This window comes from Rutidosis leptorrhynchoides, chromosome 4 (assembly GCF_046630445.1).
Source record: "Rutidosis leptorrhynchoides isolate AG116_Rl617_1_P2 chromosome 4, CSIRO_AGI_Rlap_v1, whole genome shotgun sequence".
In the NCBI taxonomy this organism is placed as follows: domain Eukaryota; kingdom Viridiplantae; phylum Streptophyta; class Magnoliopsida; order Asterales; family Asteraceae; genus Rutidosis; species Rutidosis leptorrhynchoides.
Genome location: NC_092336.1, coordinates 123,190,504 through 123,262,592, shown reverse-complemented (window position 1 = coordinate 123,262,592; position 72,089 = coordinate 123,190,504). Strand labels below are relative to the sequence as shown.

The window sequence follows — 72,089 nt, the reverse complement described above, 5'->3', positions numbered from 1 at the left end:
TTTTTAAGCTTGAATAATCCTTATTTATAACATCATTATTTTAGAAATTTATATGATAGTATAGATTGTATATCACACAATTCATTTGATTTTTTTCAAATATATGTTGCATAAAAAGGAATTGAAAAGTCTATTGTAGAGATTGAGCTAGGAGTCAATGTGCTCATTTATAAGAGGGTTTCCTTGCTTACCCTAAAAAAATAAACTTTGTGATATTAACGTATCTCCATATTATTATTATTAAATTATAATATTTAAAGTTAAGTTAAAGATCTTCAAGGCTATCGATAAATCTAACAGGGATAGGAGTCATGCTGCTGGTGGTTTTTGAAACAATGAAGCAAATTTCCTTCACAAAAATAATGAAAATTTCTTTCATAAGAACAAAGGGCTCACAGATGAAAGACGCTACAATGAGCTTGTTGGTCACTCCAAGTGGGATTTAAGATTCGATTTAAACAAAAACAAGGAAGACTTGAGGACCACCTTAGACAAGAATAAGGAAAAAAAAAGAGAAGGCTAATGATGGAAGGCATGATAAAGCAGACCATAACTACAAAAGCAAACAACGTGAAAAAAAGATTATGGATGATGAAGACACTGATGAAAGAATGGTATCTATCCGCAAGAATGACTGCAATCTGGACATTATTGATAGAAGTATTGTGATTCACATCAAGAGAATCGAACTTCTCAATCAGATTGAATCACTTTGCAGAGCCGAAGGTATGGATGAATTTTCCATAAAATATTTGGGTGGTTTCGAAGTAATGATCGTATGTACATCCTCCAAAATGGTGGATAACATAATCAATTCGAACATCCACGCAATCTACAAATGGTGTGACAAAGTAGAGCGACTAATTCTAAACTATTGGCCATCGGCAGGGAGATTGATATGGATCGATATTAATGGTGTTCCAGCAACATGTTGGAATGAAGAGGTGTTCTATGAAATTGCCGCTAAATGGGGCAAAGTCATCGAGATGGAAAATTGCAAGATAACATCGGAAAACCAAAATCTCATTACATGTCATGTTCTTATACACAAAGGAGATGCAGATCATGTTTATGGTAGAGCTTTTATTATCATTGATAACCTCACTTTTATCCATGCTAGTGTGTAACGACCCAACCCGTTATCCGACCAAAAACATTTCATGACCCGTCCTAATCCATCTGGACGAATACATTACATTTGGTTACATCGTGAGGTACTTGACCTCTATATGATACATTTTACAAACATCACATTCGTTTTTAAAAGACAAACTTGTTTTACATCGAAAATTGACGGCATGCATACCATTTCATAATATATCCAACTATAATTGACTTAATAATAATCTTGATGAACTCGACGACTCGAATGCAACGTCTTTTGAAATATGTCATGAATGACTCCAAGTAATATCTTTAAAATGAACAATTGCACAGCGAAAGATTTATTGCATACCTGAGAATAAACATGCTTTCAAGTGTCAACCAAAAGGTTGGTGAGTTCATTAGTTTAACATAAATAATCTTTTCATAATTTTAATAGACCACAAGGTTTCATATTTCCATTTCTCATAAACATACGTCCCATGCATAGAGACAAAAATAACATTCATATGGATTGAACACCTGGTAACCGACATTCACAATATGCATATAAGAATATCCCCATCATTACGGGATCCTCCTTCGGACATGATATAAATTTCGAAGTACTAAAGCATCCGGTACTTTGGATGGGGCTTGTTGGGCCCGATAGATCTATCTTTAGAGTTCGCGTCAATTAGGGTGTCTGTTCCCTAATTCTTAGATTACCAGACTTAATAAAAAGGGGCATATTCGATTTCGATCATTCAACCATATAATGTAGTTTCAATTACTTGTGTCTATTTCGTAAAACAGTTATAAAAACAACGCATGTATTCTCAGTCCCAAAAATATATATTGCAAAAGCATTTAAAAAGGGATTAATGAAACTCACCCAATGTATTTTGTAGTAAAAATACATATAACGATATTGAGCAATGCAGGGTTAGCCTCGAATTCACGAACCTATATCAATTGTGTAGTTATTAATACGTATAATGTAAATTACAAAATTTCATTTATTAATATGTATTATTTATATATTTATAGTTTTGTAGAATTTATTCTAAGTTCCATTTTAAAACGTATACTTATATTATATTTTAAGTTATATTTTATATATATCGATTTTATGTATATATATTTATAATGATTAACGTTTATATAATCAGTGACATTAAAATATCTATATACATATATTTGTGATTAGTATTGTATTTATGAAATTTTATTAGTTTGTTATGTGAATTATTAATACAATCCTAGTATATACCATAAGTATATATATAGTGTACAAAAGATTTATTTGTTAAAATAATAATTTAGATAATAATGATTTACTAATAATAAGTATAATTTTATTAATAATGATAATACTAATAGCAAAAAAAATGAAAATTATAACTGTTAATGATACTAATAATAATAACTCTAAAATAATATTAATACTAATAATATACTTATGTTAATATTAAGGGTTCTAATATTTATAAAATGATAAATGATAATCGTAATAATGATAATAATTCTTAAAATGATAAACTTAATGATAATAGTATTAACATTATTTATACTAATGCTACCTGATAGTATTATGAATAATGTTACTTAATAATAATACTACAGATAATGATAATATAACTATATTAAGGTTAATAATCTTATTAATCATGTTATTGTTAATAATATTGATACTGATTAATAATACTATAATACTAATCAATAATAATAATATACTAGTAATAATATTTGATAGTGATAATAATGTTGGTAATAACAATAATGATAATCATAATTGTAATTATAGTCATGCTAGTAATAATAAATAATAACTAGTACCGATATCAATAACAATAACAATAATATTAGTACTAGTTAAAAATAACAACAATTAATAATAACTATAATAATAATAATAATAATAATAATAATAATAATAATAATAATAATAATAATAATAATAATAATAATAATAATAATAATAATAATAATAATAATAATAATAATAATAATAATAATAATAATAATAATAATAATAATAATAATAATAGAAAATGGAACTACCTCAAATAACGTCTAAAAAGGAAAACTGTCGCGAACGGGACTCGAACCCGAGACCTCTTGCATAATCGTAACCAGCCTTAACCATTGCTCCATTTAAACTTTTCTGTATTATTTTACACCCGATAAGATATATCCTATATAATTTCTGTTAAACCACTTCTTCTTCCTCAAATTAAACTGCTCGACCAGTATTTTAGTTAATCAATCATCAAAGCTAATAAAAAGTTTTATTAAACATTTAACTACCTGTAACAGATATATATAGTTCAAAAATAAAAAAAAAATAAAGAAGAACCAGACTGTTCTGTTCAGTGACGGAAAAAAAAAATTTGATCTTTGATTTCGGAACTGTTTTAGACAAAAGTTATAAAACAAATTACGTTGAAAATCGATCCTAGAAACTGTTGGAATCTTCAATTGACCCGGATACATCAAATTGCTTTCGAATTTCTGGATGAACACTTCGATTGACTTTTTAATCTCAAAAGTTTGACTCTGAAATTCGTGATCGATATAAAGAATTGGAATTAGAGACTTTGCAGCAAGATTAAATAAAACATTCCTATCATAATGGCATTTTTAGTTTTTGAAATTACATTTGAATTTGGATTTTGAAAAAAAAAAAGAAACGAACAGAGGTACATGGGTTTCATTTAATGTATCTGTTTACTCGATGATTGACCAGTTGTAATTGATTATTGATATGGAAGGTGAATATTTGGATAATTCTTGTGAGTATCAGATGATACTCGTTCGATTTATATCAATGGCAGTCGACTGATTCAATTAATAAAATTAATACAGATTAAGAAAATATAAAGATATAAATAATATAAATTATGTCGTACAACTGAATTTGTTCCTATATGGAAAATTTGATTCAGTTTGATGACTTTAATAGACAAGATCAAAGATTTGGTACAGGGTCGATAGATACATGTAACATATTTGTTCTCCTTTTTGCTTTTATGAATTATTATATAATTGATATTAATAAAGTAATTAATAATAATAATAATAATACTAATTATTAATAGTTATATTAATACTGATAATGTTATTATTATTGATAACATACTAAATATAATAAACTAAAAAAAATATTGTTAATAATAATATGATGATATTGATAATCTTTAATAAGTTTAATAATGATAATGATAAAAATAGCAAAAATGTTAATAATGATAAAAGGTATTGGATTCTTAATAATAATATTAACTTATAATAATACTGATAATTCTTAATAATAATAATATCTAATAATACAAATGATATAAAAGATATAACAAATTACATGTATTCTATTTTCATTTTATAACCATAATGATACTTATAATACTATTAATAATTATTGTAAATATAACAACTTAATATTTATATCCATTTTCATAATAGTATTAATAATACTTGTTATATGTGTTAATATTGATAGTAATAATATTAATATAACAACTATATATTATTAAATATGTAACTTTTGATAATCATATATTACATAATAACTTTTTATTGAATATTTATTATTTATAAATTTTATATATATAATACAATATACAAAATAATTATTATACATAGAAATCATATATATTTATATATGGATTCATTTTAAATTTACACTTAATTCTTTCGTAACATATTTTACATAATTAATTCTAATGTTTATTTTATAATTTCAAATCATTATATATACATACATTTATATAAATATACATATTTATTTACAACCAATTGTTCGTGAATCGTCGGGAGTAGTCAAAGGTCAAATGAATACATAAACACAGTTCACAGTTTTTGAGACCTCAGCGTTACAGACTTTGCTTATCGTGTCGAAATCATAGTAAGATTAAGTTTAAATTTGGTTGGAAATTACCGGGTCATCACAGTACCTACCCATTAAAAAATTTCGTCCCGAAATTTGAGTGAGGTCGTCATGGCTAACAATAAGAATGTTTTCGTGACGAATATGAGTTGATAAATAAAGTTTTATCATTAATGAGTAATATAGATAAAACAATTCGATTATTCGAAGGGCAGGAATGAAGCTATCATAAAAGAGTGAAATGAGAAAGACATGTTTCATCATAACTTTTGACTAGTCATGGTTGAATTCCGGAATTCAAGGAATTTAAAGAAAATCTTTGAAATTTAAAAGATTTGATTCTTCGGTGAGTAAGGAAATTAAGATCTCTATAATTAAATGCGATGATCTGTATTGATTGCTTTGTCTGGTACCTCCACTATAAATGAAATTCTTCCGTTTCCTTATACTCACCATTCCTATACTTTCTTTCTTAGTTCATACACCCAAAAGATTTGAAAATGCTTAATCCAGTACTAATCCTTGATATTTTTCTAATTATCATTTCTGTCATCCTTCTTTTCAATCTTCCACCAGAAGAATCTGTTTACTTCTACTATTACCTTGGGGTGATACTATTCTTAATTATACCGTGTCTTTATATTGCTATTCGTATTAATATCCATGGTTTGTAACCTCCGGGTTGTTATTGGGCTTTATATTTTCTCTTATATTTTGGATCTCTTTGCCTTTTTATTGTCTTCTCGACCTCTAGTAAAATGAGTAACAGTTAAGAATTCGTAAGTATGGAGTTTCAAATGAACTTAATGTTCTAAACAAGAAAGAACGTAATAGCACGATTTGATTTGTCAAATTATCTGAGTCACTGAGAATAGAACTATCAAGAACATACTTTCTTGATATGTTTAGAAGTTAAGCAGAATGAAAGAGTCATGTAACACGGCACGTGATGACGTTATGGTCTGTGAATCATCATGTCCCATAAGAAACTCAGCATGACTTACTATAATATAATCACGTTGATCAAGTGTCATTATATTATACTAATTCATGCATCAATTTCCAACACTACTCCAGAAGTCATTCATAATTTAAACTCGAATTTTAAAGAAATTTAGAAACTAAAATAGTTTTCTTTATAATGTAATACGGATAGCACGAAGAGATAAATAATTTCGGACAAGAAGAGTTATGAAAATATCCTCAGAAATATCGAAGACATTTATGATGATATTTTGGGATTTCTAAGTTCGATGGTTGATGAAGAAAGATTTTACGCAGGATTTTAACATGAGTACGGAGCAAGATATTCGTTGAAGGTTTCATCGGATCCAGAATTACCTGGATTCTTTGAATATATGGTATGGTTCTTGTGTTTGTCCTTGGTCTCCTTTGTGGTTAGCTCAATCCATTTTCCCAGTTCCAACTTTTCTGAGATTTTCCAACATACTATTCTTTATCATCAAACTTTTGACCGTCTAGACCATCTACAATTTTTCTGTTTCCTCTGCATTTAATGCTACGATATCTGAATCATTGGATATCATTCCGAAGTGGTTTCAAGAGAATTATGTTTTTAGATGATTAAACGTTGATGGTAACATGGTGGAATATGAAAGGTTCCCCGGTAACAATAAAAGAGCACGCATATATATCAAAGTTATAATAAGGTTGTTTCAAACAAAGAGTCGAAGTTGATTTGCTGAAGCTGTGACGAAATTGGCTAATTTGGAAAGGGATCGCAAAGTTATTTTTTTTGCTAATAAATACCAAAGGATCTGACGCGGCTACGTGCTAAACTTTTACTCAGTTGCCAAGAGTTTCTCAGGTGCATAAATATATGCATAAATCTTTCCTTCCGTAGATGAAGTGCGGTTGGTTCATCCTATCGATTGAGGTGTTTTCAAGAATCATGAAAGTTTTGAACGCAGGTTGTAATCGTCAAGATACAAATGAGGTTTAAGATGAAATCAAGTGGCAAACTTGAAGATTTCTTAAGTTTCATATGTTATAATCAATATTTTAATTCATTTTAATTGTCCAATGTTGGTAGTCCTCGATTGATAGTCCACAGTTAGCAATTCAACAATTTATATATAATTTAATATATAATATTCGAATTAATTAATACGTATCGTGACCCGTGTACATGTCTCAGACTCGATCACAACTCAAATTATATATATTATTGTAGAATCAACCTCAACCATGTATAGAGAACTCGATCATTACTGCATATAGAGTGTCTATGGTTATTCCAAATAATATATATAGATGTGTCGATATGATATGTCAAAACCTTGTATACGTGTCCCGATATTTAAAGTGCGTAAAAATAAATAACAGAAATTAAATAACGATAAATAAAGTGCGTAAAGTAAATAACAAAAATTAAATGACGATAAATAAAATTGCGAGAATGTAAATTGCGATAATTAAATTGCGATAATATAAAATGTAATCAGTTAGCTAGGAACAATTAGCTAGGAACAGTTAGCGTAGATTCTTAACAAAATTTCTCATAGTTAATTTGTTTGTTTCTAATAAATTTTATTTTGTCAAATGTTTTCTTCATTATGCCACTTGTTGGATTCAGATAAATCAAAATCCAAATATGAAATTGGATGAATATGGTTATTCTGTGGTGAACGGATTCGTATATCTGTGGATGTAAGTAGAATAGTAAATTATCGTTGAATCAGATTCAAAGAATGTACAGTGTAACTTATTAATGTGGGTTATAAATATTTCCTCTTGTATTACCTACCCGTTAAAATATTTTCACCATTAACAGTTTGTACAATATGTGACGACCCGGAAATTTTTGACTAAATTTAAACTTTATCTTTATATTATTCTGACACGATAAGTAATATTTGTTAAGTTAAATCTCAAGGATTTTAAACTATGTTTATACATTCATTTAAACCTCGACCAAATTCTAATGATTCACGAACCATTAAATGAACATATATGAATATGTATGTATATGTGTATATGTTATAAATTGAAAATGTCAACAAAGTATTTAACAGTATAATGCTTTATATGAATGTATTTGTTTCAATATGATTATCGACGAAATTAAAAAAAATATATTAAATGATTGAATTATCAGAAGCATTGAATTATGATTACAAGTCTCTGTTGAGAGGTCCACTATGATTTGAGAAATCTATTCCTCTTAACGATATTCGGAATAATTTGTAAAGATATTTATAAATAAAAATAAAAAGTGTCATTTACGAAAGTTAGACAAAAGCTATTGGAGAATTGGTTTCCATAATATTCTATTAATCTATTTTCAAACGTACAAAAACGTTTTCAGTTTAAAAAGAACTTTATTATTAAAATGTATATAACTTTTATAAATATCTAAAATCACTTTTGACAACTCATTACTTAACCAGTATAATAAATATAACGATATTTATATTTTATTTCATTAAATATATATAACGATTTAAATTAATATTATATATATTTATACACGTATTAACATACATAGTTTTTATATTTTTACTATACTTTAACTTTACCTTTACTTTACTTTACCTTTACTTTAACTTTAATAATTCACTTTAATAATTCATACTTTAATAATTCACTTTAATAATTCATACTTTAATAATTCACTTTAATAATTCATACTTTAATAATTCACTTTAATAATTCATACTTTAATAATTCACTTTAATAATTCATACTTTAATAATTCACTTTAATAATTCATACTTTAATAATTCACTTTAATAATTCAAAAATCTATTATAAATAGAATTCAATAGGTTTCATTATTTCATAGAAACTTGAAAATATATTTCTCTAAACTCTCTCAATCGATTTACATACATATATATATATACATATATATATATATATATATATATATATATATATATATATATATATATATATATATATATATATATATATATATATATATATATATATATTTGCTCTATATTATTTCAAGATATTATTAGTATACATAAAATATTACGACGGAGTGATGTCCGAGTGATTTCAAAATAGTTTTTTTGAATGAGTCGAAGCTAAGGAAATTATGGGTTATAGCTATGGAGGTGATGGGTATGGTTCATGGGTATGCTCGTGAGGTCAATCTAGTTTTTATCATCTCCGTTGCGTCTACCTACTTTCCTGCAATATTGAATCTCAATATTGATACGTGAGCACTCATAACTTAACTTTTATATATCAATAGTGTATCCCTGACTAGTGCTCGAGTATATAGGATTATGCATGCTTGTACATTCGATATTGTCCTTAGATAGGTTTGTTGAATCCTGAATTAGATACATATGCTACTGAGATAGGGTATATGATATGCATGTCATTGGAAAGCTAGCAAAAAATTAAGAACTTTTCATTTAGATATCGAATGGTTTCGATGAACGAATTTGAAGTTATAGTCAACTGAATTTTAGTATTATTGTTAAAATGATTATTATTACTATCGTCGTTATTATTTTAATAGAAATATCATTGTTATTATAAAATATCATTATTACTATTATGTTAGTATTATCATTTTATCATAATAACATTTTTAGTAAATATAAATATTGTTATTTTTTTATAGAATAATAATAATTATTATTACAAAATAATACAACTTTTACTTATTATTATTATTATTATGATCAATATTATTTTATCAAATAAATAGGGGATACAGAGATATTTTTCACCACGCGTAATATAATTATATTAATAATACTTACCACTATAGTTTTACGATATTAAGTGAACTTTATAAATTTTACTACTTAAGATATATAAAAGTATATTTTATCATATATAAACGTTAATATAAATTTTTATTAATAAATGACTTTTATTATTATAAAATCTAATAAATATATTTAAATATATAAAACGACTATAGCTAAGTTATATAATAAACACGTATAAATTTTAGAAGTCATTTTGGGTCAAGTTGACTTTTGCATATTAGTCTCGAGCATTAGGATTGTGGTACACTATGACTTGACCAAAAATTGTTAGACAAATATTGACCAACATATAAATATATATAATTAATATAGGTTCGTGAATCCGAGGCCAACCTTGCACTTGTTAAATGACGTTATATGTATTTTTACTACGAAATACAGTATGGTGAGTTTCATTTGCTCCCTTTTATATATATTTTTGGGACTGAGAATACATGCGCTGTTTTTATAAATGTTTTACGAAATAGGCACAAGTACTAAAACTAATTCTACGTGGGTTTAAACCAGAAATATACCCTTAGCTTGGTAACATTAAACTACTTGTCTATGTACGGTAGGAGCGAATTCTAAAGATAGATCTATTGGGCCTGACAAACCCCATCCTGACTATGGGATGCTTTAGTACTTCGAGGTTATTTTAAACACACCTGATCTGGTGTACTTCAGAGGGTAAAACATGAACGTTAAGGCTTGTTACCGGGTGCCTACAACTTATAGAATACTTTTATACACTTGCGAGTGTACATATATTTATAAACGGAAATCTTGTGGTCTATTAATATATTGAAATGATTATTATGATAAACCTATGAACTCACCAACCTTTTGGTTGACACTTTAAAGCATGTTTATTCTCAGGTATTAAAGAAATCTTCCGCTGTGCATTAGCTCATTTTAAGGATATTACTTGGAGTCATTCATGGCATATTTTGAAAGACGTTGCATTCGAGTCATTGAGTTCATCAAGATTATTATTATGTCAATTATAGTTGGATGTATTATGAAATGGTGTGCATTCCGTCAACTTTCGTTGTAAAGAAAGTTTGTCTTTTAAAAACGAATGCAATGTTTGTAAAATGTATCATATAGAGGTCAAAATACCTCGCGATGTAATCAACTATTGTGAATCGTTTATAATGTATATGAACGGGTCCTTTCAGTTGGTATCAGAGCGGTGGTCTTAGCGAACCAGGTCTGCATTAGTGTGTCTGACTGATAGTCGTTAGGATACATTAATGAGCCTGGACTTCGACCGTGTCTGCATGTCAAAAGTTTTGCTTATCATTTTTGTCGGAAATTGCCTGCTTATCATTCTTAGTCTAGACACGTCTTACTGCATTGATTGCATGAATAGTGTATAGACAAAATTCATATCTTAGCGTATCTGCTAATCCATATCTTAGCGTATCTGTTACTGTAAACTTTGCCTGACATATCCCGTAATTTCCTCCGTAATCTACGAAATCTTTTGCGCTATATATATAGATATTCTATGTAATTAGAATACCACCCGATAGCCGAAAAATCATTTCATATCGAAAAATTCTATATTCAATCGAACAAAATGGAATTCGTCATTAGTTCAAGTCCCTCGAATTCCGATATGGAATCCCACTCAAGCTCCGAAAGCAGTGTGACCGGAATGGATCAACCAATTAGCCATCATCTATTATGAATGAATTGGAGATAGGTTCGTAGCCTCCTCAATAATTGGAGACAAGAAGAAGGTGATCCCTTCCATCCACCACATTGCCCTCTTGGCGATGAACCTGAAGCACTTACCAGCGAACCGGTCTGAAACACCATTTTCTCTCTCATTTTCAGAGTATCTCGTCACGATTATATACTACATCAAATTCTAGATTTTATTTATCCGCTCGTCCGAACCGATAATCACCCCGATGTAATAGAAGAAGTCAACGAGCTTCGCGCTCGAGTAGTGGCTTTAGAGAATATGGTGCAAGGGTTACAAACATCAACAAATAACGAAGTATTAATTCATAATTTCAATTTTATTGAATAAATACTCCGTAAAAGTTATGTAATTTCTAAAGTCTTTAGGGATTATTCAGTTCTAGTTTCAACCGTAAATCAAATGAGTTTAATTTAATATTAACTCATTAAATCTATGTTACATCTGAAGAAAACTATGCACATATATATTTTCATAAAGACTGTAATAAAATTCTGTTGTACAAAATAATAATTGTGAAAATTTTTTTAACGGGTAGGTAATACCCGAGAGATATATAAATTCACAATTAATATATTACATTTTTCGAATCTGATTAAGCAAATCATCAACTATACTCTCAAAATCTCACAACAATATACATTCTTGTATAGAAATCAAAACAACCATTCTCACCCAAATTTAATTACGCATTCTGATTTTGACAAATCAAAATCCAAGTCATGATTTAACAGAAGACATCACTCTTAGATTCCTACATCTTTCAAAGCTATACTTTGACTTCAAAACCGTGTTAGGACATCATATGTATATTAACGATTACAAACTATGTTCAAACTCTCCGAAGTTTTCGAAGACACTTCAAACAATGAACAATCGAGATGATGATCCAATCACATATTACCCACATTTATGTACCTAAAAAGCTCTCGAAGCTAAAGTCATAGTTTGACGCGTATCCGTGTCAGACCCTTTGGCATTTATTAGCTAAAATGACTTTTCAATTCCTTTTCAAAGTAGACAATTTTGTCACAGCTCCAGCAAGTCAACTTCGACTTTTCAGTCGGACTAGTCTTATTATAACCTCGATAGATACGTTGCCCTTTCGTCATCGTTACTGGGGACCTTTCATATCTCGCCACCTTAGTAATAAACTTACCAACAACTTCAATTATCTTTGACTTTTCAAAAAATCATTATATTTATTGAAATCACATCATTTACTCATTCGTATCTTGTAACGAGAATTGTCATACGAATCATCGAAAAACAGTAACCAGTATTTTGAAATCTCGCAGCATGTCTACGCCAACAGTTATATGTGTACGTAAAACGTCTATCTCCTGGACTTACATACTTTAAATGTGAAGTTCTGAAAAATATTCTGAACTGCAAACTAGTTCTTGAAATGCTGACGAAGCATCAAAAACTGTAAACGATCTTAACAGTAAAAAGTTTAATGACAAAGAATAGTAAGGTGGTAAAGCTGAGAAAAAGAGAAGGTTTGGAACTGGAAAACGGATTGAACAGACTATGAAGGAGGCTGTGGACAAATCACAAACACAAAATTTGCCTTCAAAGAATTCAAATGATTCAGTGCCTGCTAAAGTCATTAACGAATACCTTACTCTTTATTCTAAACCTTTACAGACAAATCTTCATCATCATCCATCAATATTAGAAATTCTAAGATATTATCATATCTTTCATTATAAATATCCGCGATATTTCTGAAGATATTTTCACAACTAATCTTATCTGAAGTCATTTATCTCTTTGCGCTATCAGTGTTACATCATATAAGAAACTATTAGTTTCTATATTCTATAAACTTTCGAGTTTAAATTATGAATGTTTTGAAGTAGTGTTGGGAACTGAAGCATGAGTTAGTATAATATAATGACACTTGATCAACGTGATTATATTACAGTAAGTCATGCTGAGTTTCTAATGGGACATGACGATTCACAGACCATGCCGTCATCATGTTCCATGTTACATGACTCTTGTATTCTATTTAATCTCTAAAAATATCAAGAATATATTTTCTTGATGATTCGGTCTTTTCAGGGTATTCTGGTAAATTAACAAATCAAGATCGTGCCATTACCATTTCCTTCTTAGAACATTAACTATGTTCATTCTGAAATTCATATCTGCGAATACTAGACCATTACAAACGTTGCTTAATCGCAAGAAGAAGAAACGAAAGGACAAAACTCCAAAATAGAAATTGGAGTATAAATCGCAGCAAATAGAAGGGAGCATTAACTTGGATGTCAATGATTATAGAAGACAAAAGCAGTGGCTTTGAAATATAAGGGAAGATATAAAACCCAACAACCACCCAAAAATTATAAACCGTATATATCGATGCATATAGCAATATAAAGACACAGAAGAACTAAAAACACTATAAAACCGAGAATATAGTAGAAGTAAATAGATTCTTCCGGAGGCAGATGAAAAAGAAGAATGACAGATATGAAAGTGAGGAGTATATCGAGAATCAGTACTGGATGAAGCATATTGACAAATACTTTAAAATATGAGTTAAGGGAGAAAGAATAGAAGGTGTAAGTTGTAAGGAAACGAAGGAGGTGGATTTATAGTGAAATACCCGACAGAGAAATCAAGATGGATTATCGTATTAATTCGAAGAGAATCATAATCTCCTTAATCACCGAAGCATCAAATCCAACATAGATTACAAAGATTTTCTTTAAATTCGGAGATCAATTGTGATGACGTCAAAAGATATGACGAATCACTATAATCTTATTTCCTTCATTTACGATAACTTCCCTCATACGCTTTGAGTAATCGAATTATTTTATCCATACTTCTTAGACATGATAAAACTTCATAATCGTCATAATAACATTCTCATTGTTAGCCATAATGACCTCTATCAAATTTCGGGGACGAAATTTCTTTAACGGGTAGGTACTGTGACGACCCGAAAATTTTTGACTAAATTTAAACTTTATCTTTATATTATTCTGACACGATAAGTAATATTTGTTAAGTTAAATCTCAAGGATTTTAAACTATGTTTATACATTCATTTAAACCTCGACCAAATTCTAATGATTCACGAACCATTAAATGAACATATATGAATATGTATGTATATGTGTATATGTTATAAATTGAAAATGTCAACAAAGTATTTAAAAGCATAATGCTTTATATGAATGTATTTGTTTCAATATGATTATCGACGAAATTAAAAAAATATATATTAAATGATTGAATTATCAGAAACATTGAATTATGATTACAAGTCTCTGTTGAGAGGTCCACTATGATTTGAGAAATCTATTCCTCTTAACGATATTCGGAATAATTTGTAAAGCTATTTATAAATAAAAATAAAAAGTGTCATTTACGAAAGTTAGACAAAAGCTATTGGAGAATTGGTTTCCATAATATTCTATTAATCTATTTTCAAACGTACAAAAACGTTTTCAGTTTAAAAAGAACTTTATTATTAAAACGTATATAACTTTTATAAATATCTAGAATCACTTTTGACAACTCATTACTTAACCAGTATAATAAATATAACGATATTTATATTTTATTTCATTAAATATATATAACGATTTAAATTAATATTATATATATTTATACACGTATTAACATACATAGTTTTTATATTTTTACTATACTTTAACTTTACCTTTACTTTACTTTACCTTTACTTTAACTTTAATAATTCACTTTAATAATTCACTTTAATAATTCACTTTAATAATTCATACTTTAATAATTCACTTTAATAATTCACTTTAATAATTCATACTTTAATAATTCACTTTAATAATTCATACTTTAATAATTCACTTTAATAATTCATACTTTAATAATTCACTTTAATAATTCAAAAATCTATTATAAATAGAATTCAATAGGTTTCATTATTTCATAGAAACTTGAAAATATATTTCTCTAAACTCTCTCAATCGATTTACATATATATATATATATATATATATATATATATATATATATATATATATATATATATATATATATATATATATATATATTGCTCTATATTATTTCAAGATATTATTAGTATACATAAAATATTACGACGGAGTGATGTCCGAGTGATTTCAAAATAGTTTTTTTGAATGAGTCGAAGCTAAGGAAATTATGGGTTATAGCTATGGAGGTGATGGGTATGGTTCATGGGTATGCTCGTGAGGTCAATCTAGTTTTTATCATCTCCGTTGCGTCTACCTACTTTCCTGCAATATTGAATCTCAATATTGATACGTGAGCACTCATAACTTAACTTTTATATATCAATAGTGTATCCCTGACTAGTGCTCGAGTATATAGGATTATGCATGCTTGTACATTCGATATTATCCTTAGATAGGTTTGTTGAATCCTGAATTAGATACATATGCTACTGAGATAGGGTATATGATATGCATGTCATTGGAAAGCTAGCGAAAAATTAAGAACTTTTCATTTAGATATCGAATGGTTTCGATGAACGAATTTGAAGTTATAGTCAACTGAATTTTAGTATTATTGTTAAAATGATTATTATTACTATCGTCGTTATTATTTTAATAGAAATATCATTGTTATTATAAAATATCATTATTACTATTATGTTTGTATTATCATTTTATCATAATAACATTTTTAGTAAATATAAATATTGTTATTTTTTATAGAATAATAATAATTATTATTACAAAATAATACAACTTTTACTTATTATTATTATTATGATCAATATTATTTTATCAAATAAATAGGGGATACAAAGATATTTTTCACCACGCGTAATATAATTACATTAATAATACTTACCACTATAGTTTTACGATATTAAGTGAACTTTATAAATTTTACTACTTAAGATATATAAAAGTATATTTTATCATATATAAACGTTAATATAAATTTTTATTAATAAATGACTTTTATTATTATAAAATCTAATAAATATATTTAAATATATAAAACGACTATAGCTAAGTTATATAATAAACACGTATAAATTTTAGAAGTCATTTTGGGTCAAGTTGACTTTTGCATATTAGTCTCGAGCATTAGGATTGTGGTACACTATGACTTGACCAAAAATTGTTAGACAAATATTGACCAACATATAAATATATATAATTAATATAGGTTGGTGAATCCGAGGCCAACCTTGCACTTGTTAAATGACGTTATATGTATTTTTACTACGAAATACAGTATGTTGAGTTTCATTTGCTCCCTTTTATATATATTTTTGGGACTGAGAATAGATGCGCTGTTTTTATAAATGTTTTACGAAATAGGCACAAGTACTAAAACTAATTCTACGTGGGTTTAAACCAGAAATATACCCTTAGCTTGGTAACATTAAACTACTTGTCTATGTACGGTAGGCGCGAATCCTAAAGATAGATCTATTGGGCCTGACAAACCCCATCCTGACTATGGGATGCTTTAGTACTTTGAGGTTATTTTAAACACACCTGATCTGGTGTACTTCAGAGGGTAAAACATGAACGTTAAGGCTTGTTACCGGGTGCCTACAACTTATAGAATACTTTTATACACTTGCGAGTGTACATATATTTATAAACGGAAATCTTGTGGTCTATTAATATATTGAAATGATTATTATGATAAACCTATGAACTCACCAACCTTTTGGTTGACACTTTAAAGCATGTTTATTCTCAGGTATTAAAGAAATCTTCCGCTGTGCATTAGCTCATTTTAAGGATATTACTTGGAGTCATTCATGGCATATTTTGAAAGACGTTGCATTCGAGTCATTGAGTTCATCAAGATTATTATTATGTCAATTATAGTTGGATGTATTATGAAATGGTGTGCATTCCGTCAACTTTCATTGTAAAGAAAGTTTGTCTTTTAAAAACGAATGCAATGTTTGTAAAATATATCATATAGAGGTCAAAATACCTCGCGATGTAATCAACTATTGTGAATCGTTTATAATGTATATGAACGGGTCCTTTCACAATACAACTTTTAATTATAATCCTTATGAAAACATATATATATATATATATATATATATATATATATATATATATATATATATAGATATATTCTTTAGACGTAATCATGGATTTAATGAGTCAATGTGATATTAAACTCATCAGATTTGCGGCTAGAGCTAGAGTACATAGTCTCTAAAACATTAGAGATTACATAATCGCCATGTTGAACGAAAATAAATGATGCAGAATGTCATGTAGAACGATGATTATGCTCGGGGTACCGATTGTGATGTTGATGTGTGTGTTGTTGTTGTGGTTTGTGTTGTTGCTGGTGGTACAGTTGATGCCGTTGATGTTGTTGAAACTGATAAATTTTGCACCATATTTTTCAAGGCTACAACTCGGGCGCGAAACTCATTGACTTTATTACTCCGGGATGATTGTCGGTATGAACGAGCGAATGAATAATGTTTTGAATCTGACTTGTGATATAGTCGTGGCGAGATACTCTGGAAATGAGAGGGAAAATGGTGTTACTAACAGGTTCGCCGGTAAGTGCTTCAGGTTCTTCACCAAGAGTGCAGGTTGGTGAGTGGAAAGGATCGCCTTCATTTCGTCTCCATTGATTTAGTCGACTACGAACCCATCAGATGAATTGGGGATGGCTGATTGGTTGATTCATTCCGGTGACACTACTTTCGGAGTTCGAGTAAACTCTATGTCGGAATAACTATCGGAATAGTTATCGGAACCTAAGGGACTCGAACTGGTTGAGGGACTCATCTCGTACGATTAGATTAAGGATTTTTGATAAGGAGTAGAATAGGATGTAGATTAGTACCCTGCAATACATAATTTACATATGCATATATAATACTAAAATTCCATAAGTTACGGAGGAATCTACGGAAGCTGTCAGGCAAAGGTAACAATAACAGATACGCTAAGATATGAATTTATCTATACACTATCTATGTAATAGAGACAGTAAGACATGTCTAGACTAAGAATGATAAGCAGGTAATTTCCTAAGGATGATAATCAGATGATTTCCGACTAGAAATGATAAGCAAAACTTTTGACATGCAGACACGGTCGAAGTCCAGACTCACTAATGCATCCTAACGACTTATCAGTTAGACACACTAATGTAGACCTGGTTCGCTAAGACCACCGCTCTGATACCAACTTTCATGACCCGTCCTAATCCATCTGGACGAATACATTACATTTGGTTACATCGCGAGGTACTTGACCTCTATATGATACATTTTACAAACATCGCATTCGTTTTTAAAAGACAAACTTGTTTTACATCGAAAATTGATGGCATGCATACCATTTCATAATATATCCAACTATAATTGACTTAATAATAATCTTGATGAACTCGACGACTCGAATGCAACATCTTTTGAAATATGTCATGAATGACTCCAAGTAATATCTTTAAAATGAACAATTGTACAGCGGAAGATTTATTGCATACCTGAGAATAAAAATGCTTTCAAGTGTCAACCAAAAGGTTGGTGAGTTCATTAGTTTAACATAAATAATCATTTCATAATTTTAATAGACCACAAGGTTTCATATTTCCATTTCTCATAAACATACGTCCCATGCATAGAGACAAAAATAACATTCATATGGATTGAACACCTGGTAACCGACATTCATAATATGCATATAAGAATATCCCCATCATTCCAGGATCCTCCTTCGGACATGATATAAATTTTGAGGTACTAAAGCATCCGGTACTTTGGATGGGGCTTGTTGGGCCCGATAGATCTATCTTTAGGATTCGCGTCAATTATGGTGTCTGTTCCCTAATTCTTAGATTACCAAACTAAAAAGGGGTATATTCGGTTTAATAATCCAGCCATAGAATGTAGTTTCATTTACTCGTGTCTATTTCGTAAAACAGTTATAAAAGCAGCGCATGTATTCTCAGCCCAAAAATATAAAGGGTAAAAAGGGCAAATGAATTCATCATATGAATTGAGGATGGATGATTGGTTGATTCATTCTGGTGACGCTGCTTTCGGAGTTTAGGTGAACATCCCTGTCGGAATAGCCGTCGAAATAACTATTGGAATAGCTATCGAAATTCGAGGGACTCGAACTGGTTGAGAGACTCATCTCGTACGATCAGATGAAAGATTTTCGATAAGGAATAGAATAGGATGTAGATTAGTACCCTTCAATACATAATTTACATATGCTTATATAATACTAAAATCCCATAAGTTACGGAGGAATCTACGGAAGCTATCAGGCAAAGGTAACAATAACAGATACGCTAAGATATGAATTTATCTATACACTGTCTATGTAATAGAGGCAGTAAGACGTGTCTAGACTTTAAGGATGATAAGCAAATAATTTTTCGACACTAAATGATAAGCAAAACTTTTGACATGTAGACACGGTCGAAGTCCAGACTCACAAATGCATCTAAACAACTATCAGTTAGATACACTAATACAAGACCTGGTTCGCTAAGACCACCGCTCTGATACCAACTGTAGAGACCCATCCTAATCCATCCGAATGAAGTCCACATCGATTATAAATGATTCGCAATAGTTGATTACATTGCGAGGTACTTGACCTCTATATGATACATTTTACAAACATTTCATTCATTTTAAAAGACAATTTTTCATTTACATTGAAAGTTGACGGCATGCATACGATTTCATAATATATCTAACTATAATTGACTTAATAATAATCTTGATGAACTCAACGACTCGAATGCAACGTCTTTTGAAATATGTCATGAATGGCTCCAAGTAATATCTCTAAAATGAGCAAATGCACAGCGGAAGATTTCATTCGTACCTGAGAATAAACATGCTTTCAAGTGTCAACCAAAAGGTTGGTGAGTTCATTAGTTTAACAATAATCATTCATCATTTTAATAGACCACAAGATTTCATATTTTCCATTTCTCATAAACATACGTCCCATGCATAGAACCAAAAATATCATTCATATGGATTGAACACCTGGTAACCGACATTCACAATATGCATATAAGAATATCCCCATCATTCTGGGATCCTCCTTCGGACATGATATAAATTTCGAAGTACTAAAGCATCCGGTACTTTGGATGGGGCTTGTTGGGCCCGATAGATCTCTCTTTAGAGTTCGCGTCAATTAGGGTGTCTGTTCCCTAATTCTTAGATTACCAGACTTAATAAAAAGGGGCATATTCGATTTCGATCATTCAACCATATAATGTAGTTTCAATTACTTGTGTCTATTTCGTAAAACAGTTATAAAAATAGCGCATGTATTCTCAGTCCCAAAAATATATATTGCAAAAGCATTTAAAAAGGGATTAATGAAACTCACCCAATGTATTTTGTAGTAAAAATACATATAACGATATTGAGCAATGCAGGGTTGGCCTCGGATTCACGAACCTATATCAATTGTGTAGTTATTAATACGTATAATGTAAATTACAAAATTTCATTTATTAATATGTATTATTTATATATTTATAGTTTTGTAGAATTTATTCTAAGTTCCATTTTAAAACGTATACTTATATTATATTTTAAGTTATATTTTATATATATATCGATTTTATGTATATATATTTATAATGATTAACGTTTATATAATCAGTGACATTAATATATCTATATACATATATTTGTGATTAGTATTGTATTTATGAAATTTTATTATTTTGTTATGTGAATTATTAATACAATCCTAGTATATACCATAAGTATATATATAGTGTACAAAAGATTTATTTGTTAAAATAATAATTTAGATAATAATGATTTACTAATAATAAGTATAATTTTATTAATAATGATAATACTAATAGCAAAAAAAATGAAAATGATAACTGTTAATGATACTAATAATAATAACTCTAAAATAATATTAATATTAATAATATACTTATGTTAATATTAAGGGTTCTAATATTTATAAAATGATAAATGATAATCGTAATAATGATAATAATTCTTAAAATGATAAACTTAATGATAATAGTATTAACATTATTTATACTAATGCTACCTGATAGTATTATGAATAATGTTACTTAATAATAATACTACAGAAAATGATAATATAACTATATTAAGGTTAATAATCTTATTAATCATGTTATTGTTAATAATATTGATACTGATTAATAATACTATAATACTAATCAATAATAATAATATACTAGTAATAATATTTGATAGTGATAATAATGTTGGTAATAACAATAATGATAATCATAATTGTAATTATAGTCATGCTAGTAATAATAAATAATAACTAGTACCGATATCAATAACAATAACAATAATATTAGTACTAGTTAAAAATAACAACAATTAATAATAACTATAATAATAATAATAATAATAATAATAATAATAATAATAATAATAATAATAATAATAATAATAATAATAATAATAATAGAAAATGGAACTACCTCAAATAACGTCTAAAAAGGAAAACTGTCGCGAACGGGACTCGAACCCGAGACCTCTTGCATAATCGTAACCAGCCTTAACCATTGCTCCATTTAAACTTTTCTGCATTATTTTACACCCGATAAGATATATCCTATATAATTTCTGTTAAACCACTTCTTCTTCCTCAAATTAAACTGCTCGACCAGTATTTTAGTTAATCAATCATCAAAGCTAATAAAAAGTTTTATTAAACATTCAACTACCTGTAACAGATATATATAGTTCAAAAATAAAAAAAAATAAAGAAGAACCAGACTGTTCTGTTCAGCGACGGCAAAAAAAAAAAAAAAATTCATCTTTGATTTCGGAACTGTTTTAGACAAAAGTTATAAAACGAATTATGTTGTAAATCGATCCTAGAAACTGTTGGAATCTTCAATTGACCCGGATACATCAAATTGGTTTCGAATTTCTGGATGAACACTTCGATTGACTTTTTAATCTCAAAAGTTTGACTCTGAAATTCGTGATCGATATAAAGAATTTTAATTAGAGACTTTGCAGCAAGATTAAATAAAACATTCCTATCATAATGGCATTTTTAGTTTTTGAAATTACATTTGAATTTGGATTTTGAAAAAAAAAAAAAGAAGAAACGAACAGAGGTACATGGGTTTCATTTAATGTATCTGTTTACTCGATGATTGACCAGTTGTAATTGATTATTGATATGGAAGGTGAATATTTGGATGATTCTTGTGAGTATCAGATGATACTCGTTCGATTTATATCAATGGCAGTCGACTGATTCAATTAATAATAATAATACAGATTAAGAAAATATAAAGATATAAATAATATAAATTATGTCGTACAACTGAATTTCTTCCTATATGGAAAATTTGATTCAGTTTGATGACTTTAATAGACAAGATCAAAGATTTGGTACAAGGTCGATAGATACATGTAACATATTTGTTCTCCTTTTTGCTTTTATGAATTATTATATAATTGATATTAATAAAGTAATTAATAATAATAATAATAATAATACTAATTATTAATAATTATATTAATACTGATAATGTTATTATTATTGATAACATACTAAATATAATAAACTAAAAAAATATTAGTAATAATAATATGATGATATTGATAATCTTTAATAAGTTTAATAATGATAATGATAAAAATAGCAAAAATGTTAATAATGATAAAAGGTATTGGATTCTTAATAATAATATTAACTTATAATAATACTGATAATTCTTAATAATAATAATAATAATATCTAATAATATAAATGATATAAAAGATATAACAAATTACATGTATTCTATTTTCATTTTATAATCATAATGATACTTATAATACTATTAATAATTATTGTAAATATAACAACTTAATATTTATATCCATTTTCATAATAGTATTAATAATACTTGTTATATGTGTTAATATTGATAGTAATAATATTAATATAACAACTATATATTATTAAATATGTAACTTTTGATAATCATATATTACATAATAACTTTTTATTGAATATTTATTATTTATAAATTTTATATATATAATACAATATACAAAATAATTATTATACATAGAAATCATATATATTTATATATGGATTCATTTTAACTTTACACTTAATTCTTTCGTAACATATTTTACATAATTAATTTTAATGTTTATTTTATAATTTCAAATCATTATATATACATACATTTATATAAATATACATATTTATTTACAACCAATTGTTCGTGAATTCGTCGGGAGTAGTCAAAGATCAAATGAATATATAAACACAGTTCACAGTTTTTGAGACCTCAGCGTTACAGACTTTGCTTATCGTGTCGAAATCATAGTAAGATTAAGTTTAAATTTGGTCGGAAATTCCCGGGTCATCACAAAACACGCCTAAAATTTTTTTTTGTGAGACTGCATCTGGACGGCGTCCAGTTATCTGGACGACGTCCAGCTCTGAACTTTTGGACGGCGTCCAAATGAACTAAAATATTCTGATTAGTTTTACATTTACATGCGAGCGGAAAACCCGCTTCCCGACACTTTCACACGAAAACACTTTCACAATATGTTATAATAATTAAAACTAAGAGTTTTCCACGATAAAACCGAGTTTTACGACACCGGGCCCACATCGGCCGTTTTACGACGTTCGTACAAAATCACAAGTTTTCACCTCGTGAGTTTTTAGATAAATTAAAGACCGAGCATGGCGATTGGGGATACGCTACCCAATCCTAATCAATCCAAAAGCAAGATCTTCTAAAGCAACTACGCGAGTCCGCTAGTTCCTACGCTTACCCGAGCCACTGCATCCAAGCAAATCTATAAAAATGAAAACAACGAGAGGGTAAGCTAACGCTTAGTGACTGAGAATATACTACATACATATATATGCATAAAATGGACACGCCACACAAATAATCAAATAACACATACCGGAGCATCCAAGTATAAGGCAACTAACTAAGCATACCGTACGAGAGCTATACAAAAGCTAAGAAGTCAACAAAGTAAGTTCACCAACGACGATGTGAACAACTCCAACAAGCTACACCCGGAGGGTTAGCTACATCACAACGATACAACAATATATATGTCTATATATATATAAAAACGCGTAAAGCACCCAAGGTTAACCCCTTAACCCAATACCTAAATGAAGATTTGGCCGAACAACACGAGCCTTAGTAAATCCGCATCCACACGAGACTACTATCTTCAATAACACAACACATCGAGGTTGGCCGAACTACACGAGCCTTAGTAATCCGCAACCACACTAGATCACTACCTCAATAAGATGACCGAACTACACGCGTCATCGAGAATCCGCATCCACACGTGACTCACTTCCCACATCAAACCCACGCCATCGGGATTATACAAATCCACATCATCGGGGTTACAACCGCATCTCAAATACCAAATCCCACGCCATCGGGATTATCCACATCACAAGACATGTGATTTCGTACACACAAAATGTGCACCTCGCCAAAGGTGGTCAACCAAAATGCACAACCGTGCCAATTGGACCTATACACAAGTCCATCACATCCACCTATATGTTAAGTGAGCTCTATAGCTGAGAATCACTTCACCCAACCCGCAACCATCCTACACATACATATGCACATAGGATATTGACACTCACCTTGTCGCCTTGATGAATGCTACCAAAATAATCCGCAACTCGCCAATGAAAAGTACCTATTCCATTATCACAATACAAGCAACACACTTAGAGTGGATTTACAAACCGACTCAAATCGACACTTAGTGCAATTTTGACCCATTGCACTTCCAAGCACCAAACCGCGTCCAACCCAACCAATAATCACTAGCACAAGTAAGAATGGTCCTAATACGCCAATTAAACCCGAACACAAGTGTTAAACACTCGTCTTGCCCAAATTGACACATAAACCCTATTTTTGACCCATTTCAAAATTAATCAGCCAAATACCCTCAAATGGGTTCCAACACTTCCATAATCACTAACACTAGTGATTATACCCATTATCAAAGCCTAATCATGGCAAAAACGTCAACCAAACCAAAACCCGTCAAGTGACCACAAAAACTAGTCACCATAAACCCACTTCATCATCAAAAGGGTTTCACAACTAAACAAGCTAAAACCCTAACTTGAATATCAAATCTAATAAATGAAATTCGGAGTTTAAACTTACCAATGCTACCACAACGTAGCCGTGAATGAGATGAACAACTTTAAAACCCTATCTTTGGCGAGAATCCGACTCCTTCTTCTCCAAATCAAGCTCTCTCTTACTAAAAGTGAGTTTCTCTCACTAGGGTTTGAAGAGAGTGTTTGTGTGGGTGAATGAGGTCCACAAATGGCCAATGGATCAGCTTTGAAGGCTCCAAACCGACACCCAAGTGAAATTACCAATTTTCCCCTTTTTAAAACAAAACTAACATCTGGCCCGTCAACACATTTGGACGGCGTCCAAACTTGCTGGACGGCGTCCAGTCTTTCTTTAGTGGACGACGTCCCATGATTTGGACGGCGTCCCACTAGCTGAACAGAAACAGGGTCTTACAACTCTCCCCCACTTAAATTGGATCAAGTCCTCGTGATCTTCGTCGCTTAATCAACCTGACCAACACTCAAAGGTCCTCAAACATACGTTCCAATACGACTTCCACCACACGTATCATTATTCCGAAGATTATTACATTAACCAAATACACACTTACACGCATTAGGGGACATGCAATGCATACAACATCCGAAATCTATAACAATCACTTAGATTACACGGAACCACCATGTATTCTTCTAACTCCTATATGCAACTCTTTTCCATGAATCGCCTTTACCACTAAATCGTCATCCGCGATTTATCAAATCCACAAATTCAAGCACCAAAATCTTGCTCAATCCCTCACATCGGGAAAACTCATCCAATCTCGAACCGAGATACCAACCCTTTGGCGTACCAATACCAAGTAAAATGCTAAAGCAACCAAGTCTCAACCTAAGGTCAACAACCAAAACGATGAAGACCGAACAAAACAAATTCTTACGGATAACGCTTACCACTAAACATCCCTTGTAGTGCGCAATACGACCAATATGAAACTATCGTAACATCATAAGCAAACGGCTAAAACCGATAGCGTCCAAAATGACTAAGGCAACGCTAATCTCAATGTGTACAAAATTGACTATTGTCACACCCGTAACAACATGTGAGCGAAACACGGCTATCGCATCACTAATCACACAATATGGTCCTCACGACCCCACCATTGGTGTATAAAACAACCAATAGTTCACAACGCAAACCACATGATGGCTGGCCGAAACTACACGCGCCTTAGTGAATCCACACCACACTCGACTCACCACCTCCACCGCAACAACAATCGGGATTGGCCGAACTACACGAGAGTCACTATCCCAATAGAATGACAGCATCTACACGTGTCATTGTGAATCCAAACTACACGAGACTTACTTCCCAATAGAATGACCGCATCCACATGTGTCATTGTGAATCCGAACTACACGAGACTCACTTCCACAATAAGATGACCGAACTACACGTGTCATCGTGAATCCGAACTACAAGTGATGCACCTCCCAAATCTCAACACATGAATGGTACTCCCATTCCCCATCGGTACTCGCATTTCCCGATAATGTTATTCGATACAGATATAACACTACTCCCAAGGTGAAGTTAGTGGACCACGTCAGCGGCCATAACCCACCAATCACACACGCTCTTTTGGCCTCATACCACGAGTAGTGTAACATTGCGCACTACTACACCATAGTGAATCCTAACGGGATACAATAACCATTAACACAAGCTCTTTTGGCCTCGATCACAACGAGTAGTGTAACATCGCGCACTGCTACACCATAGTGAATCCTAACAGATTACACTAACTGTCCACCCCAAACAAAAATCCATTAGTGTGCTTAACACTGCGTAACACTAACCATCAGGTGGTATCTTAACACCGCGACAAACCCACCCAAGTAAATCCATCATACACATGCGCGCATCATACGTACACGTACACAACGCCATCACAATCGAGCAAGAACCACCTATATCGCACATAGGTACAAAGCAATAATTCTCTAGAAGAGAATTCGCCACACACATCCCTTAACCGAGGAATCTCACCTTGCTCGTCAAACACGTCCATTATCCCTAAATGAGATTCACCACATTACCACCTCGGTGATAAATTAAATCTAAAACCATAAGTATAATTTATTCTAAATTGTACTTTCACCACAATCGACCAACGCAGGTCTCAACGCTAGCTCTGAATCCATACGAGCATCGTCCAATATCAATACACTAGAACATCTTCGTGCGAGAGTTCAAACTCCCCCACTTAGAACTCCGTTCCATAACCACATCACGGTACCTTGCTCCAACCTTGAGCACACAAAGGATTTTAGCCTATCCTTAAACACTTCGAATGAAGAGTTCACCACAAATTACATGAACTTTAATCTTGCAATCCTCTGATTGCTCTAGTTTGCCAAATTTCCACCTAGTCACTCATGTACCTAAGGGTTTCTCTACGGTATCCTAAGTACAATGTAACCGCTACACCATCGAAGTTGAATACCACGCTAGTAGGTATGAAAGGGGCACCTAACATCACGTCACGTAGACTCTATCACCAACACACATCGAGATCAAACACTTGATCTTTAGGGTTTTATCCACCCGTCGAACCTCATGGTTCATCAACTTCAACCCGAAAGCAAACACGCGCTTAACGATCGAACACCAAAGCCCATACCCATGGCTTGGTAGAAACATTTCTCAACACTAAGGAATGCTTGGTTGCACCAAGTCTTACGCCCTTTGCCGATTAATCAAAATGTCACCGTAGGGTAATTTCATTAGGAACGTCACTGATAATGCTAAAAACGAACATATATTTCATAGCATTATCCTTCAATAAAGACAAGCTTTTAGTTGCAATTGTTCTAATTTCAAGTAATTATCGTTTAAATAATAAAAGGTGAAGACAAAAGACAGATTCGACGATTTGAAGACGCAAATGACCAAAAAGCTAAAAAGTACGAAGTACAATTCAAGTGGTTCAATTTATTGATGAGAAACGTCTCAAAATTACAAAAGTACAAGCCGCAAAACGCAAAGTACAAGATATTAAATTATACGAAAAGGCGTTCAAAAATCCGGAACCGAGACATGAACCGACTTTCAATGCTCGACGCAACGGAGCTGAAAGTACAAGTCAACTATGCACAAGAATATAATATAATATTTAAATAATTCATAATAAGAATAATAATAAATAATAAAAATTTATTAATTGAGCATAGTTAAAGGGTCATAAGTGAAAATTTCAAATCAATAATTCGCAAAAAGATATTATTGATTCAACTTTGAATGGTAGCCAGCTAACATTCCACCTACAACAGTATCAATCATTTGCCTATAAAAGCAAGGCACGGAGTAATGAAGAAACTACACATTTTTCTTTTCCTTTCTCATATCATATACGATATATATATATATATATATATATATATATATATATATATATATATATATATATATATATATATATATATATATATATATAATTTTAATTTTAATTTAAGTTTAAGTTTAATAATAATTGGGTTATTGTAAGAATGTTTTACGGGTTTTAAATCGAAACTCTATCCGTGTAACGCTACGTTATAAATAATCATTGTAAGTTATGTTCTTTCTTTTTAAATTAATGTCTCGTAACTAAGTTATTATTATGCTTATTTAAGCCGAAGTAATCGTGATGTTGGGCTAAATATTAAGATTGGGTAATTGAGCTTTGGACCATAATTGGGGTTTGAACAAAAGACCGACACTTGTGAAAATTAGACTATGGGCTATTAATGGGCTTTATATTTGTTTAACTGAATGATAGTTCGTTAATTTAATATAAAGATTTACAATTTGACGTATCTATAAATAACCACATACACTTGATCGGATACGATGGGCGGGATATTTATAAGTACTAATAATTGTTCATTTGACCGGACACGGGGATGGATTAATAGTCAATGGACTCACTAAAATAGGGGTGGATTACATGCAAGGAAAATTGGTGTAATTGTTAACAAAGTAATAAAACCTTGTTACAGTTTAAGTCCTCAATTAGCTGGAATATTTGACTTCGGGTATAAGGGTAATTTGACGAGGATACTCGCACTTTATAATTATGGCCGATGGACTGTTATGGACAAAAACTAGATAGACGTATCGAATAATCCAGGACAAAGGACAATTAACCCATGGTAATAAATTAAAATCAAAACGTCAAACATCATGATTACGGAAGTTTAAATAAGCATAATTCCTTTATTTTATATCTCATCGTACTTTCATTTATCGTCATTTTATTTATCGTACTTTAAATTATCGCAGTTTTATTTTTACGCTTTATTTATATTTTTAATTATTGCACTTTTATTTGTTGTCATTTACTTTACTCTTTAAAATAAGTTATATTTATATTTAATATTTTGCATTAGGTTTTAACTGTGATATAATTCTCAAAATCGACAAACCGGTCATTAAACGGTAAATCCCCCCAAAGTTACCTATAATTACTATATATTACTAAATCTAGTTTAACTACTTAATTAACTAATTTGACCTAGTAAGACACCCAATAATAGTGTCCACGGATCGACCTCCCGGACTTTACCTTAGCTATATTATTACACGATAGGTATACTTGCCTTTTGTGTTTTAGTTTAATTTAGGTGATTTCCTGTAGTAAATAAATATAAAACTGATTGCCGTTTCATACACACTCTCTAGAACACATCAAGTTTTTGGCGCCGCTGTCGGGGACACTTTTTGTGTCTTCACGGGGTATTTAAGTTTTTTTTTTAGTTTTTGATTGATTAAAGATATATTAATTTAAATATAATAATTTAATAAATATAATAATTTAATAATATTGAAATAAAATATAATAATATAATAATAATTTTGAATTGAATCGTAAAGTTTTAAAAAGTCGTATTTATTAAATACTTCAGGGGTATATTATGTAACTTATAATTAATAATTTCTATCATGTCGCTTTTATGTGAATACTAAATTAATTAATTTCGTTTCATTTACTATTCAATGAATAGTAAATGAATTAAAAAAACAATTAAATAGTTTTTGCTTTTCTCCTTTTTTTAAGTTAAAAAAAATTAAAAACAAAATAAAATAAAATCGAAAAAAAATTAAAAAAATGATAATAAAAAAATCACATTTTTTTAAAAAATAAAAATAAAAAAAAAATATTTAAAAATTTTTTTAAAAAAAAAAAAATTAAAACGTAAAAAAATAAAATAAAATAATAATTTAAAAAAAATTATTAATTTCGAAAAAAAAATTTAAGTTTTATTACCTTTAGATTTTAGACTCTAGTCACAACTTTTAATATTAAGTTTAGTTTTGCCATAGTTATTTTTATACTTTTACATTTTTAGGCTTTGCCGTAAAATCCCTTAAGTGCTTTTTCTTTAGACTAAGATTTAGGTATCTTAAAATTTTGCGACGCCGTGTTAAAATTTTAGTATCCTTTTAAATAATTCCCCTTTTTCGTTTAGAATCCCTTTTTAATTTTCGACGCGCTACAATTTTCTTATTTTTCGACCTTTTATTTTTCGACATTTTTCGACGCGCTCTTTTTCTTTCTTATTTCTCGACGCTCTAGTTTTTAGGACATAGATTTTTATTTCAAAATTTCGACAAAAAATTGTTTTAAGTGGTTAAATTGATAGACATCCAAAATTTTCTGGTTCGTAGTAATAGTTGGATTTGTTAGTGGCGAGTTGTGGGCTTCCGATTTAAAGGGTCCTGGCTACCTGCTGCATCTATTGGCTATTCGAAACGTGGGCAAAATCAGAAAAGTCTATTAATTTGATAACTTATATAATTTTTATTTTTATAACTAATAGGATATTCAGTGAATGCACCGAGCAAAACGTTCACCATCTTTCATACGTTCACCACCTGTAACTCGATCAAGACATCTAGCCAATATTGTCGCCGTTGATTTTTCTTTAGAATCGTCATCCAGTCGACCAAATACTCCAATTCAAATTTTTGATAATCCATTTTTTGAACCCGACCTCAAAATTGAAAATCCGGAGGATATTCAGGGACAATTCAGAGATCCTGAACCACTAATCATTCCTCCTGAACCACAAATTACTCATCCAGAGATTGTCGAGGAAGAAACCATTAAATCAGAATCCTGTAGTGATTCGGATTCAACAATTTCAAATATGGAAATAACGGAACCTCTAAGTATGGAAGACCGAATGAGAGCCACACGCACGGGCCAAGGTCACGCCATTATTAAGCCAGACATTAATGTGCCAGATTATGAAATCAGGGGACAAATCCTACACATGGTAACTAATCAATGCCAATATAGTGGTACGCCAAAAGAAGATCCAAACGAACATCTTCGAACCTTTAATAGGATCTGTACTCTATTCAAAATCAGAGAAGTTGAGGATGAACAGATCTATCTCATGTTATTTCCATGGACTTTAAAGGGAGAAGCCAAAGATTGGTTAGAATCGTTACCTGAAGGGGCGATTGATACATGGGATGTTTTAGTTAAAAATTTTCTTAAACAATTCTTTCCGGTATCTAAAGCCGTAAGACTTCAAGGAGAAATTGTTACGTTCACACAAAAGCCAAATGAAACATTATGTGAGGCATGGACAAGATTTGGAAAGTTGTTGAGAGGATGTCCGCAACATGGTTTAGACACTTATCAAATAGTACAAATATTCTACCAAGGTGTCGACGTTGCTACACGAAAAGACATCGACATAACAGCTGGTGGTTCCATTATGAAGAAAACCGCAACTGAAGCTTACAAAATTATTGATAACACTGCCTCCCACTCACATGAGTGGCACCAAGCAAAAGATATCTTTCATTCATCTAAAGTGGCTAGAGCCGATTCTAGCCATGACTTTGATTTCGTTTTCGCAAAAATAGATGCTTTCGAGAGACGAATGGAAAAGATGAATAAAGATATTCACGCAATACGAATCAGTTGTGAGCAATGTGGTGGACCACACTTAACGAAAGATTGTCACATTGACCAAACGATGGAACAACGTGAGAATGTTTTCTACATGAACCAAAGGCCGGGAAATAATTATCAAAATAATTATCAACCGCCAAGGCCAAACTTCAATCGAAATCAAAACATTCTTTACAATCCAAATGGACCCAATAATAACTCGTATAACCAACAAGGTCTGAATAACCAACCAACTTAAAACAACACTTTCAATCAACAAAGACCTAGCTTGTATAAACCACCACAACAAACCGAAGAGAAAAAGTCAAATCTAGAAGAAATGATGGCAAAACTAATGGAATCTCAAACACAATTTATTACATCTCAAACCCAAACAAATGAGAGGTTTGATCAGTCACTAAGAACTCAACAAGATTTCATTTTGAATCTAGAAAAACACGTAGGTACTCTTGCTAGCTTGATGAGTAAGAGGGAACAAAGAAAGCTACCGAGTGATACTGAAGTAAATCCTCGGAATGAGAATGTTAATATGGTGTCAACAAATTCTGAAAAACCATCATCAGAAGATGGGAAGGTTTTCGATGTGAGTAACAATGAAGAAGTTACAACACCACCACCACCACCCGAGTATGTAAAGCCAGTGGTGGCACCATACAGACCACCCATCCCATTTTCAAAAAAAGGAGTTGAGTATGAGCAAGTAATAGGTAATAAAGTTTGTGATACCTCTGGAAAGAAGAAGAAGAATAAGAAAGTACAAGAAATAAAAACCGTAAAGATAAACCCGGTGAAGACAGTTCCACCAAAACCTCCACCCAGGTTGGGTGATCCGGGTGAATTTATTGTTCCTTGTCTACTTAGTGATTGTGTCATGTATGATGCACTAGCAGATTTAGGTGCGAGTGTGAGTGTGAGTGTTATGCCTCTTTCATTATATAAGAGATTAGGAGTAGGTGAGTTAAGTCCAACAGAAATGAGTGTTTGACTCTTTGATCAAACTATTAAACACCCAGTTGGAATTGCTGACAACCTACCCGTTCAAGTGGGTAATTTAACCTTTTTAGTCGAATTTATTGTCATTAACATAGAAGAGGACTCAAACATTCCTCTAATTTTAGGTCGACCATTCTTAGCGTCTACCGGGGCGTTATTTGATGTAAGAGAGGGTAGAATGACACTTAGTGATGGTGAAAAATCGATCACCTTTGTGATTCGAAAGACTAAATCTCCACCAACCAAAACCGTTGAACCAACAAAAACGATTGGTAAGAACCGTGTTGTTTTACCAACTCCAACGGTAGTGCTTACCAATAATAAAACGCCTAAGTGTGGGGAAAATGAAGTAACACCTAATGATGACCTGATAACAAAGAACCCCGTTGTTGATACGAAATTAAACGACCCCGTTATTAATAGTTCAATGAAGAAACTTATTAAACGGATTCGCGATGCTAGAACCAAGGGGAACTTTAAGTTATGTAACCGATTAGTATCCAATTTATCGCCTAAAGAAAAGGAAAAACTAGTTGAATTTGTGGATATTACATAGGAATCCGACCAATGGCTTAAAGCAAAAGTCACAGATATACAAGTTGATTATGGTCCAAGAGAAATTGACAATGAAGTTAATCACAATTTCGACACCACATCTACCTAAGTGTGAGGAGATTCAGATGTTCTAAAAAGAAAATGTTGTCTAGAGTTAGTTGTTCTGTTCTCGTGTAGTTCCGAGAATGGAATCTGATTGGTCTTTTCCACTAGCAGACACTAAAGAACTAGTTTTCTCCCCCCATTCTGAATTTATTTTTGTAGGTTTTGTATGAAATTAATATGCATTTTTAAATTTAAGTTTTGTGTGAATTTAAAAACAAAATTTACTTTATTTCATTAAGTTTAAAAAATGATTTCTAAAATTCATCGTAAGTTGAAGACTAGGTCATGGAACTGAAATTGCTTTACCCGAGGGCGGGGCGAAAAATTTTGTTATCATTATTTTTAATATTATTGATCTAAAGTATACCAAAAAAAATTAAAAAAAAAACCCAAAAATCTTTGCTTTTAAAATAATCGCTTTAAAAACGAAAATTTTAAATTTTGTCGAGGAACGGACTAGGTAAACATACCGAAACTACCTAAAGTAAAAGGAAACAAAATTTTAAAAAAATTATTCATTTAAATTATTTTAATAAATAAAGGTTTTATAATATATATATATATATATATATATATATATATATATATATATATATATATATATATATATATATATATATATATATATATATATATATATATATATATATATATATGTATATATATATATGTATATATGTTTGTAGTTTATCTTATGTACAAAATAGGGTAAAACAACGCATTTTCAAAGACTGACATTAAAGTTCAGCAAAAACTACTAATTTTAACGACAAGACATAAAATATCAAATGTGATATAAAACAATATGTTTGCAAACTCGGTATTTTTAATCATTTTTCTACACTAATCACCCTCATGAATTTAAATTTTTACTGATTTCTTGCAAATGAGGGCATTGCAAGATCTCAAGTGTGGGGAAGGGTCATAAATTCTCTCGGGTTTACACTTGGTTTAATTGCCAAATTTTGTAAAAATTTAAAAAAAATTCAACTAAATGAATTCAAAATCATGTTTATACATATTTATGAACGATGAAAACTAGGTGTTAATACCGAAATTATCGTTACCTCGGAAAGGACATAAGTTGAGAAACACCCTAAAACGCTTGAATTCATTTAAAATGGATTAAAGGAGAATAAAAAGGCAAAGAAAAAAACTAAGTGTGGGGAGAATGTACCAAGTTATTCAATAAAACTATCTATCACATGTTTCTGTAAAGTTTATTGCAGGTGCTTTTGTTTTGGACTAAATTAACTGTTTTACCCGTAATATTATAATAAAGATAAAAGAAAAGATGGATCTACACAATGAATCAATTCCATCATTAAAAGGAAGTAAAGTCTTCCGAAAAAGAAATGCGCTTCTTGATTTAGGTCAGGAAGTTGTCGTCCAGACCAGCTGTAGGTTGACGAAAAATCAAGAAAAGTCATCTCTAAAATCAGCAGGAAATCCACGGACCTCAGCATCAAACAGGGTCGCCATGTGGTCAGACTTATCCTAACCATGAGAGGATCTGTCTCGTAAAATGGGGAGGGCACCGTGCAAATTAGCTTGATAAGACTAATGAATCAGACCCCCAGTAAGGATAATCTCCTTAAAGATTAAAAATCAGCTTTTAAGCCTGATATCACTCAATCCTTGAGATTGACCTTAAAGATTGAGAATTACAAACTCATGGAATTCGATGATATCTAAACTCGAGCTTGAACGAGAAAATATTTTGATCAAATTAAAACCGATTTGTTTTCTGAAAACCTATTTTCAATGCGTTCATTACCATTGAACGTAAAATCCTAAGAATTCACCGGAATTCATTAGGTCACCTGAACCAAATCGGGTGTTAACCGTAAGAACGGTGGTTGCATAGCATGGTCGAAGACAGGACCTTATGCCAGACCGAAAAATCATAGGGTGATCTTTACTATTTCTCCTACAAAGGATAGTATTTGCATTCGACACGTTTTAGACTATGATTAACTGCATTTCATTAGACATTGCCTTAACAGTTTCTTGTTCATCGCTTTCCTTTACAACCGGACGGTAGTTTGTCGAAAGGTAATATACGGAACAAGTAAACTAGATGTGTGCTTTCCGATACAGGGATAGCAGTGGATTACACGAACCTAAAAGTTTTAGCCAAAATATTGATCCACAAATATATTTTGCAACACCGATGGTGGGTCAAATCAGAAAACTTATCTAGGGTAAAAGCTAGATTGAATTTTCAAAAGATCAAATGTTTTCATAAAGATCCGATTTCCTTAAAGGATCTAAATTTTCATAGTCATGTGGGACTGTAAACCACATCGTTACTATCATTGTTCATACCGCCGTATTGAAATCACTAATGTACAAAGTGTGAAGAATAAAGAAGTGGTTCTGGTAAAGTTATATTCAAGTTCTATATTGCTTGAGGACAAGCAACGCTCAAGTGTGGGAATATTTGATAATGCTAAAAACAAACATATATTTCATAGCATTATTCTTCAAGAAAGACAAGCTTTTAGTTGCAATTGTTCTAATTTCAAGTAATTATTGTTTAAATAATAAAAGGTGAAGACAAAAGACAGATTCGACGATTTGAAGACGCAAATGACCAAAAAGCTAAAAAGTACAAAGTACAATTCAAGTGGTTCAATTTATTGATGAGAAACGTCTCAAAATTACAAAAGTACAAGCCGCAAAACGCAAAGTACAAGATATTAAATTATACGAAAAGGCGTTCGAAAATCCGGAACCGAGACATGAACCAACTTTCAACGCTCGACAACGGAGCTGAAAGTACAAGTCAACTATGCACAAGAATATAATATAATATTTAAATAATTCATAATAAGAATAATAATAAATAATAAAAAGTTGTTAATTGAGCATAGTTAAAGGGTCATAGTGAAAATTTCAAATCAATAATTCGCAACGAGATATTATTGATTCAACTTTGAATGGTAGCCAGCTAACATTCCACCTACAACAGTATCAATCATTTACCTATAAAAGCAAGGCACGGAGTAATGAAGAAACTACACATTTTTCTTTTCCTTTCTCATATCATATACGATATATATATATATATATATATATATATATATATATATATATATATATATATATATATATATATATATATATATATTTTATAATTATAATTTTAATTTAAGTTTAATAATAATTGGGTTATTGTAAGAATGTTTTACGGGTTTTAAATCGAAACTCTGTCCGTGTAACGCTACGCTATAAATAATCATTGTAAGTTATGTTCTTCCTTTTTAAATTAATGTCTCGTAACTAAGTTATTATTATGCTTATTTAAGCCGAAGTAATCTTGATGTTGGGCTAAATATTAAGATTGGGTAATTGGGCTTTGGACCATAATTGGGGTTTGAACAAAAGACTGACACTTATGGAAATTAGACTATGGGCTATTAATGGGCTTTATATTTGTTTAACTGAATGATAGTTCATTAATTTAATATAAAGATTTACAATTTAACGTATCTATAAATAACCACATACACTTGATCGGATACGATGGGCGGGATATTTATAAGTACTAATAATTGTTCATTTGACCGGACACGGGGATGGATTAATAGTCAATGGACTCATTAAAACAGGGGTGGATTACATACAAGGAAAATTGGTGTAATTGTTAACAAAGTATTAAAACCTTGTTACAGTTTAAGTCCTCAATTAGTTGGAATATTTGACTTCTGGTATAAGGGTAATTTGACGAGGATACTCGCACTTTATAATTATGGCCGATGGACTGTTATGGACAAAAACCAGATAGACGTATCGAATAATCCAGGACAAAGGACAATTAACCCATGGTAATAAATTAAAATCAAAACGTCAAACATCATGATTACGGAAGTTTAAATAAGCATAATTCCTTTATTTTATATCTCATCGTACTTTCATTTATCGTCATTTTATTTATCGTACTTTAAATTATCGCACTTTTATTTTTACGCTTTATTTATATTTTTAATTATTGCAATTTTATTTGTTGTCATTTACTTTACTCTTTAAAATAAGTTATATTTATATTTAATATTTTGTATTAGGTTTTAACTGTGATATAAGTCTCAAAATCGACAAACCGGTCATTAAACGGTAAATCTCCCCAAAGTTACCTATAATTACTATATATTACTAAATCTAGTTTAACTACTTAATTAACTAATTTGACCTAGTAAGACACCCAATAATAGTATCCAAGGATCGACCTCCCGGACTTTACCTTAGCTATATTATTACACAATAGGTATACTTGCCTTTTGTGTTTTAGTTTAATTTAGGTGAAATAAATATAAAACTGATAGCCGTTTCATACACACCCTCTAGAACACATCAGTCACCTGATAATGCTAAAAACGAACATATATTTCATAGCATTATTCCTCAAGAAAGACAAGCTTTTAGTTGCAATTGTTCTATTTACAAGTGATATTCGTTTAAATAATAAAAGGTGAAGACAAAAGATAGATTCGACGAATTGAAGACGCAAACGACCAAAAAGCTCAAAAGAACAAAAGACAATCAAAAAGGTTCCAATTATTGATAAGAAACGTCTCGAAATTACAGAAGTACAAGATTCAAAACGCAAAGTACAAGATATTAAATTGTACGCGAGGACGTTCGAAAATCCGGAACCGGGACTAGAGTCGACTCTTAACGCTCGACGCAACGGACTAAAAATTACAAGTTAACTATGTATATAAATATAATATAATATATAATTAATTATATTAATTATATATATATTATATATATATATTAAAAACCGTCGGCAGCAAGAAACTCCAAGGGTGTGAGCTGTAAATATATCTCCGCGACTCGCGGAGTTTGAAGGGCATTTTGCCGCGAGTCGCGGAGCCCCAAAAATCAAGTCTGGCTATAAAGCAAACCGAATTCTGATCAAATTTCATATCTTATTTCTCAATCTCTCTCAATATATACGTAATATATATATATATTTATAATTTATATTTTAATTTTAATTATAATTCTAATAATAAGGGTATGTTAGCGAATGTTGTAAGGGTATAAGTCGAAATTCTGTCCGTGTAACGCTACGCTATTTTTAATCATTGTAAGTTATGTTCAACCTTTTTATATTAATGTCTCGTAGCTAAGTTATTATTATGCTTATTTAAAACGAAGTAATCATGATGTTGGGCTAATTACTAAAATTGGGTAATTGGGCTTTGTACCATAATTGGGGTTTGGACAAAAGAACGACACTTGTGGAAACTAGACTATGGGCTATTAATGGGCTTTATATTTGTTTAACTAAATGAAAGTTTGTTAATGTTAATATAAAGATTTACAATTGGGCGTCCCTATAAATTACCATATACACTCGATCGGACACGATGGGCGGGGTATTTATATGTACGAATAATCGTTCATTTAACCGGACACGGGAATGGATTAATAGCCACTAGAATAATTAAAACAGGGGTGAAATTACATTCAAGGGTAATTGGTGTAATTGTTAACAAAGTAGTAAAACCTTGGTTTACACGCAGTCGATAACCTGGTGTATTCATTAAACAAAGTATTAAAACCTTGTTACAATTCGAATCCCCAATTAGTTGGAATATTTAACTTCGGGTATAATAATAATTTGACAAGGACACTTGCAATTTATATTTATGACTGATGGACTGTTATGGACAAAAACCAGACGGACATATTAAATAATCCAGGACAAAGGACAATTAACCCATGGGCATAAAACTAAAATCAACACGTCAAACATCATGATTACGGAAGTTTAAATAAGCATAATTCTTTTATTTCATATTTAATTTCCTTTATTTTATATTTAATTGCACTTCTAATTATCGCACTTTTATTTATTGTTATTTAATCGCACTTTTAATTATCGTACTTTTTAATTATCGCAATTTTATTTTATCGCATTTTTATTATTCGCAATTTCATTATCGTTATTTACTTTACGCTTTAATTTAAGTCTTGTATTTATTTTATATTTTACATTAGGTTTTAACTGCGACTAAAGTCTTAAAATCGACAAACCGGTCATTAAACGGTAAAAACCCCCCTTTATAATAATAATATTACTTATATATATATTTGTATTTTTATAAAAGTAAACTAATATAGCGTTGAGCTTTGTTTAAAGATTTCCCTGTGGAACGAACCGGACTTACTAAAAACTACACTACTGTACGATTAGGTACACTGCCTATAAGTGTTGTAGCAAGGTTTAAGTATATCCATTCTATAAATAAATAAATATCTTGTGTAAAATTGTATCGTATTTAATAGTTTTTCCTAGTAAAATATAAGCTATTTTATATACTACCCCGCTGCACATCAAGTATTTTTGGCGCCGCTGCCGGGGAACTATCTTAAAAGCCGGAAGCGCAACGCTAATATAAAAAAAGATTTTTATCTACTTTTATTAAAAGTCGTTTTTGTAAAATTACGTTTTAAATATTCGAAAATATAAAAAGAAAAACAAAAATATAAGCATTTTTAAGATTTTGTTAAATATTTAAGTTTTATAAGTTTCTTTATTTCTATTTTAGTTTATAAAAATATAAGTTTTATTTTAAAATCGTTTATTTAAATTAAAAACAGAAAACAGAAAAAAAAAAATAAATAAAAAAAGAAAAACGCGTAAAAAGATAAATCTGTCAGCTCAAATTCTGAACCCCGCGAGTCGCGGGGTTTTCCTCATTAATCACCGCAACTCGCGGAGACCCTCTGACAGGCGACAAGGAAGCCCTAATCGAGCATTAATTACGGGATATTATTATTTATAATTATTATTTAACCTAATTATTATTATTATTATTTTTAGTTTTAGTTTTATTTTTACTTTTTATTTATATATATTTTAGTTAAATTAGTTTTATTAAAATTGTAAAATTAATAGTTTAATAAAATAATAATATAAAAATAATATTTTTATAAAAATTGTACTTTTTACAACTTTTTGTATATTTTTATATTTTGTACCTTTTTAATCGTTGTAGCGTAATATTTGTATTTTTAGCTCATATTTAATTTTAAACTTAGTTTTTGCTATAGTTATTTTTACTCCTAGATTTTTAGGCTTTGCCATAAAATTCCTTAAGTGCTTTTTCTTTAGACTAAGATTTAGGTGCTTTAGAATTTTGCGACGCCTTTTTAAGTTTTAGTTTCTTTTTAAGTTATTTCCATTTGGGATTTAGTTTTTCCTGTAAGCTTTAATATTTTTAGACCGTTTACTATGTATCAATTATCATTCCAATTAGTAATTTCAATTTGCGATTATAATTTTAAGTTAGTTGTAGTAATAAGGTTAGGTTAGTTAAGTATTTTTAAGTTTTTATAAGTTTCTTTTATTTTTCCGTCACCTTTTATTTTTCAACCATTTTTCTTTTTCGACCTTTTGCGACGAACTCTTTGTCTTTCTTATTTCTCGCCATTCTAGTTTTTAGGACATAGATTTTTATTCTACTTCTTATCTAAATTTCTTAAAATTACGAAAATTTATTTTGAGTGGTTAAATTAATAGACATCAAAATTTTCTGGTTCGTAGTAATAGTTGGATTTGTACGTGGACCGGGTTATTGGAGCCAAACAGTCCTCAATTATATTGAGACCAAACGAATCCTGCCCCTCTGCTGCATCTTTTGGCTATTCGAAACGTGGGCAAAATCAGAAAAGTCTATTGATTGGATAACTTATTATAATTTTTCTTTCCTTTTTAAAACTAATAGGATATTCAGTGAATGCACCGAGCAAGACGTTCATCACCTTTTGTACGTTCACCACCTGTAACTCGATCAAGACATCGTTTAACAAATATAACAGCCGTTGATTTTTCTTTAGAATCGTCATCCAGTCGACCAAGTACTTCAGTTCAAATTTCCGATAATCCATTTTTTGAACCCAACCTCACAATTGAGAATCCAGAAAATATTCAGGAACGGTTCATAGATCCTGAACCATTAAACTTTCCTCCGGAACCACCAATCATTCAAACAGAGATTGTTGAGGAACGAACTATTAAATCAGAATCATTCAGTGATACCGATTCAACAAATTCAATTATGGAGAATCTGGAACCTTTAAGTATGGAAGACCGAATGAGAGCTAAACGCACTGGCCAAGGTCACGCAATTACTCATCCAGACATTAATGCGCCAGATTATGAAATCAAAGGACAAATTCTACACATGGTGACTAATCAATGCCAATTTAGTGGTGCGCCGAAGGAAGATCCAAATGAACATCTACGTACCTTTAATAGGATCTGCACACTATTTAAAATCCGAGAAGTGGAGGATGAACAGATATATCTCATGTTATTTCCCTGGACTTTAAAGGGAGAAGCCAAAGATTGGTTGGAATCGTTACCTGAAGGGGCGATTGATACATGGGACGTTTTAGTTGACAAATTTCTTAAACAATTCTTTCCCGCATCTAAAGCCGTAAGACTTCAAGCAGAAATTGTTACGTTCACACAGAAACCAAATGAAACTCTATATGAGGCGTGGACAAGATATGGAAAGTTGTTAAGAGGATGTCCGCAACATGGTTTAGACACCTGTCAAATAGTACAAATATTTTACCGAGGATGCGACATCACTACAAGAAAAGACATAGATATAGCAGCTGGTGGTTCTATTATGAAGAAAACCGAAACTGATGCTTACAAAATTATTGATAATACTGCTTCCTACTCGCATGAGTGGCACCAAGAAAAAGACATCATTAGATCATCTAAAGCAGCTAGAGCCGATTCTAGCCATGACTTAGATTCCATTTCGGCAAAGATAGATGCTTTCGAGAGACGAATGTAAAAGATGACTAAGGATATTCACTCAATACGAATTAGTTGTGAGCAGTGTGGAGGACCACATTTGACAAAAGATTGTCTCAGTATTGAATTAACAATGGAACAAAGAGAGAATATTTCATACATAAACCAAAGGCCTGGAAATAATTATCAGAATAATTATCAACCGCCAAGACCGATTTACAATCAAAACCAGAATTATAACCGAAATATTCCATACAATAACCAACAAGGTCCTAGCAATCAACAAGTATCCAATAATACTTATAATCAGCAAAGACCGAATTTTCAAAACAAACCACCACAACAAACCGATGATAAAAAGCCAAATTTAGAAGATATGATGACGAAGCTAGTTGAAACTCAAACGCAGTTTTTCACATCTCAAAAACAAACAAATGAACAAAATGCTCAAGCATTTAGAAATCAACAAGCTTCTATTCAAAATCTGGAACAAGAAGTAAGTAACCTAGCAAGGTTAATAGGTGAAAGAAAACCGGGAAGTTTACCTAGTGATACAAATGCTAACCCCCGGAATGAAACAGCTAAAGCTATTACCACAAGAAGTGGTACAACACTTAAACCACCTGAAATACCTGTAACTTCTGATGAAACTATTCCTACTACACAAGAACCACAACCTGATCAAGATAAGGAAAAAGAACCGGTAGTTGAAAAGGTTAATAAAGATAACACAGTTAAGGATAAACCTTATGTTAAACCATATCAACCACCACTTCCTTATCCGAGTAAAATGAAGAAAGAAAAACTTGAAGCCGAGCAATCCAAATTCTTGGATATGTTTAAACAGATAAATGTAAATCTTCCTTTCATTGACGTGATTTCAGGAATGCCAAGGTATGCTAAATTCTTGAAAGATCTAATCACGAATAGAAAGAAAATGGAAGAACTCTCGGCTGTTACTATGAATGCTAATTGTTCAGCAGTGCTGTTGAATAAGATACCAGAAAAACTATCTGATCCAGGAAGTTTCACAATTCCATGTTTTCTAGGTAGTCTTAGTTCAATAGAAGCATTAGCAGATTTAGGTGCTAGTATAAATCTAATGCCGTATTCACTATACGCTAAACTAGACCTTGGAGAATTGAAACCAACCAGAATAAGCATACAACTAGCCGATAGATCAATAAAATATCCTAGAGGGATAATGGAAAACATGCTAGTTAAAGTTGGTACTTTAGTATTTCCAGTAGATTTTGTTGTTTTGGACATGGAAGAAGATTCTCAAGTTCCTCTCATATTAGGAAGACCATTCTTAAACACGGCTAAAGCAATGATAGACGTGTTCGGTAAGAAACTGACCCTAAGTATAGAGGATGAGAGTGTTACCTTTTCAGTTGATAGAGCAATGCAACAACCACAATCTGCAGATGATACATGTTATTATATTCAAACTATAGATGCACATGCAGAATTATTAGAAGAATTTCCAGAATTACAAGGAACAGGAGAATGTTCTTTAGGAGAAGGAAATGAACCAATTGATGAAGCTGAAATGTTAGCTACACTTATAGCTAATGGATATGAACCAACAACAGAAGAAATTCAAATGCTAAAAGAAGAAGACAGATACCGATATAAATCATCGATAGAAGAACCTCCGAAATTAGAGTTAAAGCCACTTCCAAACCATTTGGAATACGCTTATTTACATGGTGAATCTGAATTACCTGTAATAATATCGTCTTCTCTTACTGAAAATGAGAAATCACAACTCATTTCTGTGTTGAAAGCTCATAAACCAGCCATTGCATGGAAGATTCATGATATTAAAGGAATAAGTCCTTCGTATTGCACACATAAAATCCTTATGGAAGAAGGTCATAAAACGTATGTGCAACGCCAACGAAGACTAAATCCTAATATGCAAGATGTAGTTAAGAAAGAGATTATTAAACTGCTAGATGCAGGTTTGATATATCCAATCTCTGATAGTCCATGGGTAAGCCCAGTTCAATGCGTACCTAAGAAGGGTGGCATGACTGTCATCACAAATGAGAAAAATGAGCTTATTCCTACTAGGACTGTAACAGGATGGCGTGTATGTATTGATTATAGAAAATTAAATGAAGCCACCAGAAAAGATCACTTTCCCTTACCTTTCATTGATCAAATGTTGGAAAGATTAGCCGGAAATAGTTACTATTGTTTTCTAGATGGATTTTCCGGATATTTTCAAATTCCAATAGCACCCGAGGACCAAGAGAAAACCACATTCACGTGCCCTTATGGTACTTTTGCTTACAAACGCATGCCATTTGGACTTTGTAACGCCCCTGCAACCTTTCAAAGGTGTATGATGGTGATTTTTCACGACATGATAGAAGAATGCATGGAAGTATTCATGGATGACTTTTCAGTCTTCGGTGATACATTTAAATCATGTCTAGTTAATCTGGAACGAATGCTAATTAGATGCGAAAAATCAAATCTAGTACTTAATTGGGAGAAATGCCATTTCATGGTTAAAGAAGGCATCGTTCTTGGACATAAAATTTCAAAAGAAGGAATTGAAGTGGATAGAGCTAAAGTAGATGTAATTGCTAAACTTCCACATCCCACCAATGTTAGAGGAGTTAGGAGTTTTCTAGGGCATGCCGGTTTTTACCGACGTTTCATAAAAGATTTTTCTAAAATTGCCACTCCTATGAATAAACTCCTAGAAAAGGATGCTCCATTCATCTTTTCAGATGAGTGTATCAAATCTTTTAATATTCTTAAAGAAAAACTCACTAATGCACCGATCATGATAACACCAAATTGGAATCTACCATTTGAACTAATGTGCGATGCAAGTGATTTTGCAATGGGAGCCGTTTTAGGACAAAGGATTGAAAAACGATTTCAACCTATATATTATGCTAGTAAGACGTTACAAGGAGCACAAACGAACTATACAACTACTGAAAAAGAACTCCTTGCTATTGTCTTTGCTTTTGACAAATTTCGATCATATCTCGTTCTAGCAAAAACGGTGGTCTATACCGACCATTCTGCTCTTAGATACCTATTTTCAAAACAAGATGCTAAACCAAGATTAATCCGTTGGATCTTACTCTTACAAGAGTTTGATATTGAAATCCGAGATAAAAAAGGAGCAGAAAATCTCGCCGCTGATCATCTTTCTCGTCTTGAAAATCCCGAATTAGAAGTTCTGAATGAATCGGCCATACAAGACAACTTTCCTGATGAATATCTATTGAAAATAGATTATAAAGAAATCCCATGGTTTGCAGACTATGCAAACTACTTAGTTTGTGGATTCCTTGAAAAAGGATTATCATACCAAAGACGAAAGAAATTCTTCAGTGATATAAAACACTATTTCTGGGAAGATCCACATCTGTTTAAAAGTTGTCCCGATGGAATAATACGCCGATGCGTATTTGGAGATGAAGCTAGTAAAATTTTAAACCATTGTCACACAGGACCAACAGGAGGGCATTATGGGCCTCAACTAACAGCAAGAAAAGTTTATGAAGCTGGATTCTATTGGCCTACAATTTACAAAGACGCACACCTTCTTTGCAAATCCTGTGATGCATGTCAAAGGGCCGGAAAAATAAGTCAACGTGATGAAATGCCACAAAATGTCATCCAAGTATGTGAAGTATTTGACATTTGGGGTATTGACTTTATGGGTCCATTTCCAAAATCTCATAATAATCTATATATACTCGTAGCCATTGATTATGTATCTAAATGGGCGGAAGCACAAGCTCTCCCAACTAACGATGCACGAGTTGTAGTAAACTTTTTAAAACGTCTTTTTGCAAGGTTTGGAACACCGAAAGCTTTAATAAGTGATCGGGGTACTCATTTTTGTAATAATCAACTTGAGAAAGTTCTTAAAAGATATGGAGTAACTCATAAAATCTCCACCGCATATCATCCACAAACAAGTGGACAAGTTGAAAATACCAACCGAGCTTTAAAACGTATTCTAGAGAAAACCGTAGGATCAAATCCGAAGGAATGGTCCATTAAATTGGAGGATGCACTCTGGGCTTTTAGAACAGCCTACAAAACTCCAATTGGAACCACACCTTTTAGACTTGTTTATGGAAAAGCATGTCATCTTCCAGTAGAAATTGAACACAAAGCATTTTGGGCTTTGAAGACATGTAATCTTGATTTACATGAAGCCGGACGTCTACGATTAAGTCAACTAAACGAATTAGAAGAATTAAGACATGAAGCATACGAAAATTCGTTAATCTATAAAGAAAGAACGAAGAAATGGCATGATAAAAGAATCAGAAGTTCAAAAGAATTTAAAGAAGGAGACAGAGTTCTCCTTTTCAATTCACGATTCAAGCTATTTCCTGGAAAATTGAAATCAAGATGGTCTGGACCATTCATAGTCAAAAGAGTTTTCCCATACGGAACGATAGAATTAATAAATTCAAATGGGATTGAATTTAAAGTTAATGGTCACAGAGTTAAACATTACATACATGGTCCGATGGAAGTCGACAACGAAGTTAATCACAATTTCGACACCACAGCTAACTAAGTGTGGGGAGAATCAAGTCTTTAAAGGATAATATGTATTTCTGTTAGAGTTAGATTGTCTGTTTTCGTGTAGTTCTCGAAAATGGAACACGTATGGTCTTTCCCTAGCAGACCCTAAAGAACTAGTCTTCTCCCCCCATTCTGAATTTTTATTTTTTTAGGTTTTTACGAAATGAAGACTGCCTGTGAATTAAACCATGGTCTAATGCTACACGCTTTGATCACTAAAAGAAATAATGACATACTACCGAGTGAATTAGTATCAGTAATCAGAGAAAGAATGGACGGAGTTAGAAAAGGATCCAGATGCGAAGATAATAAGTTACAATTTGGTAAAGGAAAATCAAAATCCGCAGCGAAAAGAAGAGCACGACACCTAGAACGATGTCACAAATGCGGAAAATGGTCACATGGAGGTAAATGTTCAAATAATCAAACCTATTCAAATACCGAATTTGTTACTTTATGCAGAGACGGACCGTTCATATGTTTAGAAGAAAAGACAATGAATGCTCGAGGTTACGCCTATGCAGCCATGGAAAATCAATTAAACCGACTATCTTATGAATATAAAAGATCATATAACTAAGAAATCTATTTCACAGGTATGTCTGTACAGTTTTTATTTTTATTTTTATTTTTAACCTTTTGATAATAAACGCTAATTTGTTCGCTAAAAAGTATTAAATTGGTATTGAATAAAATTAGGTTTGGCGACCGAAATTATTGATATCGTTCAAAAATTTATTACATCACTGCGAAATTTAACGTTTATTCTTAAGGTATAAATATCTTTAATCAATCAACCCAAAATATTTCAAAAATTCGTCATGAGTTAAATTAGGTCTTGGAACCGAAATTACTTTACCGAAAAGAGGGGCGCATATTTTTGATAATATTTGATTGATTAAAGTGGGATAAAAAGACAAAAAGATTTTTATTTTTACCATGTTTTTAAAATTAATATTTAAATCTTAAATTAATATTGTAAACTTTGTAAAAACAATATTTTTAAAAATTGTAAATATTTGAAAAATTAATATAAGTTTGATATGAATTTATAAATTTTTAAATTAAGTTTGGTGTGAATTTTTAATTTTTAAAATATGAATTTTTAAATTTTATGCATTTCAAATTTTAAGTTTGGTGTGAATTTTTAATTTTTAATATTAATTTTGAATTTTATATTTAAGTTGTGTGAATTTAAAAACAAAAATTTACTTTATCTCATTAAGTTAAGAATATGATTTTTAAAATTCGTCGTAAGTTGAAGACTAGGTCTTTGAACCGAAATTGCTTTACCCGAGGGAGGGACGAGAACTTTTATTATCATTATTTTTAATCTTATTGATTTAAAGTATGCCAAAAACATTAAAAAAACCCAAAAATCTTAGCTTTTAAAACAATCGCTACAAAAAGACAAATTTTAAAATTTTGTCGAGGGACGGACTAGGACATCGATCCGAAACGACCTCGTCCTAAATAACAAGGGAAACAAAATTTTAAAATTAATTTCTAAATTGTTTTATAAGTTAAAGATTATAAAAAAAAAAAAAAAAAAAAGGGTAAACTCCGCGACTCGCGGAGTTTGCAGTGCAAACCTCCGCGACTCGCGGAGGGTCCAAAACCCAGAAAAAAAAATAAAAGAGCTGCTCGATCAGTACACTCAACAACACAAAAACAACCCGAAAAATACTGCGAAAAACCCACGAAAACCACCGAAAATCACCCCCAAAAATCTCAATTTTTAACCGTTAATCACCAAATTTTTTGCTAAAATCATGTTGAGAAGGATGATATCTAAGAACTACTCAAGAAAAACGGTAAATTTCTACACCTAAACACCATTTAATTCGAATTTTAGTGTTCTTGAGCTATTTTTCCCCAATTTGATTTTGATGCTTTTTAGTGTAATTAGACTTAAATTGTTTATGTATTATGCTTGTATAACCTAGATTGATGCTGTTTAACATGATTAGAAGCCTTAAACTTCAAATTTTGAATAATCTAGGGTTTGTGTTCTTGAGCAATTTGGGGCTTTTTGATATAAACAGGTTATGGCCGATTTTTGTCATGAATTGTTGCTAAATTGAGTAGTGTAACATGTCTAGGTAGTTAAATGATCCAAACTTTGAGCCTAAACATGATTTTGAGAATTAAAGTGGACTTTTTCAAGTCCAAAATTCATGAACTTGATTTTTGAAAGATAATGCCATTTGAGACTTGTTTGATTGCTAGTAATGATTATTTTGACATGTTATTTGAGTTGAATGCTTATGAACTTGGCGAAAATTTTCATATATGATTATTTGAAAAAGTGTAGATTTGATAAAAATGTGAAAATGAGCTTAAGTTTGATATAAATTGATAATGTCATTGTAATTATTTTGATTGATGATTTTGCTGACACTAATGCATATTTGGATGCACAAAATTTGTGTTTGATGTGTTTTGCAGAATGAAAGGGGCGAATCTTCATCCCAAGCCCGCCATGCTCCTGCTGAGAACTTGGAACAACAGGAGGTAGATAACTACTACAAGCAGGATGTACCTCATCCAGTCATGACCTTTTCAGATATGCACTTGGAACAGTTGCACCCGAACCTGCGATTTGACAGACTTTGGATAGATTATCCAAAATATCAACGGGGTTTGCATACTCTTCATTCCAAGGTTGTTGAGGTACCGAGGGTCATAGAATGGGGACCCTTAGAAGCTGTAGAATTGGCTGGGCCAATTAGGGAATTACTGGTACAGAGGTATGGTAATTCTTCTTTTAATGACTGGATATGTTTATTCACCATACGCAGACCTGTATATAAAGTATGGTGTGAAGAGTTGTTATGTAGTATAGAGTTGAATGATCGGGTAGCTAGTTTAACCGATCGTTCTTTTATTAGATTTTTGTTAGGCGGTTCGATGCGCCACATGTCTTTACTGGACATGGCTCAGGCTTTACGTATATATACGCCTGAGGAGTTAGCGTCTGCCGATTGTAGAGGATTGATACTAAACGGTAGAAAGATAGATGAGAATTTTGATACACACGGTGTGTGGAGTCAAATGACAAGCCATCACCGTTTCAAAGGGGGAAACTACTCTTATTTGGATATAGATAGAGCCGAATTAAGAGTAATACATAGGTTTTTAGCTAATTCGATTACACAAAGGGGTAAAAACAAAGAAAAGGTAAATGAACAAGATTTGTTTTACCATATGTGTATTCGAGACCCACACAGCGCTGTAAGTATACCATATTGTGTGGGTTATTATTTATCAGCTATGGTTCGGGGGATGCGTCCACATAGCATAATAGGAGGTGGTATTTTTATTACTTTGATTGGTGAATATCTCGGTGTGGATATAAGTCGGGGGGGATTATTAGTAGAAGAGCCGGAACCCCGCGACACTATAGGTTTAAATGTATACCATGGTGCGAAAGTTTTGAAGCGGCGAAATAACGCCGCAGTACGATACAATGGTAGACATCCACAGGTAGAGAGAAACCAGGAACAAGGTAATGTAGGAGGGGGGAATGAGATGCAAGAAATGCATAGGTTTATAGCTTCTCAGGAATACGAAAATGCTAGACAGAGAGCATTTGAAGATTGGCAAGTTCATCAGAACCAGATCATAGCGCATTGCCAACATATAGGTAGAAACTATATTCCTACACCGAAACCCGTCTTCCCTCCTTGGTCGATAGAGATGCAGCCACCATATCCTACGTATGACCCTGCCGAAGCATTCTATAGCACTTATGGTTATGCGTGGAACCCCTATTGGTACCAATATCATCCTTAGTTTACTTATTATTTTTTTATTATTTTGTAATTTGTAATTATTGATACATTTAATATTTTTGTTAATATTGTAATCATTTTTATAATTATCTAACTTTTATTCTTAGATTTTAATAATTTTTGAATGTGGGGTAATAAACCAAACTTCAAAAATATGTATATATGTTTGCAGTTTATCTTATGTACACAACAGGGTAAAACAACGCATTTTCAAAGACTGGCATTAAGTTCAGCAAAAGCAACTAATTTTGACGACAAGATGCAAAATATATGTGAAATAACAACAAGACGGGATGAACAAATGATGTGCACCATTTATCATTCAGCAAACAAACGCCAATATATTTGGAAACTTTGGTAAAAATTTAATCATTTTCACACAAATCACCCTCAATAATTTAAATTGTTACTGATTTCTTGCAAATGAGGGCATTGCAAGATCTTAAGTGTGGGAAGGGGTTAAATTCTTTCGGATTTTAAAATTTTTATATTAAACACTTGGTTACCATTAAAAATACTAGTAAAGCAGTAGTTGTATTAGAATCTAGTGCTCTCTGATAAAAAAGAACAGCCCTAGTCTTATATACTGACTACCCAATTCTAGTAAAATTTTTCAAAATTTTCAATTAAATGAATTAAAATCATGTTTATACATATTTATGAACGATAAAACTAGGTTTTAACACCGAAATTATTGTTACCTCGGAAAGGACATAAATTGAGAAACAAACTAAAATGTTAAAATTCATTTAAAATGGAATAGAGGACGATAAAAAGAAAAATAAAAAGCCAAGTGTGGGAAAATTTACCAAGTTATTTTAAACATATGTCACATATATTTGTAACAAATAACTGAAAATACTTTTGCTTTGGACTAAACTAAACTGTTTTACCCGATGAAAGAAAAGAAGAGATGGATCTACACGATGAATCAATTCCATCATTAAAAGGAAGTAAAGTCTTCCGAAAAAGAAACGCGCTTCTTGATTTAGGTCATGAAGTTGTCGTCCAGACCAGCTGTAGGTTGACGAAAAATCTAGAAAAGTCATCACTAAAATCAGCAGGAAATCCACGGACCTCAGTATTAAACAGGGTCGCCAAGTGGTCAGATTTATCCTAACCATGAGAAGGATTTATCTCGTACAATGGGGGGGCACCGTGCAAATTAGCTTGATAAGACTAATGAATCAGATCCCCAGAAAGGATAATCTCCTTAAAGATCAAAAATCAGCTTTTAAGCCTGATATTACTCAATCCTTGAGATTGACCTTAAAGATTGAGAATTCAAACTCATGGAATTCAATGATATCTAAACTCGAGCTTGAACGAGAAAATATTTTGATCAAAATTATAAACAGATTTGTTTTCTGAAAACCCTATTTTCAATGCGTTCATTACCATTGAACGTAAAATCCTAGGAATTCACCTGGAATTCATTAGGTCACCTGAACCAAATCGGGTGTCAACCGTAAGAACGGTGGTTGCATAGCATGGTCAAAGACAGGACCTTGTGCCAGACCGAAAAATTATAAGGGTGAGCTTTTACTATTGCTCCTACCAAGGATAGTAATTGCGTCCGATACGTTATAGACCATAATCAAAAGCATGTCACGGGACATTGCCTTAACAGTTGCTTGTTCAACGCTTTCCTTTACAACCGGACGGTAGTTTACCGAAAGGTAATATACGGAACAAGTAAACTGGACGTGTTGCTTTCCAAATACAAGGTTAGCAAGTGGGTGACACAAAACCGCAAGTTTTGAGCTAAAATTTTCAAATCTGAAACCCACCAAACCCACAAAAATATTTTGCAAACACCGGTAAAGGGTTATTCCGGAAAACTTATCTAGGGTAAAAACTAGATTTAATTTTCAAAAGATCAAATGTTTTCATAAAGATCCAATTTCCTTAATGGATCTAAATTTTTATAGTCATGTGGGACTGTAAACCATATCGTTACTACCATTGTTTATACCGCCGTATAGAAATCACTGATGTACAAAGTGTGAAGAATAAAGAAGTGATTCTAGTATTTCAAGACGATATTGCTTGAGGACAAGCAACGCTCAAGTGTGGGAATATTTGATAATGCTAAAAACGAACATATATTTCATAGCATTATTCCTCAAGAAAGACAAGCTTTTAGTTGCAATTGTTCTATTTACAAGTGATATTCGTTTAAATAATAAAAGGTGAAGACAAAAGATAGATTCGACGAATTGAAGACGCAAACGACCAAAAAGCTCAAAAGAACAAAAGACAATCAAAAAGGTTCCAATTATTGATAAGAAACGTCTCGAAATTACAGAAGTACAAGATTCAAAACGCAAAGTACAAGATATTAAATTGTACGCGAGGACGTTCGAAAATCCGGAACCGGGACTAGAGTCGACTCTTAACGCTCGACGCAACGGACTAAAAATTACAAGTTAACTATGTATATAAATATAATATAATATAATATATAATTAATTATATTAATTATATATATATTATATATATATATTAAAAACCGTCGGCAGCAAGAAACTCCAAGGGTGTGAGCTGTAAATATATCTCCGCGACTCGCGGAGTTTGAAGGGCATTTTGCCGCGAGTCGCGGAGCCCCAAAAATCAAGTCTGGCTATAAAGCAAACCGAATTCTGATCAAATTTCATATCTTATTTCTCAATCTCTCTCAATATATACGTAATATATATATATATTTATAATTTATATTTTAATTTTAATTATAATTCTAATAATAAGGGTATGTTAGCGAATGTTGTAAGGGTATAAGTCGAAATTCTGTCCGTGTAACGCTACGCTATTTTTAATCATTGTAAGTTATGTTCAACCTTTTTATATTAATGTCTCGTAGCTAAGTTATTATTATGCTTATTTAAAACGAAGTAATCATGATGTTGGGCTAATTACTAAAATTGGGTAATTGGGCTTTGTACCATAATTGGGGTTTGGACAAAAGAACGACACTTGTGGAAACTAGACTATGGGCTATTAATGGGCTTTATATTTGTTTAACTAAATGAAAGTTTGTTAATGTTAATATAAAGATTTACAATTGGGCGTCCCTATAAATTACCATATACACTCGATCGGACACGATGGGCGGGGTATTTATATGTACGAATAATCGTTCATTTAACCGGACACGGAAATGGATTAATAGCCACTAGAATAATTAAAACAGGGGTGAAATTACATTCAAGGGTAATTGGTGTAATTGTTAACAAAGTAGTAAAACCTTGGTTTACACGCAGTCGATAACCTGGTGTATTCATTAAACAAAGTATTAAAACCTTGTTACAATTCGAATCCCCAATTAGTTGGAATATTTAACTTCGGGTATAATAATAATTTGACAAGGACACTTGCAATTTATATTTATGACTGATGGACTGTTATGGACAAAAACCAGACGGACATATTAAATAATCCAGGACAAAGGACAATTAACCCATGGGCATAAAACTAAAATCAACACGTCAAACATCATGATTACGGAAGTTTAAATAAGCATAATTCTTTTATTTCATATTTAATTTCCTTTATTTTATATTTAATTGCACTTCTAATTATCGCACTTTTATTTATTGTTATTTAATCGCACTTTTAATTATCGTACTTTTTAATTATCGCAATTTTATTTTATCGCATTTTTGTTATTCGCAATTTCATTATCGTTATTTACTTTACGCTTTAATTTAAGTCTTGTATTTATTTTATATTTTACATTAGGTTTTAACTGCGACTAAAGTCTTAAAATCGACAAACCGGTCATTAAACGGTAAAAACCCCCCTTTATAATAATAATATTACTTATATATATATTTGTATTTTTATAAAAGTAAACTAATATAGCGTTGAGCTTTGTTTAAAGATTTCCCTGTGGAACGAACCGGACTTACTAAAAACTACACTACTGTACGATTAGGTACACTGCCTATAAGTGTTGTAGCAAGGTTTAAGTATATCCATTCTATAAATAAATAAATATCTTGTGTAAAATTGTATCGTATTTAATAGTTTTTCCTAGTAAAATATAAGCTATTTTATATACTACCCCGCTGCACATCATCACCCATAAAAATACTATGCACAACCCAAGGCATTTAACAAACCAGAACTAAATCGGCACATGATAAATAATCAAAGGACATATTTATTAAAACGAAAAGTACCTTAACGTCTTATCGTCACCCCCGTCCCCGCTAATTCGGGACACTCTGACTTATGATGTCCTTCTTCTTGCCAATTGAAGTACACCGTGCCATCACCCTTTGGCACCGAACATTCCCAAGACTTGTGACCCCTCACGCCACAATTATAACACCTAAACGCACTAGAATCCGATATACTCGTCCGTATACCACCCGTGCTCACACTTGCACCCTAGCTCTCTTACTTGGAGCGCCATATGAAACAACCCTTCTCTCACTTGAAGGTTCGCCAAACTTCGATCGCGAATACGACTCGAAACCCCTAGCCACCGCGAATAACTCCGCAAACGACTTTGCGTGACCCCGACTAATTTTATTCTTCAAGTCATCATTCAATGTCCGATAGAAATCTTCCATCAACAAACGATCATTCCCCATATACTCCGGGCAAAAATGAGCCTTCGCCATAAAGGTTGTCTTGAGAGTATTCAAATCCATAGAACCCTGTTGAAAATTTCGTAACTCATTACGCAATTCTGACAAATCGGCTGAAGTCCGGAATTCCTCGAATAATTTCTTCTTAAAATCGTCCCATGATAACCCCATAAACGCTTCTCCATCGACAAGATCAATCTTACCATCCAACCAATCCTTCGCCCTACCCCGCAACAAGCTAGTAGCGAGTCTTGTCATCTTCTCGGGAGGGCATTCAATAGTGCGAAAACACCCTTCGACATCCCAGATCCATGTAGTGCTTATCAAAGGATCCGGTTTCCCGTCATACATCGGGGGTTTAGTCCTCATGAAGCTCTTAAGACAACGCTCCATTTCACTACTACTCCAAAATTTGGAATACTTCACATCCATTTCTTCTCGAAACGCGCCCATTTGCTCCGCCACGACGGCCGCAACTCTAGTGTTAAACTCCACGTCGTCCGTCTCGATCTCGTTTCAAGTCGTCATTCTAAAGAATGCAAAGCGATTAGTCCATGAACATATAAAATCACACGCACAACACCGCCCCATCTTGCTAAACAATCGTCATACATCACTTGTTAGATATGATTTGCACCCGTAATAAGGTTTGCAAGTCCTTATTAAGCACACAGCATCAACTTGTTAGTACAACGACTATCTTGCTTGATGATATTCGAAACGCAAACAATAACAAAACACAACGCAATAATATTAATAATATCTGCATATTAATATAAACGTTAGTTCACCTACAACCAAGGCACTAACTACAACCCGTTCCGGCCCGTACTCCCATAAGTCCCGCAACAAATAAGCACACACAAAAGTCTAAGTCTAGGCACCTATCTCAAGTCGCCTAAATCCCTTAGACCATGCTCTGATACCACTTGTAACAACCAACCCGTTATCCGACCAAAAACACGCCTAAAAAAAATTTGTGAGCATGTGCATCTGGATAGCGTCCAGTTATCTAGATGGCGTCCAGCTCTGAAGGACTCCTTTTGGACGGCGTCCAAATGAACTAAACTATTCTGATCAGTTTTACATTTACACGCGAGCGGAAAACCCACTTCCCGACACTTTCACATGAAAACAGTTTCACAGTATGTTATAATAATTAAAACTAAGAGTTTTCCACGATAAAACCGAGTTTTACGACACCAGGCCCACATCGGCCGTTTTACGACTTTCGTACAAAATCACAAGTATTCGACCACGTGAGTTTTAACATAAACTAACGATCGAGCATGGCGATTGGGGATACGCTACCCAATCCTAATCAATCCAAAAGCAAGATCTTTTAAAGTAACTACGCGAGTCCACAAGTTCCCACGCTTACCCGAGCCACCGCATCCAAGCAAATCTATAAAAATGTAAACAACGAGAGGGTAACCTAACGCTTAGTGAGTGAGAATATACTACATACATATATATGCATAAAATGGACACACCACACAAATAATCAAATAACACATACCGGAGCATCCAAGTATAAGGCAACTAACTAAGCATATCGTACGAGCGCTATACAAAAGTTAAAAAGTCAACAAAGTAAGTTCACCAACGACGATGTGAACAACTCCAACAAGCTACACCCGTAGGGTTAGCTACATCACAACGATACAACAATATATATGTCTATATATATATAAACGCGTAAAGCACCCAAGGTTAACCCCTTAACCCGATACCCAAATGAAGATTTGGCCGAACTACACTAGCCTTAGTAAATCCCCATCCACACGAGACTACTATCTTCAATAGCACAACACATTGAGGTTGGCCGAGCTACACGAGCCTTAGTAATCCGTAACCACACTAGATCACTACCTCAATAAGATGACCGAACTACACGCGTCATCGTGAATCCGCATCCACACGTGACTCCTTTCCACATCAAACCCATGCCATCGGGATTATACAAATCCACATCATCGGGGTTACTCAATCGCATCTCAAATACCAAATCCCACGCCATCGGGATTATCCACTTCACAAGACCATGTGATTTCGTACACAAAGGTGGTCAACCAAAATGCACAACCGTGCCAATTGGACCTATACACAAGTCCATCACATCCACCTATATGTGAAGTGAGCTCTATAGCTGAGAATCACTTCACCCAACCCGCACCCATCCTACACATACATATGCACATAGGATATTGACACTCACCTTGTCGCCTTGATGAATGCTACCGAAATAATCCGCAACTCGCCAATGGAAAGTACCTATTCCATTAACACAATACAAACAACACACTTAGAGTGGATTTACAAACCGACTCAAATCGACACTTAGTGCAATTTCGACCCATTGCACTTCCAAGCACCAAACTGTGACGACCCAGAAATTTCCGACCAAATTTAAACTTAATCTTTATATGATTTCGACACGATAAGCAAAGTCTGTAATATTGAGTCTCAAAAATTTTGAACTGTTTCATGAAATCAATTGACCTTCGACTGTTCCCGACGACTCACGATACGATTACTTAAATAGATATGCATATATTAAAATATATATATATATATATATATATATATATATATATATATATATATATATATATATATATATATAATGATATGAAATATTGTATATGGTAATTGTTGGAATTATTTATGTAAAATAATAATAACATAAAATAATTATTATCTATATATATAAATAAAATATATAATATATAAATAGGGTTTCGAAGTTTTTTAGTAAACGAAAGTAACGCTCAATTGTCATTTGCAATTGTCATTTGATTGACAGTAAACGAGTTAAAAAGAAACTTATGTGATTTTAAAATAAACGGTTAGCCGAAAATGATTTTTACAAACTATAGGCTTATTAAAAATGTATTTAGCATCTATTTGTTGAATTTTAAAACTTTTCATATTTTACTTGGGGTTGGGAGTGAATAATTAATGTAATTTTTATTTAATAGTTAATGCTCGAATTTTATACCATAATGACCAAAATAAATAAATATAGTTAATTTAAAAATGTGGGATTTTTCTGAAAGACTATCATCCGCCACTAATTGACAACGGGGTACGAACTGGTATCTGAAAAACTAGATGTCGACATAGTAATAGGAAATGGTGGCTGCATGTTTTAAATGTTTCAATATTATATTATAATTATCTTATATTATAGATTATAAAAATAAATATCTAGCTTATATTTATACTTATGTGTCGATACATACAAAGGGAAGGCAATCACACAAAGCTCCCCACCACTACCCTAATCGACTCCATCACATAGAACATCACAAACCACCTCCACCGTGTATCAACTCTGTCGGATGACTCACCATCATCACCTTAATAACTTCACCAACTTCCTCCTTGTTTTTCTTTTTCTTTTTGTAAAACCCACTTCCATTCCAAGAACAAACTGCAGCTATTCTTTTGGGCCGACATCTTGCTGCTATTTTGGAGCAGCCGTAAACCTTCATTATTGGGAAAATAATCACCACCACGAACCATTAACTGTTGATGCCGTCTTTATGTTTTTATGTTCGATGTCCACCAGCTGTTGTTCAACTTTCTACTTCTGCACTCATCCGATTCTGTATATATATATATGGTTCACAATCACCATCAAACATTGTTATGATTGTTTCGATCACCTGCACAAACTCTCAAATGATTCATTGGCAATAAATATGACGGGTATGAAAATGGAGATATAGAATATCAAAATATTGTTAATGAATAAATAACACTACCACTTGTGGTTATAAAGGTAATAGAATTAATAATAATAAAAAAAAGTGTTGGTAATGCATTATTGTTTATGAGACGATTCGAAGTGCAAAGTGGACGACAATGTCACTTTCTTTTGTGGGGGAGGCGATCGAGTATTGTGGAGCCGATCTTGGTTCATTTGGGGTACGTGAAACCTCATAATATGGCACAATATATATTCTTTATTTGGCCTATCATATTATTCAATAAAAGTTTTACTAATAATTGTTTAAGATATCATAAACTCAATTAGGCTTAGGTTGTATCTAAATGATGAACACTATCATGAGGGTCACAATTAGATTATGGTTATGATTATGATTATGATTATGATTATGATTATGATTATGATTATGATTATAATGCAAAGATAATCGTGATCATGAAGATGAGATGTTATGGTCATGTTTAAATGATTAAGTGATGAAGATGATTAGATAATTAGGATTTGATAATGATGATATAATGGGTATAATGATGATGATATAATGGGTATAATGATGATGATATATGGTTAATGATAAGGATGATAGATGAGTTAAGATGATGATGAAATGATTGATAACAGTTAGAAGACGATTAAGTAACGATGTGTTATGACGAATGATGATTATGTTAGTTGAGGTAAGATTATTCGCGTATAATAATATGATGATTAAGGTTATATTAATGGTGATGATATACATGGTGAAATAATGATACGAGGTATTGATGATGGAGATAAACGAAAACAAAATGATGATGAGATGATTTCGTGATAATGGTGAGTCACGAATTTGATGATGGTGATTCGAAAACGATAATGATAAATGAGTATAGGTGACGATGAGATAAACAGAAACGAAGGAATGGTTAAGGTTGTTTTCGGGTTAGCGGGACGTCGCGGGTTCAAACCCGGACTTGGGCATTTTTTTTAGGACTACTTCTTTGAGTTTCGTGAATTCGAGGCCAACCCTGCATTGTTCAGTTCCGTCATATGAATATTTTTACTACAAAATATTGTATTGTGAGTTTCATTACTCCCTTTTTAAATGTTTTGCAATATATATTTTTGGGACTGAGAATACATGCGCTTTTATAAGTGTTTGATGAAATAGACACAAGTAATCAAAACTACATTATATGGTTGGATTATCTAAATCAAATATCGCCCTTCAAGTCTGGTAACCTAAGAATTTAGGGAAATGGCCCCTAGTTGACGCGAATCCTAAAGATAGATCTATGGACCTTGACAAGTCCCATTCGGGGTACAAATGCTTTAGTACTTCGAGATTATTATTATACAGACGAGATGTCTGTGGGGATATTCTATGCATTAAAGTTAACGTCGGTTACCAGGTATTCAATCCATATGAATGATTTTTATCTCTATGCAGTTTGCGAAATGCCTGATATGAGATGTATATTTATGAGAAATGGAAATGAAAATCTTGTGGTCTATTAAAATAATGGAAATTATTATTTATGATAAACTAGTGAACTCACCAACCTTTTGGTTAACACTTGAAAGCATGTTTATTCTCAGGTTTGAAAGAAATCTTCCGCTGTGCATTTGCTCATATTAGAGATATTACTTTGAGTCATTCATGACATATTTCAAAACACGTTGCATTCGAGTCATTGAGTTCATCAAGATTATTATTAAGTTAATTATAATTGGATATATTATGAAATGGAATGCATGCCGTCAACTTTCGATGTAAGAAAAGTTTGTCTTTTCAAAACAAATGCAATGTTTGTAAAATGTATCATATAGAGGTCAAGTACCTCGCGATGTAATCAAATGTAATGTATTCGTCCAGATGGATTAGGACGGGTCATTTCAGTTGGTATCAAAAGTTTTGCTTATTATTTTGTCGGAAATTACCTGCTTATCATTCTTAATCTAGACACATCTTATTGCAGTGATTGCATAAATAGTGTATAGACAAAATTCATATCTTAGCATATCTGCTAATTCATATCTTAGCGTATCTGTTACTATAAACTTTGCCTGACATATCCCGTAAATTCCTCCGTAATCTACGAAATATTTTGTTCTATATATATAGATATTCTATATAATTAGAATACCATCCGATAGCTGAAAATCATTTCATACCGAAAAACCCGTTACTCGATCGTATGAAATGGAACTCGCCACTAGTTCAAGTTCTTCGGAATCCGACAGCTATTTGGACATGGATGTTCACCTAAGCTCCGGAAGCAGCGTCACCAGAATAAATCAACCAATCAGCCATCCCCAATTCATCTGATGGGCTCGTAGCTTACTTAATCATTGGAGACAAGAAGAAGGCGATCCCTTCCATCCACCACATTCCCCTCTTGGCGAAGAACCTGAAGCACTTACCGACGAACCAGTCCGAAACACCATTTTCTCTCTTATTTCCAGAGTATCTTGCCACGATTATATCACAACTCAGATTCTAAACCTTATTCATTCTCTCATTCCTACCGACAATCATTCCGGAGTAATAAGTCAACGAGCTTAGCGCCCGAGTTGTAGCTTTGGAAAATATGGTGCAAAACGTACCAGCTTCAGCAACATCACCGGCACCAACAGTACCACCAACATCAATACCAGTACCACCAAAAACAACATCCGCATTACAAGCCTCAACATCACAATCTATACCTCAAGCATAATCATCGTTCTACATGACGTTTTGCATCATTTATCTTCGTTCGACATGGCAATTATGTAATCTCTAATGTTTTAGAGATTATATATTCTTGTTCTAATGGTAAATCAAATGAGTTTAATATCATATTGACTCATTAAATCCATGATTACATCTGAAGAAAATATATATGTATATATGTTTTCATAAAAATTGTAATTCAAAAATTCTTTTGTACAAACTGTTAATGGTGAAAATATTTTAACGGGTAGGTAATACCCGAGGAATATTTAGATTTCACATTAATAAGTTACATTGTACATTCTTTCAAATCTAATTAAACAGTCATTTACTATCCTACTTACATCCACATATATACGTATCCGTTCACCGCAGAATAACCATTTTCATTCAATTTCATATCTGAATTTTGACCTATCAGAATCCAACAAGTGGCATAATGAAGAAAACATTGGACAAAATAAAATTTGTTAGAAACAAACAAATAAACTATGAGAAATTTTGTTAAGAATCCACGCTAACAAAGTCCTAGCTAACTATTAATTCCTTATTACATTTATTTATCGCAATTTAAATTCTCGCAATTTTATTTATTGTCATTTAATTTCTGTTATTTATTTTACGCACTTTAAATATCGGGACACGTATACAAGGTTTTGACATATCATATCGACGCATCTATATATATTATTTGGAATAACCATAGACACTCTATATGCAGTAAAGTTCGAGTTAGCTATACAGGGTTGAGGTTAATTCTAAAATAATGTATATACTTTGAGTTGTGATCGAGTCTGAGACATGTATACAATGGGTCACGAATACGTATTAATTAATTCGGATATTATATATTAAACTATATATGAATTATTGGATTACTAATTATGGACTGCTAACTGTGGACTGCCAACATTGAACAATTAAAATGAATTAAAATATTGATTATAACATATAAAACTAAACAATTCTTCAAGTTTGCCACTTGATTTCATCTTAAACCTCATTTGTATCTTGATTATTACAATCTGCATTCAAACCTTTCATGATTCTTGAAAACACCTCAATCGAGAGGATGAACCAACCGCACTTCATCTACGGAAGAAAAGATTGATACATATAGTTATGCACCTAAAAATACTCGAAACCTGAGTAAACGTTTAACACGTATCTGTGCTAGCTCTTTTAGCGTTGTTATTACCGAAAATATCATTGCAATCCCTTTCCAAAGTAGTCAATTTTATCACAGCTCAGCAAGACAACTTCAACTTTTCAGTCGGATTAGCCTTATTATAACCTTGATATATAAGTTGCCTTTCGTTATCGTTACCGGGAAACTGTTTATATTCCACCACATTAACAGTTTACTTACCAGCAACTTCATTACTCATTGACTTAAGTCTCTCCGAAAAACCATTATAGTTGTTCATTAAAACCCTATCATATACTCGTCCGCATCTGGTAACGAGAATTGCCATACCAATTACTGAGATTTAGCAATCAGTATTTTGAATCTCACAGTGTTTCTACATCAACAGTTATATATGTACATATAACATTTATCTCTTAGAATTATTATCTTCCATTCTGAAATTCTGAAAAGCAACCAAACTGCGAATCAATACTCGGAATGTTGAAAAAGCTGAATGAAGCAGCAAAAACTGTAAACGATCATAACAGCCAAAAGTTTGATGATAAAGAATAGCGTGCTGATAAAGCTCATAAATGTTGGAACTAGAAAACGGATTGAGCAAACCATGAAGGAGGCGGTGGACAAATCACAAAGACTAAACCTGCCTTCAAAGAATCCAAATGATTCAGTATCTGCTGAAGTCATTAGCAAATACCTTGCTCCTGACTCTAAATCTTTACGGAAAAATCTTATTCATCATCCATCGATATTGGAAATTCTAAGATATCATCATATCTTTCATTATAAATATCTTCGATATTTCTGAAGATATCTTCATAACTATTATGATTCGAAATTATTTACCTCTTCGCGCTATATGTATTACATCATAAAAGAAACTGTTTTAATTTCTAAATTCTGAAACCTTCGAGTTTAAAGTATGAATGTTTTTGAAGTAGTGTTGGGAATTGAAGCATGAGTTAGTATAATATAATGACACTTGATCAACGTGATTATATTACAATAAGTCATGCTGAGTTTCTAATGGAACGTGATGATTCACAGACCATAACGTCATCATGTGCCATGTTACACGACTCTTACATTCTATCTAATCTCTAAACATATCAAGAACATAATTTCTTGATAGTTCTATCTTTTCTCTTGAATTCTGGTAACTTAACCACTCAAGATCGTGCTATTACAATCTCTCTCTTAGAACATTAGTCATGTTCATTCGAAACTTCATATCTATGAATTCTGGACCATTATACGCTTCACTTAAAGTCGGGAAGAGAAAACAAAAGGATGGAACACCAAAATATAAAGGAAACGAAGGGGATGAATTTATAGTGAAATATCTGACAGAGCAATCAAAACAGATTATCGTATTTAACCAAAGAAGATCCTATTTCCTTAATTACCGGAGAATCAAATCTTATTACGAAAATTTTCTCTAAATCCCTTGAATTTTGGAAATCAACCATGACTACGTCACCAGTTAAGACGAACCTGCATTTATTCATTTCACTCTTTTGTGATAGCTTCACTCGTACTCTTCACATAAGCGTATTATTTTATTCATATTACTCACGAATGATAAAAACTATAATTTCTAACTCGTATGCGTCATGAAAACATATTTATTGTCAGCCATGACCATCCCAATCAAATTTCGGGACGAAATTTCTTTAACGGGTAGGTACTGTGACGACCCGGAAATTTCCGACCAAATTTAAACTTAATCTTTATGTGATTTCGACACGATGAGCAAAGTCTGTAATATTAAGTCTCAAAATTTTTGAACTGTTTCATGAAATCAATTGACCTTCGACTGTTCCCGACGACTCACGATACGATTACTTAAATAGATATGCATATATTAAAATATATATATATGTATATATGTATATAATGATATGAAATATTGTATATGGTAATTGTTGGAATTATTTATGTAAAATAATAATAACATAAAATAATTATTATCTATATATATAAATAAAATATATAGAATATATAAATAGGGTTTTGAAGTTTTTTAGTAAACGAAAGTAACGCTCAATTGTCATTTGCAATTGTCATTTGATTGACAGTAAATGAGTTAAAAAGAAACTTATGTGATTTTAAAATAAACGGTTAGCCGAAAATGAGTTTTACAAACTATAGGCTTATTAAAAATGTATTTAGAAACTATTTGTTGAATTTTAAAACTTTTCATATTTTACTTGGGGTTGGGAGTGAATAATTAATGTAATTTTTATTTAATAGTTAATGCTCGAATTTTATACCATAATGACCAAAATAAATAAATATAGTTAATTTAAAAATGTGGGATTTTTCTGAAAGACTATCATCCGCCACTAATTGACAACGGGGCAAGAACTGGTATCCGAAAAACTAGATGTCGACATAGTAATAGGAAATGGTGGCTGCATGTTTTAAATGTTTCAATATTATATTATAATTATCTTATATTATAGATTATAAAAATAAATATCTAGCTTATATTTATACTTATGTGTCGATACATACAAAGGGAAGGCAATCACACAAAGCTCCCCACCACTACCCTAATCGACACCATCACATAGAACATCACAAACCACCTCCACCGTGCATCAACTCCGCCGGCTAACTCACCATCATCACCTTAATAGCTTCACCAACTTCCTCCTTGTTTTTCTTTTTCTTTTCGTAAAACCCACTTCCATTCCAAGAACAAACTGCAGCTGTTCTTTTGGGCCGACATCTTGCTGCTATTTTGGAGCAGCCGTAAACCTTCATTATTGGGAAAATAATCACCACCACGAACCATTAACTGTTGATGCCGTCTTTATGTTTTTATGTTCGATGTCCACCAACTATTGTTCAACTTTCTACTTCTGCACTCATCCAATTCTGTATATATATATGGTTCACAATCACCATCAAACATTGCTATGATTGTTTCGATCACCTGCACAAACTCTCGAATGATTCATTGGCAATAAAGATGACGGGTATGAAAATGGAGATATAGAATATCAAAATATTGTTAATGAATAAATAACACTACCACTTATGGTTATAAAGGTAATAGAATTAATAATAATAATAAAAAGTGTCGGTAATGCATTATTGTTTATGAGACAATTCAAAGTGCAAAGTGGACGACAATGTCACTTTCTTTTGTGGGGGAGGTGATCGAGTATTGTGGAGCCGATCTTGGTTCATTTGGGGTACGTGAAACCTCATAATATGGCACAACATATATTTTTTATTTGGCCTATCATATTATTCAATAAAAGTTTTACTAATAATTGTTTAAGATATCATAAACTCAATTAGGCTTAGGTTGTATCTAAATGATGAACACTATCATGAGGGTCACAATTAGATTATGGTTATGATTATGATTATGATTATGATTATAATGCAAAGATAATCGTGATCATGAAGATGAGATGAGATGTTATGGTCATGTTTAAATGATTAAGTGATGAAGATGATTAGATAATTAGGATTTGATAATGATGATATAATGGGTATAATGATGATGATATAATGGGTATAATGGTGATGATATATGGTTAATGATAAGGATGATAGATGAGTTAAGATGATGATGAAATGATTGATAATAGTTAGAAGACGATTAAGTAACGATGTGTTATGACGAATGATGATTATGTTAGTTGAGGTAAGATTATTCGCGTATAATAATATGATGATTAAGGTTATATTAATGGTGATGATATACATGGTGAAATAATGATACGAGGTATTGATGATGGAGATAAACGAAAACAAAATGATGATGAGATGATTTCGTGATAATGGTGAGTCACGAATTTGATGATGGTGATTCGAAAACGATAATGATAAATGAGTATAGGTGACGATGAGATAAACAGAAACGAAGGAATGGTTAAGGTTGTTTTCGGGTTAGCGGGACGTCGCGGGTTCAAACCCGGGCTTGGGCATTTTTTTTAGGACTACTTCTTTGAGGTTCGTGAATCCGAGGCCAACCCTGCATTGTTCAGTTCCGTCGTATGAATATTTTTACTACAAAATATTGTATTGTGAGTTTCATTACTCCCTTTTTAAATGTTTTGCAATATATATTTTTGGGACTGAGAATACATGCGCTTTTATAAGTGTTTGATGAAATAGACATAAGTTATCGAAACTACATTATATGGTTGGATTATCTAAATCGAATATCGCCATTCAAGTCTGGTAACCTAAGAATTTAGGGAAATGGCCCCTAGTTGACGGGAATCCTAGAGATAGATCTATGGACCTTGACAAGTCCCATTCGGGGTACGAATGCTTTAGTACTTCGAGATTATTATTATACAGACGAGATGTCTGTGGGGATATTCTATGCATTAAAGTTAACTTCGGTTACCATGTGTTCAATCTATATGAATGATTTTTATCTCTATGCAGTTTGCGAAATGCCTGATATGAGATGTATATTTATGAGAAATGGAAATGAAAATCTTGTGGTCTATTAAAATAATGGAAATGATTATTTATGATAAACTAATGAACTCACCAACCTTTTGGTTGACACTTGAAAGCATGTTTATTCTCAGGTTTGAAAGAAATCTTCCGCTGTGCATTTGCTAATATTAGAGATATTACTTGAAGTCATTCATGACATATTTCAAAAGACACTGCATTCGAGTCATTGAGTTCATCAAGATTATTATTAAGTCAATTATAATTGGATATATTATAAAATGGTATGCATGCCGTCAACTTTCGATGTAAGGAAAGTTTGTCTTTTCAAAATGAATGCAATGTTTGTAAAATGTATCATATAGAGGTCAAGTACCTCGCTATGTAACCAAATGTAATGTATTCGTCCAGATGGATTAGGACGGGTCATTTCACAAACCGCATCCAACCTAATCAATAATCACTTGCACAAGTGAGAATGGTCCTAATACGCCAATTAAACCCGAACACAGGTGTTAAACACTCGTCTTGCCCAAATTGACACATAAACCCTAATTTTGACCCATTTCAAAATTAATCAGCCAAATACCCTCAAATGGGTTCCAACACTTCCATAATCACTAACACTAGTGATTATACCCATTATCAAAGCCTAATCATGGCCAAAATGTCAACCAAACCAAAACCCGTCAAGTGACCACAAAAACTAGTCACCATAAACCCACTTCATCATCAAAAGGGTTTCACAACTAAATAAGCTAAAACCCTAACTTGAATATCAAATCTAATAAATGAAATTCGGAGTTTGAACTTACCAATACTACCACAACGTAGCCGTGAACGAGATGAACAAATTTAAAACCCGAGCTTTGGCGAGAATCCGACTCCTTCTTCTCCAAATCAAGCTCTCTCTCACTAAAAGTGAGTTTCTCTCACTGGGGTTTGAAGAGAGTGTTTGTGTGGGTGAATGAGGTCCACAAATAGCCAATGGATCAGCTTTGAAGGCTCCAAACCGACACCCAAGTGAAATTACCAATTTGCCCTTTTTTAAAACAAAACTAACAGCTGGCCCGTCAGCACGGCGTCCAAACTTGCTGGACGGCGTCCAGTCTTTCTTTTGTGGACGGCGTCCCATGATATGGACGGCGTCCCACTAGCTGAACAGAAACAGGGTCTTACATAGTGTCACAGAAAATACTAGTAAATCTATCCAACCTGATTGTGAAATCACCATTCCTGGTCACGTAAACGATGTCGAAGTAGATGGAACTGTAGGAGAAGACGAAGAGGTTAATGGTATCAGAAATGACAAACTTAACTCGGATGAAGAATATGTTGATGACACCTTTGATTCATCAGATGAAGAATCTGAGTTTTGTGATGAGGAGCAAGTAAAAGATCATGTCTTAGAAGAAGCTATCATCTCGCCGGCAAGGCAACCTGACCGGAAGTTCACTCCGGCAAAGATTATAGTAGAAGATGAGGAGTCAGGATGTTTGGGTTCGCCCATATTCCAAGACAAATTTAATAATGTCTTGAAGGATTCCCAAGAAAAAAACAACGAAAGCAATAATGATGTCTACAAGATTGAGGGTTCCCCAAAAGGGGATAACGGTTTTGACAGGATGAAAGAGGTTTCGTCTCCCAAAATCAATTTTTCAAAAAAACCGAGGGACGCTAGAGCTGATCTGGCGGCTAATGAAGAGGTGGGTAAATTGTACTAGCCCATTAAGGGCCCAAGAAGGGGTTAACTGTTACAGTCCAATAAGAAGCTGTGATTTCAATATGGAAAATCCAATGACTCCGTTCTGCAGCCCACCAACGAAGTCAATTGGGCTCAATAACTTTTCTGATAATGTTGGGCCTACGGTAGCGAGCAGGCCTAATTCTCCAGGACTTCAATCCAAGATCAACTCGACTAAATCAGATAGATAAGAGAGGAGACGACCTAAATCACTTGTGCGTAATGGAACTGCCACACATGAGAAACACATCAAATGCTCACAAACCGTAAGCAATAAAGATTACTGTTTGTCCAAACTACGTAATTGGAAAGCTTCTTCAAGGTTATTGAAAATGAAATCGGTTACAAGAAGAGATCAATCATCTAAAGGACCCATTAGATCCACTTGTTCTTCATGTGCGAATTCTTCAAAGGGTAATAGTAAAGCACCATCGAGAAACACCAAGAAATCGAAATTGAACTCCAAAAGGCAAGTTTCAAATTCCTGTAATTCCTCTTCTTTTTCTGTTTCGAATGAAGGGATTAGAGATTTTGGACAGCAACTAGATTTAAAGTAGGTTGAAAAACCCACTCACTAAGCCTAACCCATTGAACATCATCGCTGTCGTTTACTTTCATCTTATCATGATTATTTTGTCGTTTAATATCAGAGGATTCGGGGTCGGGAAAGATAGCGAATTAGGTTGGTTTAAAAATGTCTGTAGGACTGAAAAACCTAATATTGTTGTTTTACAAGAAACCAAAATGCATATTGTAGACTTAAATTGGATTCATGCTCTTTGGGGAAATCATAACTGTAATTTTGTACAAAAGGAAATGGTTGGGAAATCGGGCGGTCAATTGATAATTTGGGATACAAACTGTTTCGATATTACTAATTCGTTTATTTCTGATTTCTGTATTGGAATTCGTGGATTATGGAGGAACTCTGGAAAAGAATTCAATGTAATCAATGTCTATGGACCACATGATGATCGTAAAAAGGTAGAGTGCTGGAACTTCTTGCATAACAAAGTAACGGCCGATTCTAATCAATCATGGATAGTATGTGGGGACGTTAATGAGGTCCGTACCGAAAGTGAGAGAGTCAACTGTCAATTTATCGAAAGTTGGGCGAAAAGGTTTAACGAATTCATTGAATCCTCCAAATTAATCGACATCCCTCTTGGTGGTAGATTATTCACACGGATAAGCGATGATGGACTCAAGTTTAGAAAATTGGATCGTTTCCTAATTAATGATTCTTTTCATAATCTATGGAAAAATCTTTCGGTGGTTGCACTCGATCGTGGTAAATCGGATCATTGTCCTATCATTCTCAAAGAAGATGATAGGAATTTTGGCCCGAAACCAATCAAAGTTTTTGACGAATGGCTTGATATGGAGGGAGTTTGGCAAATCATAAACTATGTTTGGGAGGAGGTGGTACACGGATGGATTGTTGCTTGAGGAATAATTTGAAAAAAAAATGAAACTCGCCCTCAAGGAAAAAAGTTTACAAAAATTTGGTAATCTTGATGGCGAAATTGACTTGTTGAAGAATATAGCCATCTCACTTGAACTTAAGGCGGAGAAGGGGCTTATTAATGAAGAAGAAAGAAATCAATGGTTAAATGTTAGGAAGGAATGGTTTCAAAAGGAGAATGTTAAGGCTAACATGTTAAAGCAAAAGGCGCGCGTCCGTTGGATTCTTGAGGGGGACGAGAATTCCAAATATTTCCATGCGGTGGTCAAACGAGGGTATAATAAGAACAATATTCGGGGATTATCCATTAACGGAACTTGGTATGAGGACCTACTAGATATCAAAGAGGCGGCTTATAATCATTTTAAATGCCTTTTTGAAGAACGGGTGGTATCTAGACCTAGTCTAGTAAACCTTGCTTACCCCTCTTTAACTAGTGATGAAGCCAATAGCCTAGAAGCCCCGATGTGTGAATTGGAAATCATTAACGCGATTAATGATTGTGGATCTTCTAAAGCTCCCGGGCCGGATGGATTCAACCTAAGATTTTTCAAAAAATATTGGGATAAAATTAAGGACAATGTGATTAATGCCGTTTCTTGGTTTTGGAATCATGGTGAGTTCTCAAAGGGGTGTAATGCGTCATTTGTCAACCTAATTCCGAAGAAGGCCGATCCGATCGCCCTCGGGGATTACCGACCCATTAGTCTTATTGGTAGCTACTACAAAATAGTAGCTAAAATCCTTTCCAATAGACTTAGGAAGGTGATTCTGAGGCTTATCGCTTTGAAACAAAGGGCATTCTTGAAAGAAAGATACATACTAGACGGTGTTCTTGTGGCAAATGAATCTATTGAATATTTGAAAAATCAAAAAAAGAAAGGAATCATCTTTAAAGTCAATTTCGAGAAGGCATTCGATATTTTAAATTGGGACTTTCTTATGGAGGTTATGGCGTGTATGGGGTTCGG

The 72,089-nt window shown here is 32.3% G+C and overlaps 1 protein-coding gene and 1 non-coding gene across 2 annotated transcripts; one reads left to right on the top strand and one right to left on the bottom strand.

The window, feature by feature from the left end:
- Positions 1-32,094: 32,094 nt before the first annotated feature.
- LOC139845859 (small nucleolar RNA R71) lies at positions 32,095-32,201 on the bottom strand. The gene has a single exon (XR_011758614.1). It is a non-coding gene; the product is annotated as a small nucleolar RNA R71 (small nucleolar RNA).
- Positions 32,202-69,985: 37,784 nt separating this feature from the next.
- LOC139840967 (uncharacterized) lies at positions 69,986-71,102 on the top strand. Its single transcript, XM_071831208.1, has 2 exons — positions 69,986-70,206; positions 70,304-71,102. Exons 1-2 carry the CDS (start codon positions 69,986-69,988, stop codon positions 71,100-71,102), a joined length of 1,020 nt encoding a protein of 339 aa, XP_071687309.1.
- Positions 71,103-72,089: the final 987 nt, after the last annotated feature.

Bases quoted from the DNA above. Each gene is read 5' to 3' on its own strand.
- LOC139840967 (XM_071831208.1), top strand. From the start codon at position 69,986: ATGAAATCGGTTACAAGAAGAGATCAATCATCTAAAGGACCCATTAGA. The intron at 70,207-70,303 runs GTAGGTTGAAAA...GTTTAATATCAG, and splicing joins GGACAGCAACTAGATTTAAA to AGGATTCGGGGTCGGGAAAG.